The sequence below is a fragment of the Typopeltis vanoorti genome, unplaced genomic scaffold (assembly GCF_054136105.1).
Source record: "Typopeltis vanoorti isolate ZY-2024b unplaced genomic scaffold, IOZ_Tvanoo_1.0 HiC_scaffold_823, whole genome shotgun sequence".
Classification (NCBI taxonomy): Eukaryota; Metazoa; Arthropoda; class Arachnida; order Uropygi; family Thelyphonidae; genus Typopeltis; species Typopeltis vanoorti.
In genome coordinates, this window is record NW_028328228.1 from 40872 (window position 1) to 112960 (window position 72089).

General features: G+C 36.2%; 1 protein-coding gene across 1 annotated transcript; it reads right to left on the minus strand.

The window, feature by feature from the left end:
• Positions 1–2748: 2748 nt before the first annotated feature.
• On the minus strand, positions 2749–51445 carry LOC150092072 (astakine-like; the record flags this gene model as incomplete). The annotated part of the gene is made up of 4 exons (XM_090415332.1): positions 2749–2920; positions 14721–14806; positions 31009–31087; positions 51422–51445. Coding segments are annotated over 4 exons (210 nt in total), but the record flags the coding sequence as incomplete, so codon positions are not given.
• Between the last annotated feature and the right edge of the window lie 20644 nt (positions 51446–72089).

Genomic DNA, 72089 nt, shown 5'->3' on the forward strand with positions numbered 1-72089 from the left:
GTTGCATCGATGATAAGCTCGCCATCTTGGCATTGGAGAAGAATACAGTCTCTGATATCAACGTCATAATGTACCCCTGCGCTGTAAATAACCGAAGATATCGTTCACACATTGTCGCATATTTTCCCAGCTGATTCTCGATGACTACACCACACCACACCATACTGTATGTATCTTACAAAATAGCAATGTTTCCATCTTTTAGAGCTATGTGGAGTGTTTTGTCTCGTGCTATTTTCTGAAGAAAGAAAATTTCAGTGGCTTTTGTGTCTCACCCATTATACTACTTTACCTGACACACAACACAACATAAGGCGATCTGGAATGAAATGGACTGAACTAAACGGAAAATTCACCTGAGTCTTGTCCCTTATAGATTAGTTTAGCCTGTCCACTTCCTTACAATATAACATTCACGCAGATGACGTTGCGTGCATGTTTTCTCATGCTTCTCGATGTCGCCTTGCAGTGATATTACTATTTGACGTCATAGGACAAATCTTAATTATGCAGAAAGTTTTTTAACTTGGGTATAATATGTTAAAGATACCAAGTAATTTATTAAACTTGGTTTTAATCCTTTTTTCCCAGGTAAGCAAACAGACAAGTCAAGTTTACGCCTGAACGTAGTTCAAGTCCGAGGAAACTCGGTGTAAAGGTGGATAAAGCTCTGATCACTTTCCTTAGTATTTCTCTCTAATGCAAAGCACATCCCCTAGCAGAGATGTATGATTCTATGCATTAAAGGCAAGAGCCACTACTCAGACCGGTTTCGACCTTTATTGAAGTCTCGTCAGTGGGAGCCAGGTTCAAACAATGTCAAGGTTTAAGTAATGCAGTTTTTATTTAATAAGTTCTAAGCACCTTTTGGCAACTTACTTAAATAAAGTCTATAAGTTCTGCATTACTTAAACCTTGGCATTGTTTGGGCCTGGCTCCCACTGACGAGACCTCAATAAAGGTCGAATCCGGTCTCAATAGTGGCCCTTGCCTTTAATGCATAGCATCATACATCTCTGCAAGGAGATGTACTTTGCATTAGAGAGAAATACTAAGGAAAGTGATCAGAACTTTATCCACCTTTACACCGAGTTGGACTCGGACTTGAACTACGTTCAGGCGCAAGCTTGACTAAGTTTAATTAGGAAAAAAGAAACAAAAACTTTTAAGATCTTTAAAAAGGCATCGAACCACTTGTTGGTTAACACAGATCAAAATATTCGGGTGAGTCATGTATACAATATAAAAAGATTATTGGAAACAGAGACTTCTGTTTAATTATGCAGAAGTTTCAAAAATATTTAAGATTTAAATTACTACAGTGAAATTAATAATGGAATGAAAAAAGTGGGGGAGGGAATACTGATATCCAGTAATCAATTGGTTTACGAAAACATGTACTGCTACCTATCGAGAAGAAAATGTGAATGTAAAAAAAACACTTGCAGTAACATCTCTTGACACTAAACTAAAAATTCCTATAGATCAAATTAGGAATGAAAATATCACACACCCGTAAATTATTTGAACTCTTGCTGCCACCTATAGACAAATATCCTCACCCATAACTATATGCTTAACTTATTACCCTTAATTCCACACTTGCACCGAAGACATAATGTGATGTCATCGACAGCGGGGTCCCCCAGGACGCTTCCCACAATTCCATGCTCTAACCGTTACCCACTATTCCATACCGAAACTAAAGGCCAATGTGATTTCATTGAAAGCATCATTCCAGCGCATATCCCAGAATTCCACACTCTTTATATTACCCAGAATTCCACACTTGAACCTGAGGCCAACGTGACGTCAATAAATGGCTTCACCAGAGCACTTTCCAGTATTACACACTCGAACCAACGGCTCACATGACATCATTTACATCTGGCATCACCATGACAAATCCCAGAATTCCACACTCTAACCACTACCAGAATTCCACACTTGAACCCAAAGACACAACATGACGTCATTGAGAGCTGGTACCCCATAGCAATTTTCAGAATTCGTTACTCCAACCATTACCTGGAATTCTATAGTGGAAACCACTACCCATAATGCATCACTCCAACGAAGCAAAAGAGGGCGTTCACACAACTCATGCATCCAGGATAGAGATGACGTCACCAACAGCCGAGGCTCAACACACTATAATGACATCACTAATCGACATCTGACAAATGACGTTACTTATCTGAAACTCATAACTACAGTGATGCACATCACTCGCGACGTCCATGGCTGTGGTTATAGTTCAACTGAAAACCAGAACGGTTAGACAAATTTTTGTAAATTTGTCGAACCGTTTTAGTTTACCAAAATACCAAATCGGAATAAAATTCATCCCATTTTACTTGTCGGGTGTGGAAACCTGACATTCTAATACGTTTTGAAGAAAATTAATCTTTCAGTGAATTATGAAAGAATTCGTCTTAAAATTATCGGAGAATCGTTTTTTAAGATCAATTGCATTTGCGACGAATTGTTGTGCGACGGGGTATCGTTTGGCGAACTGTTTATTCGGCAAATTGTCTTTTCTATGAATTGATATTTTATTCGTTAAAGATTTGTTCATTTAATTGTTTATTGGATTATTTACTTTTTTCATGAATTGTCGTTCAATGAACTGCCATTCGGTAAACTACTTTCGATTAACGGTTTTCCATGAATTTTCATGGAACCCCAGAAAACATATGGGGTTCCATGTTTTCTGGGGTTTAATAAGATTTATTCATGACTAAGGAATCAGAATGCAAGACACTTTTATTTCAATTTTAAGTCTCCTTACATTGGAGAAACTGAACAGCAATTATGGTTATTATCACAACGTAAATTTAAATGATGATTTCTAAAATTACTTCCTCATCAGTTTGATCACTGTCCTTGACGCAGATTACTACTGACATGTCATCTCTCCCTGAAAACAAACAAATGCTATTATTATTGAATTTCAGGGCTTAAACATGTGAACAGAAATTAGAATTAGGAATAACTATTTCAAATTAGATGCTTTTACAAATAGTTTTACAACAATAACGATGATGTGATTATTATCACATAAAGCTGTATTTTATATAGCTATTATTATATTTCATTTTCATGCTGTTTGAAAACAAAATGATAAAGAAATCATTAAAATATGTATTTCATGTTGTGTGTTGGCTGAAGAAGTATGAGATATCACATTTCAACGAGATACGTACATTAAGATGAAAAGCCAAACGTCTATATTTTCTTAATAACGGATTTTTATCCCCTTAATTTACATATTTACATTATGAATGAACGCCTTTTGCTTATAGTTGGTTAATCGTTTAGAATTACAGTCGAAGCAGCTAAGGCTCTGCTGGAATCTATTAAACAGTTTGGCAAGATCAATTGCAACAGTAGAGGTTTCTCTAACCTCTTTAGCAGACTTTTATGTCCTTTGGGGGGGGGGAACAGATGCATATGCTCTGTCTTTTTATCTTTCCTTTCTTTTTTTTTTTTTCATGCCGTGAGAATGGAAGCCAGCTGAGTATAAAGAACACAAGAGAGATGTTAGTATTGAAGCATATCTCATAAGTGCAAGTAGGGGGGAGGGGGCGTCATCAGGCTGTCTGAACATCACCGGCATGTTGTGAATGATGTGCAGTGTCTCAAAAAAGAGGGTAATACTGTGTCCAAGGGATTTTGGACTCCTGCTGTTAAGTAGCACGGCTGATGTTAATTCCCTTCAGGAAGATTTGAACACACTTTTGTCTTGAACACAGGAGTGGGGTTGTAGTTTTAATATACCGTAAATAAGAGCAACGTAGTGCATTTGGACTGAAGAAATATAAGACCGTGTGCTTCCTGCGTGTACTGCAGGAAGTGAATGATATTCGAAATCTGGCAGTGAAGTTTATTGGGCATATTTTAAGTGTTGCAAAGACTGCACATCGTAATACTGCTATGACAGAAGTACACTAAAATATAATGATAAGGAGGTGGTTGTGCCAGTTCATAAAGCAGTGGTCAAACCATTGACTATTGTGCTCAGACATGATCACCTGGTTTGCATTGGAGAGCGTCCAGAGAAGGGTGACTAAGATATTATTAGGAGTCTGGAATGTTAGGTATGAAGAGAGGACAAAGGAATGTGGATTACAGAGTTTGGTGGATAAGAGGAAAAGAGGTGATGTGACAGAGACATTTAGATTAGCGTGGAGATTTCATTGGATTAATTCAGATGGAGTATAAAATGGGTATAAAGTGAGATGGGAGGAACAAGAGACTATCTCTGGAAGTTATGTAATAGTCTGGTGATGGAGGAGGAGATTTTTTACATAGAAAATTATGGAGGAAATCGACGTATTTCCGGAATATGTTCTTAATATAGGCAGTTTAAAGGAGTTTAAGATTTAGTATGATAAATAAACCGCTTGGAAAGAAATCAACGGACACCATAATGTAAGAAACAAACAGCCAATGCGTACACGTCAATAAGATTAATATCTCCTTTCGCTGCTATGACTGCAGCAATCCTTCGAGACATACTTTCCCTAAGCGTAACACAGTGATCAATGGGAATTTTGGACCATTCTTCCTGCAAGCATGTAATGCGGTCCTGGACTATTATAGAGTTGCCATTCCTTAACCTCATCCTAAGTTTCAGTTCACCACTGATGTTCAATAGGGATGAGATCTGTGTTCTGTAGACGCCCGTCATATGTGGTGACATAAATGTCCACAAAGTACGCAATTACACCAGACATGGTGCATTGATATTTTGGCACTGCATTGTCCAAAATGTTCAGATAACTCACGGAGTTTAATGTTCGTGGCATCAGAAACAAAAGTCAGATGCCAAACCAGGAAAAAGGACCATACCCTCACACCATCACCTCCAAATTTCATAGTTTTGGATAGGAATTCTGGTTGGAGACGTTCACCGGGCATCCGTCACACCCACAACTGTCTATCTGCTCAACAAAGGTGTAGGTAGGTTCTTAGTTGCATAACACAGCTTTCCGAAATTCGTCATCCCACTGTACAGCTCTTTGCACTTCCGAAGACGACGTTGCATGCTGGTTCGGGTAATGTGGGGCTTGCGTATTGCGGTCCTAACATGGAAACTGAAACTCGTGGTTAGAACCCGATTCTGATTTTTTTTGTGCAGATTCGTATTCCAGTTGATGCCCGAATGTTCTGCTCCGCATTCAACGCATTGGCCGACGAATGCCGATTTTCACATGCATTACTCTTAATGGCAACCTATGGTCACATTCAATGAGTTTTGGAGGGGGTCTTTCACTGCGGTGACACGTAGTCGACTCACTGCACTTCGATCTTAGTATGTTATCACTGATTGTCGACCTGAGATGGTCCAATTTGACAGCAATTGCCGAACAGATAGGCCTTCTACATGGCATCCTATCATAATGCCTCTTCCAAGCTCCGTCATTTCTCTTCTCGCAACCATTACACCTGGGCACAGTTGCACTCACTTGAGGCATCATATTCCTGCATTTTTACTGTCTACAAACATGTGACTCGTTACATGGAACCTCCATGCATCTTGCTCATTGGGGGGGGGGGGGGGTTCAATTCACTACTTTCGAAACAGGGTATATTGTCAATTGAATGAATGTCCTACGTGGAGTCTACTGACTTCGTGGAGGATATAAGAATAATAATATGAAAAGCACAGCAAAATAAATAATACAGAAAGCATAGAGAGATAATGTAAATAGCAGTAAATATAGTAAATGGGCTATTTACTATATTATGGAAATTCATATTATTATTATTATTATCTGAGACCTCCATGGAGGAAGGCCATAAATCACCAAAACCCGCTACCATACCTTCCCTTAAATTCATTCACACTAGATGCACTCACTACCCCTAAGGGCAAATTATTCTACCCACTCACTGCTCTCTGTGAGAAAAACCTAGCTATTACCCAATTCATGACTGAGAACAACCTTAACTTCCATGGATGCCCCCGTGTTCTCTCCACGCCTTCCATATAACAAAAAATTTCATCAGTTGAAATGCTATAACACCCATTCAAAAGTTTACTAGACCGCTATCATATCACCCCTCTTTCTCTGTTAACTAGAGTCTGTAATATACATGCTCGTAATCTATCCTCATAATCTAAATCCCATAATCCAGATATAATCTTTGTAACTCTTCTTTGCACCCTTTCCAAGGCTTCTTTATCCCGTTGGAACCAGAGAGACCAAATCTGCACACTGTAATCAAAGTGTGGTTTTATCAAAGCCTTATAAAGGGGGAAAAATTACTTCCTAATCCTATCATGTCAAGGTTCACTTCAACATAGAAATTAGCATCTTAATTGTATTTGCAACCTTTGCTATGTGACTTTTGAACTTTAGATTCTTATCCACCAATACACCAAGATCCCTTGCCTCTTCAGTTTCTTGTAGCCTAACCCCGCCAATATAATATTCCGCTGGAACTCTAATCACGCCAAAGTGCATAACGTTACACTTACTAATATTAAACTGACAGCCATTTTCGTTTGCCCAGATTTCCAGTCTATTCAAATCATTCTGTAATTACTGAATATCAGTAGCATCCCTGATTGCCGTGCCTATCTTCGCATCATCGGCAAACAATTGCACATCTGATGATAGACTCTGCTTGATGTCATTAATGTATAGATTGAACAATAATGGCCCAAGGACTGAACCCTGAGGTACACCACTGGTTACCTCAAATCTGGCAGATTCACCCACTGTATACCACTTTTTGATATCTGTCAGTTAACCATCCCCTGATCCAAGTCAAGAGATTATGTTCCAATCTCATATTCTCCAGTTTACGCAACAGCCTTTCATGTGGTATCCTATCAAATGCCTTAGAAAAATCCAACATTATCATAGCGTATGCATTCCCTTTATCCAACTTGGCCATAACATTGTTATAAAATATGAACAAATTGCTAAAACATGACCTTCCTTTAGTAAACCCATGCTGTTCCCTGCATAGTTTAGAATGCTTATCTACCCATTTCTGTATGCGAGTTCTTACCAACTTCTCTAAAATCTTCACTACCACACCAGAGATACTAATAGGTCGGTAGTTAGATACATCAGTTTTTGCACCACCCATGTGCAATCGAACTATCATGCATTCCTATGGTATCATTCCTGAGCTGAGACTCAAGTTATACACATGAGTGAAAGGCATAGCCAATTTAGCTGAACATTCCTTAAGCAAACGGACTGATATTCCATCTGTCCCTATTGACAAATTCCTATCCAGGTTATGCAAGAGCTCCTTCAACCTCATTTTCATGAACCTCTAACTCTTCATCCAACGCATCAGTAGCACCATGCACCAGGCTACATACACCTGGTTGATATATCTTAGCAAAGTGAACACTCACTAACTGAACAATCTCCTTAACTTCCGTCACTCGTGTACCATCTGCTTTCAATAAAGTTATTCTTCCACATTCATTCTTTCTTTTGCTTGCGGCATACCAATAAAATGCTTTCGGATTGTCTTTAGCTGGCATGACTAATTTCTTTTCATACTTTTTTAGCTTTCCTCGCAATACTCGTTAATTTTCTGGCCTGAATTTTATATTTCATAACTCCTCTCACTCTTATTCTTACGATATTATTTCCACATCATCTTCTTCTTGTGGATCTCTAGCTTAATAAGGCTGCACATCCATTTCATTCCCAAACTATTTATTCTTCAAACACCAGTGACACATTCAGACACCGCCTCATTCAACACTTTTTGTAAGATTCCCATGCATTGTTGACATTTTTCCATTCATTAACTGAAATCCTGGGACGAAAGATAGTATTATCCTAAGTAGATCATAATTTCCAGCTTTGTAGTTCCGCATGTAACTTGTTTTAATCGGAGCTTCAATATAGAACATGTAATGTTCTATGTTCTCCTAAACTCACTCATGTTTTTCTGTTGACTTTTTTTCTATTTCAGGACATGAAAATGAATAAAGGATCTGTATGAAATAATAGAATTGCTCTTAAAGATCAAGCATAAAATCACTGGATTTGCACATATATTCAGACTACCATTCTCCCAATCTAAGTTATTTGAAAAAATTTGAAATAAAAGGTTTTTATTTCAAAAAAAATTAAACACAAAACGCGACTTTAAATTAAAAAAAAATAAAAAAACTTGAACTTTCTCAATTGCAATATGTTGGACTAGCATCTATTGCTTCTGCTTTTTCTTCAACTCATCCATTCTTTCGGACGGATACAATGTCCCGATTAGGCATCACGATGAAATAATGCAGTCGGTACGTCACTTGTCTGCTGCATACTGCAAGAGCAAATATTTGTGGCTGTAAATCTGTGTTTCAAGGGTCCGGTTTGCATGTTCTGAAGGACGAAAAACCCGAGTTTTCGGAGAAAAAACTCTCTATCTCCATACGATATCGGATAATTTATAATTCGATTGAAAAGAACTGATAAAGGTTCCTCATGAATTCGAATCCGGGTCTTTTTATTATTATTATTATTATTATTCCTGATACCTCCAAGGAGTCCGAAGACTCATCGCGGGAGGTCTAGCCAAAGGAGTCGTGTGTACCATGGGAGCTACTGATGCTCTCGACACAACTTACTTATTCTGTTTTCATTTCTGGCTGGAAGATCTAAACACTGAAGAAATAAGAAACCGTTCATATGTCCCTCAAAATTCCAGAAACTCCATTCTCTTTCGTATTCAATTTATACTGCTATAATTAAAATCTCTCATAGTTATCCTCAAATTGATCTGCCTAGACATTTCTGCTCATCACTGTATGTTTCTTGGCCTATAGTAAAATTCCACTAAATATCTTATCCTGTTCGCCTCCACTCACACTATACCCTGTCAAAGCTATTAGTGCGATTTACTTCAAATTCTCCACACTAAGAGAAACCAACTCATCTCATCATCACTAACACTCCACCGTCCCATTTTCTTGCGTGACGTAAAAATATGCTATACTCCTCTTCTTCTATTCCTGTCAAAACAACTTCTTTTGTCAACCAAGTTTCACTGATTCTAATAATCGTTGGACAGTCTGAGGCTATTAATGCATCCAATTCACATTCTTTATTCCTGAGTCTCCTGGCATTTGTACTCGTATGTAGAAACATAAATTTTTGTGCCTTTCTGACTCAGGTGATACATTGCAGTTTGCCTATGCAATACACCATACATTCTCCCATCTCCCAAATGATTTTCCTCACACGAGGCTACCCCTATAAGTATCCACCATGGAACTTATTGTTTACCTATCCTCGTCCAAAAAACAACAACATACAATCAATCTCTCTCTCTAGAAACGTATTCTACAAACCCTTGTATTATACCTTGCAAAATGTATTCTTTAACTTCTGGTAGGCCTGCCGACAGTGAATCAAGATACAGAGATATAGTGGCCGCCATAACTGATTGAAGGAAAAGGTACAATACACGAAACAATAGTATATTTGTACACACCCTTGGGTCAATTTAATGGGGAGTTTAATTTCCTCCCTAACAAAAAGTAATTCAATTCATCCCCCTTGACAACCTAAGCTGTACGGTCGTGTTGGTCAGTTGTGCAAGTATGGATGTTTTCATGTGGTTGGTGTCACGATTTTGGAGGTCCCATGGTAGTTCACGTCACGATTTTGTTACTTACTTTTCATGAGGGGGGAGGAATTTCCCCTTATCAAAAATTAATTTCTAATATACTTTTGATAAGGAAGTCTTGTATGGTAGGCGGTGGGCGCTTTGCTATGTATTACAGATTACAGGTTGACGTCACGATTTTGGAGGTCACATGTTAGTTCACGCTAGTTTGCTGCAAACACACTTTCGATGAGAGGGACGGATTGTCTCCTTATAAAAAAAATTATTTCTATTGTCCTTTTGATAAGGAAGCTATGTATGGTACGTGGTGGTCGTTAGCTATGTATTACATCACGTGTATGTTTTGAGCGCACATTGCAGTTGATGTCGCGATTTTGTTGCCACACACTTTTGATAAAGGGGAAGTATTGTCTGTGTCCATAGGCTGCTGGAAGGATATTTCAGAATGAGTTTGTCCTTAAGCTAAGAGAAATATGAGCTGCCTTGTTATGTGGAACCGACCTCTTTATAGTAATGGAAGTAATACTATCTGTTTGAAGTTAATGGGAAACTCTGATGACATTTTTTCCGCTGCAGTTCACTGTGTTTCAGCATCTGTGTTATATCACTCAGAGCATTCCAGGTTATAAATGCAGTCCCAATATATTCTTCAAGCTTTTCCAATAGAGAAGTCCAGTTTATGTACACAAAAAAAGGAACATTTATTGAATAACGTACGCTGTTATTTCTCTTTTTAACCATTTTTAATTCAATAATAATAATAATTTGTTTCAACTGCTTTTCCTAAAAAACAATAGAGAATCCGCCTTGTTCATAGCTTGCTATATTTTCATCTTCTTTAGCGACTGATTAAATCCTTTAGAAATACATAAATGAATAACAAAAATCCATTTCCAATCCTTCTATTCTCTGTAGTCATGTTTTCCTTCGGAAATTTGAAAAATTGTGTTTAATGGGTAAACTGTCGACGTTTTGCAGAAATCAAAATAATTCACCTCATAATCATTGTTATAATCTAATTCGTCACAAAATCTAACAGATTTCTGAATAGTGATCATCACTTAACGAAAACATGCGATGCTATGCTTGATATCTCCAAAAATAATACTCTGCAATATAATCCTAAATAAGATTTTTATTACGCTCTCAATAACACTATAAGAATAACTGGCTAATAATTATAAATTTTCGATAGAAAGAGATAACTTCTAATCATAACGAGTTATTGAAAATAACCCTGAGCTGTTTAATTAGCTCCGACAAGCATTTCTGCAACTATGAGGCTTTGTCATCAGTTGGCAGACATTGTTTTAAAAAATCGACAACTTCCTTCTCTGTATGACGTATTTGGTCACACGACACATCGTCTACCAGTGTTATCTCTTCTTCGTCCTCAACTTCAGTGTCATCAATATGAACACTAAGAATCGCAGAGTTCTTCTTCGGTTCTTTTTTGTCTCAATCTTTTCCAAATTGTACGTAAAATGTTTAGAATTGATTTTAGCTCTTCTAACTGACGTTAGCTAAAGTTTAATTTTATAGTCTTCAATAAATGAGCTGGTAAGTGATGGCTGTTTGCATTTATCATACTAATTAGGTGATTTTTTCAGATCTCTATATTTTATACAAAGATTTTCTTATTGGCATATATGTGTGAGGATTTCAGTAATCAACAGAGCGACTTGTATAAACCGAAAAGGAAGATGAAACGTTTTGTCAAAGCCAATTGTAATATGCGGTGCTTTTCTTGTATGGCTTCTCGCCACTTCTCGGAGAATCAAGACTTAGATATCGGCCGGCAATTGAAGACATTGAGCAAAAAAAAAAGGAGGCAGCTCCAGTTTGCGTCGAAAATTGAGTTATTGGTTGAACAGTGCATAAAAATCACAAAATAACTTAATGGAATAACGAAAAGGTCCAATAAGTCAGTGCAGAGTTATAATGATTATAACTTGCATCATACAACTTTGCGAGTAATATTCGTGATTTCTTGTAAATATTTCATTGCAGTTTTGATGAATTGATGAATAAAGATAAAATTGTACAGCAGTGGACATGATACTGTAGTGAGTTATATGAAAAAACACTGGATTTAGATTGCATTGGGAAAGTGACTGAAGAATTGAAGCAGATATCACCACCAGGTAATGATATTGACATTTTAAGAGGAGAGGTAGAAAAAACAATAGGACAGCTAAAACAGAACAAGAGTCCTGGTATCGATAACATCACTGGAGAAATGATTAATTATGGTGGTGAAAGTATGGTTACAGAAATGCACCAACTATGTAATATGGTATGGAAAGAAGGAAAAATGCCAGAGGAGTGGGTGAAATCAATATTAGTGATATTATACTAGAAAGGAAATAAGCTGGAATGTAAAAATTATAGAACAATTGCCTTGACAAGTCACCTTGGTAAAGTGATGATGATGATGATATTGACAGAAAGATTGAGAATACAATTGGAAGAATACCTTGCAGACGAGCAAGCAGGATTTAGGAAAGATAGAATCACAATTCAACAGATGTTGACAATGCGGTTAATAGCAGAGAAAGCCAGGAGTAAAAACAAAAACCTATATACTTGCTTTGTTGATTTTCAGAAGGCACTTGACAGTATCGATCAGAAAGTGACATCAGCAGTGCTAGAATCCTATGGAATTGATAAAAAAACTAACAGCTATATTAAAAGATGTTTATCAGAATGCAGTTGCAGCAGTTAGAATAGGTGATGATTTGGGGAAATGGTTCAAAACAAGCAGAGGTACTAGACAGGGGGACCCAATATCACCAAGCATTTTCATCGCACATTTAGAAAGATCAATGGACAAACTAAAGGAAGTTGCAAAATGAATATCTGTACACGGAATGAGAATTAACAATCTAAGATTTGCAGAAGACATTGTTATTATTGAAGAAGATGAAAGAGAACTACAAAAAACACTGAAACTGTTAAATGTGAAAGGGCAGAGATTTCGACTTCTTATGAACTTTGAAAAAACGAGGACAATAGTATTTGGTGAGAAGAACATGAAATAAAAGATTCAAGTGGATGGAACTGATATAGAAAATATAGAACAATTCACATATTTGGGAAGTAAAATGGCATATGATTTGAACTGTAAAAAAGAAATAAAGATCAGGATTGCAAAGGGAAGAACATATCTGAAGGCCATGGATAACATCTGGAAAAGTAAAGTGATCAGCTTGCAAACAAAACTAAGAGTACTGGAAACGCGCATCTTTAGCAGTGTACGGTATGGATATGAAACGTGGGTAATAAATAAGGAATAAAGAAAAAGAATTTTGGCATTTGAAAGAACTTGTTACAGCAAGATTCTAAGAATGGGATGAGTATAGAAAATTACAAAAGAGCTCTATCAGAAGACACAACCAAAGGAGGATCAAATGCAGAAGATTATAAAACTGAAGCTGCAATTATTTGGACCCATCTGCAGAATGGGTGAGGAACGGAAGATAAAGACATTCATATCTGCTATTATGGATAGTGTAAAGAGAATAAGTAAACCATACAGAGAATGGCTAGACGATATAAAGGACTGGTGTGGAATGGGTGTACAGAGAAACTGCGACAATGTCCACTGGACAATGAAACGTGGAAGAAGATAGTGAAGGAGGCATCGAACACCAAAGAGCAGTAAGCCCATGGTTCTTTATGATGATGATGAATCCGTTTGAAGTAACAATGTAAAATGTTTTTGGAACAGTTTTTATTTAGGTTGATAAAATTAGAGCTGCCTTCTTTCTGCAAAATCTTCAATTTAAAGTGGAATGGAGAATAAATGTTGTCGTACCAATAAGAATTGCTTCAGCGATATGTTGAGTGTACAGGTTTGGATCGGTAGATTGAAAACAAAACGCGAATCAACGAAATGAAGGACAGATCTCACGAAGATCATCCCACTTAGCATTCTTATCATACCAGACAACATGTGGATGAGAATTACTGCACGAGTGTGCTGAGTGAGACAACAAATCAATATTACATTGTGACATTGTGGTCTGAATTGCGTGTATACTCGTACTTAGGAGGGTTACCAGTAAAGAAGAGATCCGGAGTGCTGGATAGTAGTTACGATTATCTGGAATTGCGGTAGACATTAACATCTGAGCAAGATCACCTGTTATAGCAAATATCTCATCATTTATAAGTGCTTGATCTATACAGTTGAAAAACGAAAGCGACTTAGAATTGTGAGTAGTAAACTCTTCAAGAAAATCAACCTTACTATTTGGAAAATTGTACTGAAGAAAGTCAACATATACACAAAAAAGCAATTTTTTAAACATATCAATCGTTGGTGACATTATGGGACAAATCGAGCTACAAACAGAATCTGATAGAATAGGACTGAGAGAATTTTAACCAAAGAAAATCAAAATACCAGGAAATTCTGAATAGAAAACTCTATGACCTGGTATATCAAAGTAAACATGTACATAATATTTCAAAGTGTGATATGATAAAGAAAATCGAACAGGATGTAGTTGGGGAAACAGATGTGAGCAGCCATTGAAGAAACTGATATGTGCATCAGTTTTTTCAATGCTTGAAGAAACTAATGTGTGCATTTCTCTTAGGAAAAATGTGTGTGGATTTGCTAACTGGAGGTGAAAATGAACATCGGTGAGGTTGACACTGAGACGACGTATATTTAGGACGTATAATAAAGCAATGGGACTGGACGGGATTTTGCCATGGGTTTTGAGAGAATGTGCTGAAGAACTAACAGCTCCCTTGACAGCTTCTGTTGCATTTCCTAACTACACTCTTTAGGTTTTTCTCTTATTTAATTGTCTTCTCTGGCCACTACAAGGCCCGGATCTGAATCCCCATTGAGAATATATGGGAGTGTTGGATAAGCAGATCAAGGAGCATAGTCCTCTTTGTGAAATCTGAGCCAGTTAGGTGAATGCCTGGTATGTTGTATGCAATCCAACACCTTGTGGAATCTATGCCAATACAGCATATGTGCTGTAATTTGATTAAAAGCAATTATAATCTCAAATATAATTTCCCATAAAAATACAAAAATAAGCCTAATATAGTAGTAATTTTAATTGTTCAAACTTGTTATTGTAACTTACCCGAGAATCTGGGCTACACTGGAGACCTGAAGCACAAGGACAAATTTGCAGAAAAATCCCTAACATACCCACTTCACATTTATCACCTAATAAAAACATCATTATTATTATTATTATTAGTAGTAGTAGTAGTAGTAATCAGGGTCGTATTCATGGGTGTGCTAACTGTGCGGTGGCACAGGTCCCCGCAAAGCGCAAAAAATTGAAAAAAGAAAATTAATTTTTTAAAATTATTATATAAATTAATATTATAATTATTATATAAAAATATTATTATATAGAAAATATATGTATATAATTTTACAACCAATTATTGTTGTTATAGTAAGCGAAATAAGATCGAAGCACTAGAGCGGTATTATTTGAAACTACTCTAAGATATATAACAATATCCTACAACACTGGTGGAGAACCAATGGCACGCCTGAGAATTTTGCTGGCACGTCAAACATTTACAAATGGTATCCTTTTATACGCTTATTAAATTATTCAACCTTTTTTAATTGTTACAATACGTAAAGGTTAAATTTTGTTTTACAGGAGAGAGCAGCTATGAAGACATGAATTCTATTGGTGTGGTATTAACAAAAGATCACGTGACCCTTTAAAGACAAATGGAACCGACAATTTTTGAGTTGAAATGCTAATTCTCTTCAACCGAATTCTATAGCATCATAACATCATATGTGAGTCATAACAACATTCACTATATATTTCTTAGTTTTAAAACATTCACGACGGGGGGTGTCGTTTATCGTTCCGAAAGAACTTCTCATCACCGGCAGGCTCACCTCACACAAAGTTTCAACACTTGGTTGATTTTTATTGCCTTGTTTGCGTTTGAGCTGGAAGGAACTATGAAATGCTAATTCCATAGTTTTTCAATGGGAAGTTCTTAAAGACATCTAGTGTAGCAGAAAACAATTTCGGTTATATAAGTTCTCTTTGCCTTACTTCTCTTCAAATACTAAATACCTTTCCCTCATGTACTAACTTCATCCTGGTGTGAACCATTTCACAGTGTGTGTCTGCTCAGCCTGATTCCCGTATTCCAAGTTTGCAGAGTGATTTTGGAAAGCGCCAGGTAAATCGTGGAGAAAGAATGTCACCCAAGACCTTCACACTTCGCAAGCTACATGATGGAATGAAAATTTCTTTCGGAGTGATGGATTTGGATTCCTTACCATCGTGTTGGGGAAGACGGGTTCCATGAGGACTTCAGGAGGGGAATGCTGTCTTCACTGTGTGTTGGAGGTTTAACTTCTTCCATCTTCGAAGGCCATCTTTGTAGAAATTTGTTAGATTCACTGAACTTGTGCTCTTGTCATTTTTATGGTTATGGAGAAAGAGGCATCTAGTGGCAGAACTGAAAATATATTCGGTGGTGTGTTTGTGTGCCATTTCCTGTTGTGGGATGTTAAGGAGTAGGCTAGTGTGGAACGTTGTTATCCTGTTGTCAATTGAGGTGATGTTTTGTACTCCTTCTTTAGAGATGTACTTTGCTTGGAGTAGAAAAGCCAATTTGTTTTGTTCCATATAAATCGATTGATGGTTGACTTTATTTGTTTGATGAATTTAACTGGTGGCGTGAGAATCTTTAGTGTATACCAAAGGACGTCGGTGGCTATTTGGTTAAAAATTATTGTTCTCCCTCTTGTGGAGGCAGAGGCTCGTATTGCTGCCTTCTTTCCTAATCTTGCTTGAAAGGTTTAATCGTTACATAGTGAGATGAATATAAATTAGATGGAGTTTACATCTTCTAACAATGGGTAAAGAAAAGAGGAGAAGATGGGGATTCATTACATCTCTTGCACGGGCAAGTGGGTTTATCTCCTGGAAACTCGAGTTTTTCGTCGTGTAAACTCAATAAAATCTACAGTTGAACCCACACTATTTCAAACAAGACTGTATCCTGTTGTGTAGATGCCAAGAGATGATAGCACTTGTTTGCCGGTCTCTCCATCGGTGGCCGTCTATAATTAGTGATAGTCTTGCGCCAACTATCTCTGATTGACTACTGGTAGAATTTGAACTGTCCACTTAGTCTCCAAAAGATGGATAGGTTAAAAGGCCTAACCTACTTTCTACAAGGGAATTTATTTATTTAGTTTTGAATGATACTACGGACGTGAGTCATCTTTTACGGGATATACGGCGCGGTCTCAATCCCCCCCCCCACTTTTATCCCGGCTTGGGACTGGCATATAAATCAGGCCTATGACTGGGTCTTAAGTATTCTTAAGTCCTGAGGAACGAAAAATCCGAGTTTCCAGTTAAAAAAAACAACCAAAGCTCCGTATGAGTCCGGCTAACTCACCTTTCGAAAGAGACCAGATAAAGGTTCCTGACGTCACAGACGGAATCGAACCCTGGTTTTACGACCAAAGGGCTTCGTCTATAGCTCAGGTTCCACACGATACACATTTGAACCAAAGCTCTCGAAAAAAAAAAAAAAAAGTACACCGTCATTGTTTTTGATGAAGAGCATTTCATACACATGAACATGACATGTTCATGTGTATGAAATGGGTAAATATGCCTCACGGCCGTAGTATCATCAAAAACTAAATAAATAAATTCCCTTGTAGAAAGTAGGTTAGGCCTTTTAACCTATCCATCTTTTGGAGACTAAGTGGACAGTTCAAACTCTACCAGTAGTCAATCAGAGATAGTTGGCGCAAGACTATCACTAATTATAGACGGCCACCGATGGAGAGACCGGCAAATAAGTGCTATCATCTCTTGGCATCTACACAACAGGATACAGTCTTGTTTGAAATAGTGTGGGTTCAACTGTAGATTTTATTGAGTTTACACGACGAAAAACTCGAGTTTCCAGGAGATAAACCCACTTGCCCGTGCAAGAGATGTAATGAATCCCCATCTTCTCCTCTTTTCTTTACCCATTGTTGGGAAATGGGAATATAACAGTTAATAGTAATACATGAATTATCCTGTTATAGCATTTGCTCATTATGCAAATTATAATGATATTAATTAGAAATTGTTCTTGAATCACATGAAAGAAAATGTTGTATCATTGCTAAAATTCTATAACACATGTATGGAATATATCTGAGACAAAATAAAGTATTAAACTATTTTTAATAAATTATTATTATTAGTAGTAGTAGTAGTAGTAGTTGTAGTAGTAGTATTTATTCACATAATTGATACACACAACGAGATTTAAATAACATTATTTAATGTTATTTAAAAATATAACAAAGGATATCAATTTGTTATATTTAAACAACAAATACAGCAATCCCTCGATTAATGCGCCTAATGCGTTCTTTAAAACAGGCGCATTAATCCAAAATGCACTAATCAAATATGAGAAAATGTATAATGCGAGTACCTATGGTAAAATGCATAATTCGTTCCTCAGATTTCTTTTTTGATCCTTAAGTTTTTTATAAAAGAATTAAGGTATGTCTCAGGGACTAGTTAAAGGAAACCATGAAGCTGAAAGGCAATAAAACCTATTCAGAATATAAATTTATTATTCTGCTTCTTAAGAAAGAATTGAGTTAACGTATTTGGGCAGGTTTTCTTTTTTTCATACCACTGATGGTATGGCCCTATTGCCCTTCTGAAAATTTTAATAGTTCTCTCTTCATCAGAATCAGCCTGTAAGCATTGCTGCTTAAAAACTTCGATTGCACGAAAACTATTTTCAAATTGTTTCTGTGAAACCTCTTTGGACTTGTCAGTGATTAAAAACTTTCTTCATATTCTTCAGGATCTTCCCGCTGTGCATCTAAATTTAGCAGGTAGGAATCACTCAACTTCTCAGAATGAGATTTAATTAAATTAGATTCATTTCAAAAGCCGCTAAAATCATTTGCACAATGTGGATGAATGTGCTACCAAACCTTTCGCATATTACTAGCAGTAATTTCATTCGTCTTTGCGACTTTATAACCAGGCTGAGATTTCTCTGATTTGGCTAGAAAAGTCTTGGAAAGCATTTCTTTTCAAAAAAAAAAAAAAGGCCGGTTTCATCGACATTAAATATTTGTTGATCACAATAGTCCCCTTCTTGCACAATTTTCTTCAAAATCGCTGGATATCTCCTTATCTGCACTTGCAGCTTCGCCTGTGATTAGAACACGATGTAGGCTATTTCTCTTTATGAAAAGCTCAAATAACCCAAAACTAATCTGGAATTCTTCTTCTTTTCCATCATTGATAGCCCTTTCTTTCCAGATTACAAAGAAATAATGCTTTTTCTAATTCAATCATTATATTACTGTACTTTGATTTCGAGTGCATGCTTGATGAACTTGAAGCAGCCTTACCTTTCTCTTTGTATTCAGCAGTTGATTCACCCATTTTTGTGTTCTTGTCCTATCTTTGCTCTGGACTCGCCTTGTTCATTTTTCTTTATTATTTCAAGTTTTTCTTCCAATCAGAGTACTTTTCGAATCATTTTCACACTTCTATTTTTTGCTCACTAATTCTTTTACTCATGATTAAAGGTTAAGAAAATAATTTAAATTAAAAAAGTAAGGAAAACAATTATCTCTAGATATGATCAGCAAAATGATTTGTAAAGCAGGCGACATAAATTTTGGCAGTAAATTTGGTACATAGTGTACATGGAAATAGTGTAGTATTCCATTAAAAAATAACTTTGCAAAATGTTTCAAATCGGTAATTAATTTATTCCATCCTGGTGAGTGATTTTTTTAAACAGTTAGCCATAAAAAATGTATGGATGGAAAATTTTAAAAATCTGTAACATTTATTTTTAAGATGTACATAGGCCCACTAATCGAATTTTAGAGCACGCTAATCGAATTTGGGTATCGAAAAAAAATGACTCACGAATCGAAAACGCACTAATCGGGGGCGCATTAATCGAGGGATTGCTGTACGGTAGGGATGCCCAGACCGTATGCGGTCCTCCGTTGATTTGCTGGCGGCCCGCCTCACCGGGTATTATTTTAACTTTAACAAGCTATACGATAGGTAATTTTTAAAAATGGTACATGCGCAAAGCAAAGAAACTGTAACGTCACGATTGCCTGTCTACTTACGATAATCGGTTAGTAATAATGTTAACAAATTTTATAATTCGTCTATTTGTCAAATGAGTATTTTGTTTTCGTAGGTGCGGTTACTACAATTAATTATCACCCCTAGGAAATGGTAAAAAATAAATTCTACAATAGATAAAGCAGGGCGAAGTAGCAAACGCAAACTACAGGATGAAAATCGGCAGTTTCAGGATAGCTGGACCGAAAAATATGGTTTTGTGCAGTCGTTTAATAATATCGTGTGCTTCATTTGCGAACGTGCTGTAGCCACACCAAAAGAATACAATATAAGGAGACACTATGAAAGTCTGCATCCTACATTTTCAAATTTATCCGAAGAACTACGTAAACAAAAGATTTCATTTTTGAAACGAGATTTGACAGGTCAGCAAGTGATGTTTACAAAACCTATTCAAGATTCGGATATCGCAACAGAAATAAGTTTTGAAATATGTCGTCTTATAGCAAAAAGGTGCCGACCATTTACAGGCGGACATTTCCTTAAAGATTGCCTTGAGATAGCTGCTAAAACGATTTGTCCTCAATCAGCCAAAAATGTTGAGAAAATTCAGTTAAATGACTGCGCAAAGAAGAATTTCTGCAATGTCGAAAAATGTAAAGGACCAATTAACATCTTATTCAAAGAAATTTTTTTTATTTTTCATTAGCTATTGATGAATCAACTGACATCACTTCCACAGTCCAGTTGTTAATATATGCACGTGGAATAACGCAAGAGTTTGAGGTAAGTGAGGAGCTGATTGGAATGAGTTCATTGTCAGCTCAAACGAAAGGTAATGACATGTTCACTGGGCTTTTGGAACAGTGTTCCAAACTTGATTTAAATCTGACAAAATTATCAGGTATCACGACTAACGGAGCTCCTTCCATGATAGGAGCTAATTCCGGAGTGGTAACATTATTAAAGTAGCATTTTGGACGGCACGACGATGAGTTGATACAATTCCACTGTATAATCCACCAGGAGAGCTTGTGTCCTAAGAAACTTAGATTTGAACATGTCATGAAAGTTACGGTTTCAACGATTAATTTAATAAAATATCGTGACCTCAATCGCCGACAATTTAAAAAGTTTCTTGAAGACATTGAAAGTGAATATGGTGACTTAATTTTTTACAAAGAAGTGAGGTGGCTAAGTCGTGGACAAACATTGGAGCGGTTCCTAAATTTAATTGATGAAATTGAAATCTTCATGACTGAAAAAAACAAAAACGTTCCTGACATAAAAAATCCGGATTGGTTATGTGAGTTATCCTTTCTGGTTACTCATTGCTAATCATTTAAATACGTTAAATACGCGACTTCAGGGCAAAGATCAATTGGTTGCTCAACTTTACGGCCACATTTTGTCTTTTCAGTGCAAGTTAAATCTATTTCAAATCCAACTGAAGTAAGGGAATTACATCCATTTTCCTAATTATAAGAAAGTTTCTGAAAAGTTCAATGTCAACTTCAAAACTGTGTATTTTGAAAATATTGATAAATTGATATCAGCCTTCAAGGATCGGTTTTCTGATTTTAAAAAAGTGAAACCGTTGCTAGATTTATTTAGCAATCTTTTGCCATTTTGCCCGAAAATGCACCCGAATCAGCACAGCTCGAACTCATCGACATTCAAAATGATGAGAGCCTGTGAAATAAATTTAATGAAAGCAATTTATTGAACTTCTATCGTTGTGTCGATAAAAACAATTATAAATGGTTGCTAGATAATGCATTAAAATGTTCAAGCCTCTTTGGCTCAACATATATTTGTGAACAAACTTCAGTCATGAATATTAACCAATCGAAAAATAGGAACCGCTTTACTGATGAAAATTTAGAATCCATTTTGCGGTTGGCTATTACAAAACTCGAAACAAATAACTAAACAATTGTCATATTAATGCAATGTAACGCATCAAATTAAATTCACTTACTTTTTATTACCCTTTTTGTAACAATTATATAGGTATAAATAAAATAAGCAATGTGTGGTAGATAACGTGCAAGTTTTTTTTTGGCGGCCCTCCCATAAGTAAGAGTGGAACTATGCGGCCCTCGGCCTTAACAAGTTTGTGCATCCCTGCTGTACGGTATTGAAAAAATATTAATATGACGGATGTAAAGGATGAAGAATTGGTCGTAATGAGAGGGGAATGGCACGGTTACGAGAAGTGATATCAGAAGTGATGACACGTGAGCTGGAGCACACACGGAAACGTCTAGTGAGTGGTTCAGCTTAAAACAAAGGAAGAAGTGAAGAATTAATATTTCAAGAACAGTATTCTTGAATTATTAATTTTGTAAATAAATAAAAACAAATTCAGTGTTGTAATGGATTTTTACTGTTGTGATATCGATATTCATACTGTATGCATATGAATGACCACTATAACATTATCAAACTTCATTACAGATAAAGAATGAGATCTTTTTGGGAGTCTGTGAAGTGATACGCATCCTTCGCATAAAGATTCCCCACCCTGTTTTAGAATTTCCAAAGTTTAATACCTCAAATTGTGCATTCATTCTGCGTCCGCTGTTTCGATCTATGTAACTACAGTCTCTGTTTAGGGCAGAATAAAATAATAACAAAATGCTCCCAACCTCTTTCCCATTGAGTTATAGATTTTAACAGAACTTTATCAAAAAATCAGCTAAAGTCTTATATTCCCTTGTAGGAAGTAAGAGAGGTCGTTTCACCCAATCTAACTTTTGAAGACTGAGTGGGCAGTTGAAAATCCACTGGTAGCCAATCAAAGATAGCTGACATAAACTATCACTAATTATAAGCGACAATCGATGAAGAGACTGGCAAGCAAATGCTAACATCTCGTGATTCTCAACATCATGGGTGAAGGTTCTATGGTAAACTTTCTTTAATTTACAGGATGAAAAACTCGAGTTTCTGACAGAAAAAACCCCAGTGCCATGCGAGATATCGACCAACTCGGGAACCGGTTGAAGAAAGGCTAAGAAAAAGCTCCTCTAATTAGCGAGAACGATAAACATTTCAGTTTTTTCTCAAAAAAAGTGAAACGTAGTTGAGAAAAATAAGGTACATTAAGACAACAAATAAATCATATACACTGGTTGGAAAGAAATCAAGGACACCATAGTGCGAGGAACAAACAGCCATGGCTTAATAAAATGTAAGACATCCTTTTGCTATGATCACTGCAGCAATCCTATGAACATATATTTCACAGGAGTACAATAGCCATCAGTGGGACTTTTGGGCCATTCTTCCTGTAGACATATAACGAGGACCTGGACTTTTGTGGGACAGCATCATTGACCTCACCAGACGTTCTGTGGTTAGGGTTCTGTGGAGGCCAGTCATTTGTGGTAATGTTCATGCCCACAAACCAAGCAGTTTCCGAAGCAGCCTTTTGACAGGATGCATTGTCTTGCTAAGGAAGACAATGGTCAGTTCAGAATTGTTCAGAATGTTCAGGCACCTCTCGGAGTTCATTGTTCCTGGCATCACAAACAGCTTTCCGAAGTCAATTCAGGAAAAGTGAAACCGTACCATCAGACCGCACCTCTGAATTTCAAAGATCGGGTTATGAACTCTGGTAAGGGACATTCACCAGGTCCATCTGCTCTGTAGAAGATGCAGCGTGATTTGTCGTTCTATAGCAGTGCTTTCCAAGTCTCCACATTGCGCCATACACGCTCTTTGCATCACTGAAGCCGACGCTGCATGTTAGTTCGAGTAATGTGGGGCTTGCATATTGCAGTCCTTCCATAGAAACTCAGGTTGTGAGCCTCAGTTCTGAATGTTTTTGTGCAGATTCGTGTTATAGGCGATGCCATGGATTCCGCATTCAACATATTGGCTGCTCATTGATTGTTGACTTGAGATGGCTAAAGTTGTTAAACATTTGCGAACCGATAGACTTGCAAAATGGCATCCTATCACAATGCCTATCAGTCCCCTTTTTGCAGCCCTTTCACCCAGATACAGTTATAATGACTTGGGAGCATTGGTATTCTTTCGCTTTATAACATCTATAAACAGGTGACTCGTTACATGACAAGATGTCTCTTACCAATGTCTGTTGGCTTCTTTCCAAGCAGTGTATTTTATCTACATTACTGAAAGTGATTGAGATCACTTATGATTGCAACAGCTCCGTCAAGATGTACACTTTTCGGTTTTACGGTTTGGGTTCCTATCGTCCGTGAAGAGCAGGTCGGAAGGCACTAGCTGAGTATCACATGTATGAGGTAGGCCAGATATGACCTATGCATAGCGCAAAAATAAAGGCGGCACTTAACGAAAAGAACCGGGAGGAAATCATCAGAATAGAGAAGAAGCAAAGACAATCGATTATAAAGAAGGAATACTTGTAAGAAAATCAAACCCTGTAAATAACCAGTTTGAAAATCTGATCCTAAACACTGAATAGGGAGTGTGTGGTACCCACGTGGTCAAACGCAAACTTCACAGAACCGTCTAGGTCCATTTCACAAATATACACAGCCCCCGTTTCAACGTTAATGATGTTCATTTCCTGTAAAATGTAAATCCAGTCTGCAAGACATCACCTGTTCTTCCTGAAAGAATCGCAAATCGCAATCTCCTCAAACGCTACTCATCTCTGCTTGCCAGCTACAAAATCTCTAACTCCTTTTGCCTCAAAGGTGTGGTCACGGACATTTGATCTCTGCTGTATACCATACCGAAAAGTATCTTACCTGCAATCTCCCAATTTTGACATACTTTGGTGAAATTCACCCTACTTCATTCTACTGAATTCATATGTTGTCTCCAGCGTTCTTCTAATGCCAACAACTGCTCTGATCTCTTCAACCCCCTTTCCTTACATGTTGGTTTTCTTTAATCTAACTCTCCAAACAGCTAAATGATCTACCTCGAAGACTTCAATTTCCAAAAAACCAGATGGCTGCACACTTCTAATTGCATAGATCAAGCAGATAGACAGGTTGAGACTGTTATCACAAACAATCTCACACAAATTGTCTGCATGCCAACCAGAATGCCAGGCAATCACAACCACCCCTTCAGAGACCATGGAATTCTTCCTCATCATTGCCCCATCTGAGTACGCTGTGAATGATGTCTGCCCTCTAGTCAATTCGCAACACATTGCAGTGCAGGTCTCTCACCCCATGGAACAATACATACAAACACTCGCAACCAAGCATTATACAGACTGTCAAGTGAAAATTATAACCACATCGAAAACTGAATTTGAGACAGCTAAATGGCAAGAACTTTGCATTCTATCCATCGAAGCAAATCCTTTTTGCTTCCTCAATCTATCTCGAGTGCTTCTAGATGTTTTTTCAATGTTTTAGGGATGACGCCTAAAGCACCTATTATTATGGGAACAACTTTACTTTTCTTTTGCCAGATTCGTTCAATTTCGATTTGCAAATCGCGATATTTTGTAATTTTTTCATTTTCTTTGTCGTCAATCCGACTATCTCCTGATACTGATATTTCGATAAACTTAACACCCTTGTTTTCACTTTCTTCAACCACTGTGATATCGGGTGTATAATATTCCGAGCTTTTGTCAGTCTGGATTTTGAAATCCCAGAGTATTTTAGCTTTTTCATTCTCAAACACTTTCTGGTGAACTTTATGCTTCCAGTAGTCTTTAGATACTTCAAACCCACACTTTTTTACATAAATGCCAGTGGATTATCTTAGCTACGTTATCATGCCTTTTACGGTACTCAATTGGTGCTATTTTGCTGCATCCACTTATAATGTGGTCTACCGTTTCATTTTTTTCTTTGCACAATCTACATTTACTGTCTTCTTGAATTGTTTTGCATTTTGTGCTGTAAAAATTACCGATTCTGTTTCTTTCTTTAGTGCTCCATTTCTCAACCATTGCCAGGTCAAGTTGCTGTCAGCGCTGTCCTCTATTTTCCATGCAATGCCGTATTTTTCCATCTTTCAGTTCTCACTTTTACTTGGTTGGTTTTGTATTCCAATTTTGTCTCCATGTGTTTAAATAAACCTTCTTTCCTTACCTCAATTAGAAAATTTTCCGTTGTTTGCTGCAGACAATCATTTAAATTTCTTCTTCTTCAATAACTTGCTTCACTTTTAATAATTCTCTACCTCCTTTTTTGCGTGATAGATAGAGCCTATCAATGTCACTGCGAGGATTGATTGCATGGTGCATTGTCATTACTTTTCGAGTTTTTCGGTCTAGATCTTCCATCTCTAGCTGGGTCCATTCAACAATGCCTGCTGAATATCTCAGAACAGGTATGGCCCAGGAATTAATTGCTTTTATCAAATTTCCAGCATTAAGCATTGACTTAAGGAGTTTTCTTAATCGTCTTATGTCTTCTGCTCTAGTTCTTTCTTTGATCTTACTATGCAGAATTTCTGATCCTTCTAAAATCCCAAAATATTTGTAGCTCTCTTCGTATTTTATTGCCTTGATTATTTCGCCATTGAGCAACTCGATTTCGTTCATATCTGCAAACTTTCCTCTTGTTATTCCAGCAATTGCACATTTGTCTAAGCCAAAATCCATTGATATATCTTGACTGAATGTGTGCACAGTGTTAAGCAACGATCCGAGTTCATTCTCTGATTTTGCATACAACTTCAGATCGTCCATGAATAAAAGGTGAGATATCTTTGCACTCTTTTGCGCAGTTTGATAACCATGAGCAGTTTTATTTAAAATTCTAGTTAAGGGGATCAATGACAATATAAACAATAGAGGGGATAATGAGTCTTCTTGAAAGATGCCCCTTTTTATGTTTACCACTCCAATTTCTTGTCTATTTGGAACCAACTTTTTTCCAGTTTTTCATGCTGGATTGCAAACATTTTGCACGTTTTCGCTAATACCAAATAGTTCTGTGCATTTTAACATCCAACTATGAGGCACCGAATCAAACGCTTTTTTATAATTTATCCAAGCCATATGAAGGTTGGTTTTTCTACATTTGCAATTTTTAAGAATGATTTTATCAATCAGCAATTGGTCTTTTGTACCTCTTGAATTTTTGCTGTTACCTTTTTGTCCAATTTGGAGAAGAGAATTTGCTTTAAGATAGCTGTATACTTTATCAGCTAGTATGCCTGTGAGTAGCTTAAAAGTTGTTGGCAGGCAGGTTAATGGTCGGAAGTTTTCTGGGTTTGGACCTTTTTCTTTATCCTTTATGATCAAAAACGTTTTCCCTGCTGTGAGCCACCCTTCTTTGCTTTTTCCTTCTAAAACATCATAAAATTGGTTAGCAAGTTTTTCGTGTAAGCCTGTTAGATATTTCAACCAGTAGCCATGTAATTCATCTTTCCCGGGTGTTGGCCAATTTTTTATTATTTTAGCTTGCTTTTGAACCATATCAGTTGTTATTTTCAGTTGGTCCATTTTTCGTTCTTGAGATTCGTTCGTAATCTGTTGAATCCACTTTGCCTTGTTATTGTGCCTCTTAGGGTTTTCCCATAGGTTTTTCCAAAACTTTAGTGTATTTTCTTTGTCTCTGATATTTATATTTATATTTTCTTTAAGGTTATCATTCTTGCATTAATCAATTTTCTTGTAAAACTGGTGCCTATTTGTGCGAAATATCGAATTTGCTTGTACTGTTCAATGCGTGCACTGTATCTTCTTATTTTAGCTGCAATTGCAACTATTTGTTGCTTCACTTTATCTAATACTTCATCAGTAGGTCGTGTTGCAGTATTATATCACTTTATGAGGTTATTTCGAATTTTTTTTTTCAGCTTCCTTTCCTTAAGGTTTTTCAAATTGCTCACGTCTGCTCTGAGTTTAAGAATTTCTTCTCCAGTCGATGCTTCCATTTTGGTTCCTGAGCCTTACTGCTTTTGGGTTCACTAATCGTATATCCTAATTCAGATGTTACGACGTAGGCCACTGAGTACATAAGTTGATTCGTTTACCCAATAGTTCCAAGAGGAATATCCCTTGCAGCCTTTTTGGCCTCTTGTAGGAGTTCCTTCAGTTTTTGTTGAGCTACTTGTCTCAATACTGGAAGCCTAACTCGTTCCTGGTTGCTGTTCATTTGCTCGATAATTTTTCGTGCGAGGTCTTGTTCCTTATCTGATAGCTTCCTTTCAACTATGTATATTTTCAAAATTTTCAGCATTCTGCACGCTGGAATCTGGTTCTGCTCCATTCATATTCATAGTCATTTCAGGGTCAGTACGATCTCCTTTTACAGCTTCAGGTTTCAGTGCTTCCAGCTCAAGTTCACTAAATACCTTGCGTTTGATAATGAAGCTGCGTTGCTGCATCAGCCTTTCGAATGAAATTTCAGATTTTGGATGTCGTTCAAGCCAAAATTGGAACATTGGTTTCTGAAATCCCCTAACTGAAGGGTTTGAAGAGTAGAAGCACTGCATGCCTTGTATATTTTCAGCCATGCTCCACTTTTTCCTGGTAAATACTTTCGAGTTCTGTGGATCTTGCTCCCGTAGCCCATTTGTCACTGGCTGTCCAGGAAGCCTAAAATCCAGAGCGGTCCTTGGTAACCCGCGCGACGACCGATACGGTATAGAGTTCTGATTTGTCTTCACCATTTTTAAATGGGGATGGGTAGGTGCATGAGATAAAAAATAGGTAAATAGAACAGAATCACCCCTAGCCCTCGAATACTCTAATATCATTGGGGGAAAGAGCAAGGTGAAAAGAAATACAGAGGGAAAGAAGAGTAGGGACCAGTCTACAGATAATATAACAGGTGTATATTACAGGTGTAAAGTAAGGCGTGGTCCAGCTTCAGGTGCCTCGGGTTCGCCATGCCCGTACTCACTGCAGTGAGCCCTTTTGAAGTTACAAAGAACTGAGAATTACACAAAAACGTTGTATTTTTCAAGTTGTTCCATCTAACGCGCTATTGTTTGTTGCATGCGAGTTTGCAAGTTCTCGTGAACGCTAGTACTGAACAACTGCAATATGGCTATCAGGGATGTTGTAACTCAAATTGCTGTTCAAATGTTCGGGATTTAGGAGAATTTCCCTGGACTCCACGATTTTCCTTTCAAACTCATCACCGCAACGGAAAATGTTTTCGGATTTATCCCAGCAAACGGAGTGACTCTGTAGATCATCATGAGGATTGTTTGAGAAACGAACATAAATGGATAGGGCAGATGCATGTGTTCTTTTATAGGTGATGTCTCTCTTATGCTCCTCTATACGTAGTTCAACAGATTTGTTAGTCTGTCCAAAATAAGGAATATTACAATCGCACCACAACTTGTAAACACCTGGATATTCCAGGTTGTGATGAATAGGCTTGGGTGGCATATAAATGAACGGACATTAGGGAGTGTAGTGAAAAACGTCCTGATGTTGTATTTTTTAAGGACTTTAGCCAATTTATTGGAGACTGAACTAATGTAAGGTATTGAGATGCTACCTTTAAAATCAGTAGTTTCCGTAGTATACTGCCAAGGAGGATCCATAAGAATTTCTTAATCGTTTCTTCAGAATATCCATTTTTATAAAGATAAGAGAAAGGTGATTAATTTCTTTTTTGAGCTCATCTGGTTCATCTAAAAGAGAGCGTGCTCTATGTCCTAAGGTAGAAATAGTTCCTAGCTTTTGTGGTGGAAAGGGATGAGATTGACAGTGCAGATATCTGTTAGTATGAGTGGGTTTTCTGCATATAGAGATTTTAAATCTATCAGAGCATCGTGTAAGAAATACAACCAGGAAAGGAAGGCAGTTATTTCGTTCTAGTTCGGCAGTGAATTTTATATTAGAATGCTGGTTTTTAAGATGATGAAGAAAATCATGAGAGATGTGCGTCGGTGACTCCAGATTATGAAAATGTCGTCAACATAATGTCTACAAAGTTTCGGCTTAAGTGAGAAGAATGACATAGCTTTTGTTTCAAAATCTTACAGGAAAATGTTTGCTAGAACCGGGGATAAAGGGTTGCCCATTGCTAGGCCTTGAGTTTGTTTGTAAATGGAGTCCCTATATCTGAAGTAGCCAGATTGAATACAATGCTTTAATAAAGCAAATACTTCTTAGACAATTCGTCCTTGAGTAATGTTAATACCTCCTCCATATGGACGTTAGTAAATAATGAGATAATGTCAAAACTTGTTATGATATCATTTTCGCTGATGGAAATATTTTTGATATGAGAAACGAAGTCTGTGGTGTTTTTGATGAACGATGAAGATTTATTGGAGAAACACTTGAGGGATGGCTTCTAATCTATACGATTAAGTCTAGAGTTCCATAAAGTTCTGTTCTTTCGTCTACCCCACTTCCTTCTATATATAAACAATCTACTCCAGCAGAATGCTAAACCCTGCAAATCATCACACCCACAAGGGCTCAACTTCTACTACCTTAAATTCTGATCTTCAAAACATTTATCATTGGGGTTTGAATAACATTGTCAATGTAAAAAGGTATCAAACCACAGTCTGCATTATTTCCAACAAAAAAGAACCCTGTTCTTCCAATCTTACCCCTGACAGTACTCAAATCTTTATTCAAGGTGTGATTCACCTTCTCAGAATAATTCTAACCTCAAATCTCTCTTAGCATAAACATATTACAAATATTGCTTCCTCTGCATCCAAACAAATAGGCTTTCTCTTTCGCTCGAGGCGTTACTTTAACTCCAAACAGCTTCAAGAGAAGCTGTTTGGAGATAAAGTAACGTCCTCTCTCTCAGACACCACTCATTTTCGCTTTGCGGTGACTGAACAGAGATGTTCAGTAACCGCAACCTGCATCTTTTATAAATAGTTCTATAACAGCTGTTTTAGAATTTACATTAACAATTTCCCCCAGCTTCTTGCAAATCCTTCCAAACCTCTCTCTTTCTCTCTCACTTTCATAGTTCAACTGTTATCCCACAGACCAAATTTCTCCTCTTCTTCGTTTATCCTTTCTACTGCTGCACTGTCGAACAGTCTTCCATCACATGTGTTTTCCAAGGAATACAATCCACAGATTTTCACCGTCAAAGTTTAATAAGTTCATCGATGACACTATCGTACCATCAACGAAAAAAAGAAAAACCTAAGCAACGCTTGTGAAAGTCTAAAACTCTGGACCTTTTGCAATCTGGATGCGTGGAGATATTTTGTCAATTCCTTTTGCTATACAGCAATATTTGTAATTTATTGAATTTTTGCATGGATTTGTAACGTTTATCATGAAAATTCCAATAATCATAATTTTTACATAACATATTTACAAATCTCTTTACAGAAATGCAACAACAACTAACAGTATACAAACCTGCCTTTCCCAGTGGCTTGCATATGCCACGTACGCAACACTGGTCTGTAGTGCATGAAGTTAGAGAATACTCGATACACTGTAATAACAAATAAATATAAATAATGCATTTCTATTATAAATACATATAAACGTATCATTAATTTAATGTTAACTAAATGTAAAACGTAACTGAATGAATTAATGATGTATCCAAACATACATACATGGAAGATCTCCATACAGAAACAATTGAGCCCGATTGTTTTCAAATATTTGGCTAGTGGTTGAGATTGACACTTTGGTCTTGCTTTTGCTGTTTGCAATGAATGAGTCTGTTGTACTATCTCATGGGGTTTAACATTTAACCTTTAGACATGTACAATTGAATAGTTATAATAGTTACAAAAACTGTTTGTAATCTAGTTCCCCGATGTTTTTATTATCATCCTCAGATCTCCATGCAGTCAAATATTTATCGCACGAGTTACCTTGCCTGTCTCTCTCTCTCTCTCTCTCACACACACACACACACACACACACACACACACACACACACACACACACACACACACACACACACAGAGCTCATAATACCATGCCTTAAAACATTCAAATTCTCGCAGACACCAATTCTCGGGCAATGCATTTAAGAATTTAATTATTCACCACTATCCATGCAAAATCCTTTTCACTCATTGCTCACACCGTTCTTATTCAGCTTCCAGGTATGTGTTCTCACCATTATCTACCATTCACTGAAACCCTCCGCTCTTCAATGTTAATATGGAAAGAACCTCATAACAATCCCTATCATATCACCCCTCCTCCTGATTGACCACATTCCAGATGTGGATGACTAAAGGAATGTGTGTCAATCGCCTCTGAACTCTTACCGATACCTCTTCATCCTTTCAAAAATCAAGAAATCAAATCTGCGCATAATTTCTATGTTGCATAATCAAAGCCTTCTATAACACAATGGAACCGAATCTCCTTACGTCTAAAAATCAGCGTTCTCCACATCATTCCGAGATTTCCTTGTGCTGTTCCTAAAAATTTTAGCAATGTGTCATCTAAAATTTAAATCACTTTTCACCCTAATACCCAGATCTCTTATTTCCTCCACCTCCTCCAAATATATCCCCACCAACGAATACTCTACATCCCACGTTTGTTCCCTAATTTTGAAACATTACAATTTGCAACGTTCAGCTGGTAACCCCAGTCCGCACCTGTGCCCATCCATTGAGTCTATTCAAATCCTCATGTAAAACCATATTTTCATGTAAACTTTTCATGTAATCATGTAAAACCTTCTCATATTTCTTCCCAACTTTGCGTCATCTGCAAACAAGATACACATTTATATATATATATATATTATATATATATGTGGCGATCAGATTTTACTCGGTTGTTATACATTTGAAAAAAAAAATAGATTTAATGACTCCAAGACCGAGATAACATATAAAGATTTTAATGATAAATACTACTAGTTTCGGCATATAGCAGCCTTCTTCAGGTATTTATAAAGGAAAGGAATACTAATAAACATTGAATTATTTAAACAAACTGGAAATTACAGGTACAAATTGCCTCACATAATCGATACATAAAAACGTTGTATTTTTCAAGTTGTTCCAACTGGCGTGCCATTGTTTGTTGCAATTGTGCGCGCACGTTCACGTGAACGCCAATATTGAATAACTACAGCATGGCTATCTGGGATGTTATAACTTAAATTATTATTTAAGTGGACCGGGTTCAGTAAGATTTCCCTTGATTCTACGATTTTCCTTTCAAACTCATCTTCACAGCGAAAAATATTTTCTGATCTATTCCAGCATACAGAGTGGCTTTGTTGGTCATCATTAGGATTATTTGAAAAAAGAACATGACTAGATAACGCAGTTGCATGAGATCTTTTGTATGAGATGTCTCTCTTATGCTCTTCTATGCGTTGTTCAATAGATTTGTTAGTTTGACCAAAGTATGGGATATTGCAATCACACCACAATTTATATACTCCAGGGTACTTAAGGTTGTGATGAGTAGGTTTTGGATGGCTGATTAGAGAGCGGATTTTTGGAAGTGTGGTGAAGAAGGTCCTGATATTATATTTTTTAAGGACTTTAGCTGTTTTCTTAGAGACTGTGCTAATGTATGGAATGGAGATACTACCTTTAAAATTAATAGTCTCTGTTGTGCACTGCTTAGGAGGGTTCAGAAGAAATTTCTTAATTGTTTTTTCAGAGTATCCATTTTGTTTAAAAATAAGAGTGAGGTGATTCATTTCTTTTTGTAGTTCATCTTGTTCATTTAAGAGAGAACGTGCTCTGTGTCCTAAGGTAGATATAATTCCAAGTTTTTGTGGTGGAAAATGATGAGAAAGATTATGCAGATATCTATTGGTATGCGTAGGTTTTCTGTACATAGAGATTTTTAATCTTTCAGAGCATCGTGTAAGCATAACATCCAAAAAAGGTAAAGAGTTATTATTTTCTATATCAGCAGTAAATTTTATATTAGGATGTTGGATGTTTAGATGACGAAGAAAATCTGTGAGAGCTGTGTGCCCGTGATTCCAAATAATGAATATATCATCAACATATCTTTTCCAAACTTTTGGTTTAAATGAGAAGGAAGATACGGCTTTCTTTTCAAAGTCTTCAAGGAAGATGTTAGCTAGCACTGGGGACAAAGGGTTGCCCATTGCCAGGCCTTGTTTTTGTTGGTAAATGGAGTCCTTATATCTGAAGTAACCAGAATGAATGCAATGCTTTAATAAAGTGAACATTTTTTTGGATAATTTGTCCTGTAGTAATGTAAGTACCTCGTCCGTAGGAACGTTAGTAAATAAAGATATAATGTCAAAACAAACTAGAATATCATTATCATCGATGGGAATATCTTTAATATGAGAAACAAAATCTGTGGTGTTTTTGATGAAAGATGAAGATTTATTGGAGAAACACTTGAGGTACTTTGCTAAATATTTTGAAAGTTTATATGTAGGTGAATCAATTCCTTCCGCAATTGGGCGAAGAGGGATGTTTTCTTTATGAATTTTTGGAACTCCATAGATGCGTGGGATAAGAGGATGTAGAGAGCGTAATGAGAGGCGAATATTATGAGGAAGTTCACTCGCAGTCTTTAACAAGTTGTTTGTACGGTTTTGTAATTCTCTTGTAGGATCTTCCTGAAGAATTGAATATATTGAACTATCTTCAAGTAATTGAAGCATTTTGTTGTGGTAATCTTCAGAGTTGAGGATGACCGTAGAGTTGCCTTTATCTGCAGGTAAAATAATAATGTTACTGTTCTGTTTTAGATTTTTTATGGCTTTTCTTTCAGCCACTGAAATATTATCTGTTGGAGGTTTGGCATTATTTATAATAAAAATCGATTCAATACGAAGAAGTTTCGCCAAATGATTAGGAATGAGTGAACTTGCCTTTTCTATTTTTGTAAGAAGAGATTCTTTAGGGGTAAATTTTGGTGAGGGAATAAAATTGAGACCTTTGCTAAGAATATTCGTTTCTGCATCCGTTAACATATGAGAAGATTTGTTCACTACAACCTTTTCAGGATTAATACGGGCATCACTATGACCAGATCTGTTTTGTGTCCTTATCAGATTATTAAATTTCTTGATATGATTATATTTATTCTTGTTTTGTATTCGTGTGGCTTGTGCTTCACTGTTAATGATAAAATCATGTAAGTTAACATTATCCATAATTTCTTCAAGTTTTTGAGTTAAAGATCTTTTAGTGCTGAACAAAAAAGCTAAACCACGTTTTGTGTCTGTAATTCTTTCGCTGAGGAGATCCATCTTAGCTTTACGATAGATTCTTTTAGCGTGTTCCGTTGTTATCTTTTCTTTAAAAGAGATGAAATTGGGAAAAACTGCATGGAACTTACAACGTTTGAAGAAAACTAACCAGTTTATTTTCAATCCTATTTTCTTCAATGTTCTTTTAAAATTCCTTTGTATTTTTATTAGAGACGCCTCGTCATTTAGGCTATAGATGTGGCGATCCGATTTTACTCGGTTGTTATACATTTGAAAAAAAAATAGATTTAATGACTCCAAGACCGAGATAACATATAACGATTTTAATGATCTTATCCCACGCATCTATGGAGTTCCAAAAATTCATAAAGAAAACATTCCTCTTCGCCCAGTTGTCGAAGGAATTGATTCACCTACATATATACTTTCAAAATATTTAGCAAAGTACCTCAAGTGTTTCTCCAATAAATCTTCATCTTTCATCAAAAACACCACAGATTTTGTTTCTCATATTAAAGATATTCCCATCGATGATAATGATATTCTAGTTTGTTTTGACATTATATCTTTATTTACTAACGTTCCTACGGACGAGGTACTTACATTACTACAGGACAAATTATCCAAAAAAATGTTCACTTTATTAAAGCATTGCATTCATTCTGGTTACTTCAGATATAAGGACTCCATTTACCAACAAAAACAAGGCCTGGCAATGGGCAACTCTTTGTCCCCAGTGCTAGCTAACATCTTCCTTGAAGACTTTGAAAAGAAAGCCGTATCTTCCTTCTCATTTAAACCAAAAGTTTGGAAAAGATATGTTGATGATATATTCATTATTTGGAATCACGGGCACACAGCTCTCACAGATTTTCTTCTTCATCTAAACATCCAACATCCTAATATAAAATTTACTGCTGATATAGAAAATAATAACTCTTTACCTTTTTTGGATGTTATGCTTACACGATGCTCTGAAAGATTAAAAATCTCTATGTACAGAAAACCTACGCATACCAATAGATATCTGCATAATCTTTCTCATCATTTTCCACCACAAAAACTTGGAATTATATCTACCTTAGGACACAGAGCACGTTCTCTCTTAAATGAACAAGATGAACTACAAAAAGAAATGAATCACCTCACTCTTATTTTTAAACAAAATGGATACTCTGAAAAAACAATTAAGAAATTTCTTCTGAACCCTCCTAAGCAGTGCACAACAGAGACTATTAATTTTAAAGGTAGTATCTCCATTCCATACATTAGCACAGTCTCTAAGAAAACAGCTAAAGTCCTTAAAAAATATAATATCAGGACCTTCTTCACCACACTTCCAAAAATCCGCTCTCTAATCAGCCATCCAAAACCTACTCATCACAACCTTAAGTACCCTGGAGTATATAAATTGTGGTGTGATTGCAATATCCCATACTTTGGTCAAACTAACAAATCTATTGAACAACGCATAGAAGAGCATAAGAGAGACATCTCATACAAAAGATCTCATGCAACTGCGTTATCTAGTCATGTTCTTTTTTCAAATAATCCTAATGATGACCAACAAAGCCACTCTGTATGCTGGAATAGATCAGAAAATATTTTTCGCTGTGAAGATGAGTTTGAAAGGAAAATCGTAGAATCAAGGGAAATCTTACTGAACCCGGTCCACTTAAATAATAATTTAAGTTATAACATCCCAGATAGCCATGCTGTAGTTATTCAATATTGGCGTTCACGTGAACGTGCGCGCACAATTGCAACAAACAATGGCACGCCAGTTGGAACAACTTGAAAAATACAACGTTTTTATGTATCGATTATGTGAGGCAATTTGTACCTGTAATTTCCAGTTTGTTTAAATAATTCAATGTTTATTAGTATTCCTTTCCTTTATAAATACCTGAAGAAGGCTGCTATATGCCGAAACTAGTAGTATTTATCATTAAAATCTTTATATGTTATCTCGGTCTTGGAGTCATTAAATCTATTTTTTTTTTCAAATGTATAACAACCGAGTAAAATCTGATCGCCACATATATATATATATATATATATATATATATATATATATATATACATATATATATTCTATATACGTTTCACTATCTTTTTCCACCTTTCTTTGTCCAGTGCACAGTGTCGCAGTTTTTGTACAACCCTTCCACACCAGTCTTTTATATCGCCTATCCATCCTCTGTATGGTCTACCTCTTCTGTTTAAACCATCCAAAATACCAAATATATATGTCTTTATCTTCCGGCCCTCACTCATTCTACAGATGTGTCCAAATAATTGCAGCTTCCGTTTTATAGTCTTCTGTATGAGATTCTGTTTTGGTTGTATCTTCTGATATAGCTCTTCATTGGTGGTTTTCTGCACCCTTCCTATTCTTAGAATCTTCCTATGATAAGTTCTTTCAAATGACAAAATTCTTTTTCTACATTCCTTATTCATTACTCACGTTTCAGATCCGTACTAAAGATGCATGTTCCCAATACTCTTAATTTTGTTTGCAGACTGACCACTTTTCTTTTCCAGTGTTATCCATGGCCTTCAGATTTGTTCTTCCCTTTACAATCCTGATCTTTATTTCTTTTTTACAGTCCAAGTCATATGTCAGTTTACTTCCCAGATATGTGAATTGTTCTACATTTTCTATATCAGTTCCATCCACTTGTATCTTTTGTTTCATATTCTTCTCACCAAATACCATTGTCTTTGTTTTTTCCAAGTTCATAACAAGTCCAAATCTCTTCCCTTCATTTAACAGTTTCAGTGTTTTTTGTAGTTCTCTTTCGTCTTCTTCAATAACAACAATGTCATTTGCAAATCTCAGATTGTTAATTCTCATTCCGTGTACAGATATTCCTTTGGCATCTTCCTTCAATTTGTCCATTGCTCTTTCTAAATGTGCGATGAAAATGCTTGGTGATATTGGGTCTCCCTCTCTAGTATCTCTGCTTGTTTTAAACCATTTCCTCAAATCATCACTTATTCTAACTGCTACAACTGCATTCTGATAAACATCTTTTAATATAGCTATTAGTTTTTTTTATCAATTCCATAGGATTCCAGAACTGCTAATGTCACTTTCTGGTCAATACTGTCAAATGCTTTCTGAAAATCAACAAAGGAAGTACATATGTTTCTGTTTTTTCTCCTAGCTTTCTCTGCTATTAACCTCGTCAGAATCTGTTGAATTGTAGTTCTATCCTTCCTAAATCCTACTTGCTCGTCTGCAAGGTATGCTTCCAATTGTGTTCTCAATCTTTCTGTCAATATGATCATCATCACTTTACCAAGGTGACTTATCAAGGGTCTTGTTCCATAATTTTTACATTCTAGCTTGTTTCCTTTCGTGTATAATGTTACTAATATTGATTTCACCACTCCTCTGGCATTTTCCTTCTTTCCATACCATATTACATAATTGGTGCATTTCTGTAACCATACTTCCACCGTCATATTTAATCATTTCTCAAGTAATGTTATCGTTACCAGGACTCGTGTTGTGTTTTAGCCGTCCCATTGCTTTTTCTACCTCTCCTCTTAAAATGTCCATATCATGCTCATTACCTGGTGGTGATATCTTCTTCAATTCTTCAGTCAGTTTTCCAACGCTATCTGAATCTATTTTTTCTTCATATAACTCGCTACAGTATCTTGTCCACCGTTGTACAATTTTTTCTTTATTCATCGATACTTTGCCTTTTCACCTTTAATTGTAGTCTGTTTCGGTTGCCGCTTTCTATTAATGTTTCTGACGATTTTGTATACCTCCCTTGTTTTATTCTCTCCATGGTCCATAGTTCTATATTGTTGCATTGGGCTTCTAACCATTTCATCTTATCCATTCTGACTGCTTTTTTCACCTCATTACACTTTCTTCTATATTTCTGATGTATCCCTTCTTATCTTCAACATTCCTTTCTCCTGTACTAACCTCAGTGTTTCTTATGTAATCCATTTCTTCTTGATCTTCTCTTCTTCTGGTACTGTTTCTTCAACTGCATCTTCTATCGCCTTCATTACTCTTTTCACTCTTAAATTCGAGTTTTGGTTCTTTCTCCACACTTTTAATTTCTCTTCTAACACTGTTCTGTACCTTCTTCCTGTTTCTGCTTCACTATTTTCGTGCTGTATCCCTTCTATTCTGATGATGGGGTTTATATTTCTTTTTTATTTCAACTTGATGTTTGCAATCACTAAACTATGGTCCTTGAAAAGTTCGACATTGCTGTACTGATGTTATCCATCTTCTTTTAATCATAATCATATCAATCATGTTTTTGGTTTTACCATCATTTGATCGCCACGTCCATTTTCTACACTCCTTTTGTTGGAATGTTGTGTTACAGGTCATCATCTCGTGGTCCACAGCAAATTCTAACAATTTTTCATCCCGTTCATTTCTTTCTACGAAACCATATTTTCTCATGACTCTTTGCCAACCATAATTATCTATTCCAACTTTGGCATTCCAATCTCCTTCAATAATTAGCACATCTTGCTTTGGTATTGTTTCTATTGTCTCTGTCAGATCTTTGTAGAATAAGTCAATATCCTCATCTGTGCTGTCAGATGTGGGTGCATATATCTGGACTATTGATATGTTGAATGGCTTTGCCTGAAATCTTGCTACTATGATTCGTTCATTAACTGTTTTGCAGCCTAACAGTGCCACTCTAGCTCTTTTGCTAAGGAAGCCAACGCCTGCTTCGTGCATGGTGTCATGTCCTGACCATATTACTTCGCATCCATTGATCTCTCCAGATGATGTCCATCTCATATCTGCCAATCCTAGTATATCCCACCGATATCTCTTCATTTCCTCAAAGAAGTAGTTCTAATTTTCCTGCCATCCAGAGTGTCCGCTCATTCCACGTTCCCACTGATAACAGTTCTGTTAGTTTCCGTTTCTGTTTCGGTTTCCTTTCGGTATCCCACTTTGCGATCCAACCCCGATCGCTCTATTGGTATCGCGGGACTTGTTTATCCGGGTGATGCCCCAGCCGGCATGTTGTAGCTGTTGATTGTATAGGCATCAGATAACAATCGTGTTTTTTCTTTACGGGTGCATATATCTCGACTGTATTGTACTATCAGCTTATCATGTGTCAATCTATCAAGAGCATTTGTGAAATCCAAGTTAACTACCGTGTGTCCATCTCCCTTGTTCAAATGTACCTGTCACATTATTGTGATTAATAAGCAGATTATTAAACATAACCTTTCCTGAGCAAATCCATGCTGTCCATCGAAGAGAACTATTGTTGTCAACTGGAATCTGGATCCTGGTTCTCACTTACCTCACCAATACTTTTAATCACAACACCTGACGCATATATTAATCTGTAATTTTAAGCATAATTTAGCCTTATTTAATTTTTTTTTTATTTTGCCTTCTCTAACCTTCTGACATTTAGAATTGCTTCGACTAGATAACTCTTAAATAGCATCCAAGCAGCACTGATATCCTTTCCACCCTCATTTCATACTACACCTACAAGACGGTCTCCTGAGTTTTTTGTAATCACCAGCCTTGTAATTCCATATATATCCTTTCCTCCCAGAAGGTCTGTGAGGGCTACCTTACAACCAGTGAGTTAAGTCCTTCTTGATCGCTCTCCTCAACCGAAAGGAGATTTGACACCTCATTTATAATGCCATCTTCTGATGAGATGATAAAATCCAAGATCTTTGTGTCCCTCTATCAAATATTGCCTGAGATAGTTGTCCCTCCCCCCGCAATGATAGTAAGAGGATCGAAGGAACAAAAAGCGACATCGCTATGAATGCTTGGCCGCTACAAGCCAGTTATCCCTGTGGTAACTTTTCACGGCTGGTAGCTTCGCACCACTGGTCACTCGACCAAGCACATGTGTCATGTGTCTGAACCTGCGGTTCCTCTCGTACTGTGCAGGATTACTATCGCAAAGACTAGTAATCATTAGCGTAATAAACTAAACTGTAACCCAGCTCACGTTCCCTATTAATGGGTGAACAATCCAACGCTTGGCGAATTCTGCTTCGGAAATTTTGCTTCCTAATATTTCGGGAGCTTGGCCGTTCGGTAGTATTGAACCAGGAGTTAAGCCAGAAGGCAAAGCTGGCTGTCTTCAGTACAGTGTATGTTCCCATCCCCACCTATGGTTAATGACTGAAAGAATGCGGACACGAATCAAATCGGCTAAAATGAAGTTCCTTCGAGGGGTTACAGGGCTGATAAGACTCGACAGAGTTGGAAGCTCTGCAATTCAGGAAAACCTCAATACTCAACTCCTGCTTCTCCGTGTTGAGAGATCACAGTTACGATGTTACGGGCATATGGTCAAAATGCCACAAGAGAGGCTCCCTCAGCAGGCCTTCTTTGCCAGGCCACAGGGCGGGAGGTCACGTGGAAGGCCAAGGACTCGCTGCATAGATTATATCCAAAACCTTCGGTGGGCATATTTGGGAGTCCCACCACAACACTTGAACTTGATGACGGAGGATCTTGACCATTGGAAGTCCCTCTTGCAACTGCTGCCACCCCCCACAACCCAATTAGGAAAGGTGGTCCTTGAAGATGGATGGAAGATGAATGGATAGATAGTTGTCCCTCAAAAACTCGAGTGAATTTTCTTTACTTCCATAAACTAATTTGTCATCCTAATCTATATTTCTAGGCCTGTGTAGCTCAGTGGAAGTGATGCTTGCTTCTTCTGCGTTAAGCCATAAGAAGATAGACTTATAGTTTGAGTCTAGTCGCGACTGGAGGAACTTTTTCTAAGCCTTTCTTCGACCGGTTCCCCAATTAGTCGATCTCTGGCAAGGGATTTTTATCTCAAAGAAACTTGGGTTTTTCATCCAGTGAGCTGTAGAAAATCGACTGTAGAACCCACATTATTTCAAACAGTAATATATCCTGTTAGAATTAGTTATCAAGAGATGGCAGCTCTTGTTTGTGGGTCTCTTCATAGGTGCCAGCCTATAATTAGTAACAGACATCGGCCAGCTATCTCTGATTGGCTACCAGTGGAGATTTAACTGTCCATTCAGTCTCCAAAAGCTAGACAGAGTTTAAAGGCTTCGCTTTCTCCCTATAATTGAATAAAAAAAGGCGTTACCTTATTTTTTGCTTATATCTACATTGTCATAATTAAAAGCATCCATAATTATCATCCATTTCCTATTTGCTAGATTAATCTGCCTATACATTTCCTTCTCATCGCTCTCCACATTATTAGGCCTATAGCAACATCCGACTAAGTATTTCATTTTATTCACCTCTATCTTACATCACACTGACTCAAAACCTCTCTTATTATTCCCCCCCCAATCCTTCCATTTCTACCTTGCCACCTCCTTTTTTAACCATTTCTGTCTCAAAAATATCACACCCTTCCATTTCTATACCTGTTAGAATGTCGTACTTGTCCACCCACGTCTCACTTATTCCAGCAAGGTTTAGGTGAACAAACTTACTCAGTGCAATAATTTTATTTCCCTTGTTCCTCATATTTTTAATATTTGTATGCATATACGACGTGTGACAATTTAATTCCCACAATGGTCGCGTAGTGTCATCCGTGTGGGAATTGATAGGAGTCACGTGAGTAGTCGTCTTTGTACATGTTTTAACTAAGGCGTGCGTAAACCTCAAGCCATAGAGCCATTTGCAAGTTGGCTAACAATAGAGATCTGCGTGCAAAAAGTTGGTAACGATCGAAATTTGGAACAGCGTGTTAACATCAAATTTTGTGTGAAACTCGGAAAAACTGCTACTGAATCGTTGGAGCTGTTGCAAGTGGCACATGTTGTGGTTGCTCTGAAAAAGTGTCAAGTGTCTTTGAGTTGCATCATCATCATCATCATCATCAAATTCCTTATATATTTCCTCAAGGGGTGTAGTGTACAGGATATGATAGTATTACATGAAATATTACATCATTACTAAGTTCCTATCTAACCTCCAAATCAGTCTGTTACTTGACAAGACTCCAAAATTATCAGATCTTATATTTCTATCTTCTAAGGCACTTTTTACTGTGTCAATCCACCTTTATCTTGGTCTTCCTCTGGGTCGGTTTCCTGCCAACCTGGCAGAGGACACTTGTTTTGTTAATCTTGCTACTAATGATTTGCTAATGTTTTGCTTTGGGTTGCATAACAGATTCAAAGGCGAGCGAGAAGATGCGAACGACGACCCCACAGGTGGGTAGCCAAAAACAAAAATGACGGGTGCAAATGTGAACTGAGTGCGAGATTTGGTACGGTCTGAATATGATTAAGTGTGCGATTGATGGCTGATGAGTTGCAAATGAATCGAGAAATAGTCAGGGTAATTTTGTCGAAAGAATTGAGTATTGGAAGGTTATCTGCGACGTTTGTGCCTCAAATCTTGGTAGAAGCAGCGGGTACAAGTTGCGACTTATTTGCTCCTTATTCACAATCCCGAAACAAAACGCCAGAGCATGCAGTGGAAAACACGAGATTCCCCACGTTCGAAAAACAGCACGATGTTGTTACGTTTACAGTTCAAGTCCATGCTGGCGTGTTTTTTCTCTGAGTACAAAGGACATAGTCCACTATGAATTCATTGAACAGGAACAAATGGTCAACTAGCAATGGTATTTAGAGGTGGTTAAAAGATTACAAAACGATTCTGTTCGGAGAAAAAGACCTGAATTGTGGCCTGAGAGGTGGATGATCCACTACGACAATTCGGCAAGCCATAGTACGCTCATCGTGAGTGAGGGAGAGAGAGAGAGAGAGAGTCGTTTCAGGACAAAAATCAATTACCGAATTAAGTCATCCTGCTTAATCACCCGACTTAGCTAGCTACTTGTGATTTTTCTCTGTTTTCAAATTAAAGACTGCGCTAAAAGGAAGAAGATTTTCTGACATTGCTGATATCCCGCATAATGTGACAAAGGAACTCAAGAGTATTCAGGGAAAAGAGTTCTGGCCCTGTTTCCAAAATTGGAAACAATGTCTAAACCAGTGTATAAAAGTACAAGGGGGGGACTACTTCGAAGCCGATAGTAGCCATTAATGTATAGTTCCGAACGTAGGTTTTTTAGATGTGCATTCCGAGAATTAAATTGTCAAACCTCGTACAAGAGTTTATTTCTGAATCTACAGAACGTTTCACTGATACTACTTATTCGATGTGACTTCTTCATGCCATTATCGAATCATTCCTCCCTCTTATCATCCATTCCAGAACTCTCTGCAAGCCTAACTGTTGCACCCAGCCCATCTCATTTCTTTCTTGTGTACTCATACATTCGCTTCCGGCATTGCCCGTCCTCACGCTGTGTTCCCCTATCCGCCCTGCCCCGCCTTCATTTCTCTGTTTGTCTTGCGATCTTGTTCATTCTCTGCACTCATGCTATTCCTTCTCCATTCATAAGCACCACATCAGTTCATCCTTTCTTACTCTTCTGCTCTTCCGCATTGCTTGTTACTTGTTCAGCTCTATTGTTTGCATTACTTTCTCTTTCACGGCAGCCTCTTCAGATAACTGATACTAAAAACCATTCAAGTGTAGTTCACCCCTCTTATACAGTTCCATTCGTCTTTCATATTTACGCTACCCATTCACAAATTGCATTTCTCTTCGCACATTTCCGCTCACATATCACACGTAATCATTGCTATCTGCTTCGAGCAATCACCGTCATGCCTGGTAACACACTGACTACCTTTCAGTTCACACTATTATCTTTTATTCTTCTCAACAACCTTTTGAAATCCAATCCTAGCAATAATAGAAATGACTGTAAAATAGGGGTTTTATTTGGTATCATTAAAGAGCGACTATATGCCAAGTAAGATTCAGATCACCAATGCGTTGATTTTTGATGTTCAAGATTCCTTCTGAAATATGTTTGAAGTCTCGCAATACATTGATGACTTCTGGTTCTACATAGAAGGGCATGGACTTTGTTGACGTCATCTCCCAAAGTAAATGATACCTTTAGGAGGAAGGAAGCTTGAAAATCAATCTCTCATATAATGTATATATACCAACGAAACATTTATTAGAAAATCACTTAGGCCTAGAGGAGATGGATCAACAATTGTCAACATTCCTCCTAATTATTACCCTTCTCGTAGATGTTTGCTAAATGCCTTCTATAAGGTCACTAATATGTTTTCACAGGAAGAAAACATAAAAGTTCAAACTGATATAACTACCAAAAGCGGATTTGGGATTTGGTCCCCTCATTCTTATCCTGTTCATGGAATACTGCTTTCTTTTAAGAATAAGAAAATAGGATCAAGGTTTGCAGAATTTGTGATAAGTAAGTATATGATTGATATAAAGAGATGGATAAATTGGGTATACACCATTGCAACTTCATAACTTCCACATATGGTGGAAGTTATGAAGAGAGAGTTTGTCTTCTCTTTTGAGAGATTTACCTTCTACATGTGCTGACACCGACACAATTGAGAATATTCATACATCTGTAGACCACTAACCTTTAGTTATAAAGGATTTCCAGATAGTAGAACTGAATTTAACAACGAATATTTGTGCATGATTAGAAGATTATGGTCAAGGAAAACTGCAGTTAAACATTCATTTCAAATGTCGAGATGCAAAATAATCTTTGATAACAACCAAGCAGCAGTTAGGATTCCAGTTTTAAACCCAGACTCCAAGGGCTGTGTTTAAAATATGGATATTAGGAGGCTTATTTAAGTTTGTGTTTTTCGCTACTTCATTTCTTAAGTCAACATCAATGACTATTGAAAAGGAAGTGCTTGAGTCAGAAACTCCTACAGTAGGTGATGAATGGATATAGTTTCGAAAAATCAATCAAATATCATTTCCAGGGGTAGAGTGTAATTTGCTAAATCTAATATTTATTTTGACTATCTAGGAGAATGTATAAAAGTTGTTCTCTGTAAAAGTAAAATATGCACGAAAAACAGGAAGACTATTTGTTCGACGTGGTAAAAGACAGTGAATTATTTTAATTTATGATTAGGGATTGAGGAGTTAGCTTAGAATTAGATATTTTTTGCGTACATTCCGCTTACTCATGCAAATTGTACACACATTCTATCAACTTCTCCTCTTTTCAGCCTGCAAACAGATTCAATTAAATATTTTATTACAAAAGGACAGCAATATTTGCATTTCTCGACGACATTGATTTGTATAAAAGTTAAAAGTTGATGAATTCTGATGGAAGTGCACTGAGTGATAATACAAAAATCATATATGCACGCAGAGTTTAGCCGAGTTGATTATTTTTTCAAGATACATTTGAGAGCAGTTGCAAAAGGCTAATGGATGTGGAAGTTATCAGGAGGAGAAGCGAAACACACTTTTATATACAGAGTGGTTTACAATTCCACATATCTTTGAGGGGAAGTAGAGAAATTAAAATCAACCTTATTCACACAGGAAATCATGACCGGAAACGCCACCCGAAAGTGATAGGTGGCGCTGTTCGCCAGCGTTCCAGTTGAGCAAATGGGGCTTCCGACGTCATACAAAGAACATGCGTCGTTTTACGAACGCTGAGATGGCAGTTATGCACCTGGTTTACGGGTTAGCTGACTGTAATGGACGAGCCGCTGACACGAGTGTATCGCGAAAGGTACCCAAACAGACGTGTCCCGCATCACCAAATGTTTGTGCATTTGCATCAGAATTTGTCTGACTATGGATAATTCAGGGATCTCAGGCATGATAATGGGCGGCCACGATCGACGCGAAATCCCGCAGTGGAAAAGGAGGTGTTGCATGAGATGGACAATAATGCAGAGACAAGCACACGTGCCGTTGCCTCCGCTATAGGAGTACCTCGATCTAGTGTATTGCGCGTTTTGCACTCTGAGTCCTTACATCCGTTTCATCTGTAAAGGGTCCAGTTACTGATGGCCGAAGATTCAACGTCTGGAATTCGCGCAGTGGTTTCTGCAGAAATGTGCCATAGACCCAGAATTTCCAACTCGTGTTTTGTTCACAGATGAAGCTTCATTTACCAGCGAAGGGGTCTTCAATCACCACAATGCTCATGTGTGGACCCATGAGAACCCACACGCTGTGCGATCACATGTTGCACAACAACAACAACAACAATAACGTTTCGCCATTAACGAATGGGCAGATATCGTCGCTGACTGTTTAGTTTTCACATAACTGTTACCACCCCGAACTGAACTCCCAGAAGTATCGGACCTTTCTTGAAGGAGTTCTGCCGGATTTACTGAACAATGTTGCAATGACTGTGAGTCAGCAGATGTGGTTCCAAAACGACGGGGCTCCAGCTCATTTTGGTATTTCTGTGCGTCAGTATTTGGACAGGTCCTTTGGGGCTCGATGGATTTGGCGTGGTGGACCGGTGGCATAGCTCCCACGCTCACCTAATTTATCGAGCATTGATTTCTTTCTGTGGGGTACCCTTACAGCTATGGTGTACGAAACGCCTGTTGCCTCTGCCTTCATGGACCTTGTGGCAAAAGTCACCATTGCCGCTGCTAATATCCGGGAAACTCCGGGTATTTTCGAAAATGTACGGCAATCAATGCGTCGTCGGTGTCAGGCATGCATCACTGCTAATGGTTGTAACTTTGAGCACCTGATGTAAAACCATATTATGTATCCAACTTCTATTGAACTGTTCAGTTACGCCTAATAAAGTTTTTTACTCTACTTACTGCCTTGTGTTATTTCTGTACCTTTGTGTCCCTTAGTACCTTCCGGTCATGCTTTCCTATGGGAATAGGGTTGATTTTGATTTCTCTACCTCTCCAAATTTTGATTTCTCCCCCTCAAAATTTGTACATGGAATTTTTTAAACCACCCTGAATATATGTATATATATAAAAGCCTAGATACGCTCTGCTGTAGATTTCTTCAATGGGAGTGTAAGGCACCATCCGTTTTGTTAATATTGCAATATAATTCTATACCAAGCAGAATACGAATTGGGAGAAATCAGTCTTCATTTTCTGAATTTTTCACTTGTTTTGACAAGAGAGGGGATGATAGAATAAAATGGAAATACTGTAGAGCAAGTGAAGTATTTTAGTTGTTTTAATTTAAACATTTGATCCTGAAATCATTTCAACATTAAAGCAACAAACTTAGTTATTTTATTTAAATTAAGGGGATATTAAATCCCACATTGTTTCCAAACCGAATAAGAACTCAAAGATCGGAATCAAAGAGTTTCATGCCGAATATAGTAACTATAAAAGTATCGGCGACCACTAGCGTAAGCTAAAGCACGTAGTTCAAGCACGTAGTACAAACTCGGGCAACTTGTAGCAAAGGTGGAGAAAGTTCTGTTCGCTATTCTTAGTATTAGGACTTGTACTACTTGCAAGTGCAAAATTGACTTTCTTGTCTGTTTGCTTACTTGCGAAATAGCATTAAAACCAAGTTTATATATAATTACTTGCTATCTTGAATACATAATATACCCAAGTTAAAAATATTTCTACATATATAATAGACGTTTCGCAAATGAGATATCAAGTTTTATGGGATAAATCAGAACTATTTGCACCATTGCTATGATAAAACAGAAAGAAAAATGTGGAAATCTTTAGAAATAGCATTGAATCCTAAACATTTAAATATTACCCAAAGTATTAACTTGTCTAAATTCTTTCTAGCCTTCATTAATCGAGAACGTTCACCTGAATTCATAAACACACAGAACAACTGTAACAATCAGAAATATTTTTTAAAAAATAACATCAGTCTCTTTTATATAACTGCATAACAGTTGTCACCTTTGCTAGTCCTTGCTGTTTTGTCAACTAGTTTTATTTTTTTATTTTATTTACATCTGAAGAAATCCTGTGCAATTGGGATAAAACATCATGGATAAATATCAACTTATTCTGGCGTTCTGCCTTACAAACTTTAATAAATATTCATGAACCGGCAAAGTTTACATTCTTATATATATGTATATTAGGGTTGCCAGATTTTGGAAAACCAAACACGTGACAAATACGGGAATAATAAGTGTAAATACGCTTTACTTGATGGATTGTTAAAGAGGTCTACTAAATAATTTGGCGGTTTTCTTCCGAATTAAAGAACGATTTAAGTGCTTCAAATAAATGTATAATTCTTTCTATTGCATTTCCTAATGAGCGCCAGTGATTCACAGAACTCTTCAAGTCGTCCTGTCCGAAATGTAGAGATACAAATATACCTAAAGAGTTTTACAATTGTCTCAACGTCAACTGCTAATACATCTGCGGCAATTTGCACGCAATTATGCAATATAAGTGCTGGACATCCAATTTCTTCCAAATTTTCATTCCAGGAGGATTTAAGTTTGGCGAAGGCATTATTCGTCCCTCGACGAAGTGGTCCTCCAAACTTCGTATTTGCGTTGTTCCACAAAATGCAATTCATTTTACGACATCAATTGAATGATGTTTAAAAGCAGCCGTTCCCAACCCTATACCCGCGGGCACCCGTCGAGCAATTTGTGTGTACCCGCCGCTGTTCAACTGCGTGCCGTTTAGTTTGAAATAATCACGTGCACATCGTGCAACAATTCATGGCATGTTATATGACGCATGCGTTAATGACACATGACGAGTATTAAACGCATACAATATAAAGTAGACCGGCATTCGAAGTTGTTCATTATGTGCTGCTAGTTATATGCGCATAATTTTAACGGTGTCTTGTACTTACATTTTTTCAATATTTTGAATTTTAATCTTAAAATTCAAATTATTCGAATTAATTTCGAATTGCAACAGTAGCGTTGCAATTCGAAAAAAACATAATGTTGAACGTCATTTCCAGACAATGCATGCCACCTTTAATACGAAATATCCACTTAAATCTGAAATAAGAACGAAAAAAAAAAAATCAACTAAAATCCAACCTGTCTGCCCAACAGTCGGTTTTCACTAGTCATCTGATAACATCTAAAAATGCCACCATTGCTTCTTTAAAAATTTCTAACATGCTCACAAGGAAGAAAAAACCGTTCCAAGCTGGCGAGTTCTTAAAAGAAGCATTTTTGACTGGTGCCGATCGTTTATTTGAGGGATTTTCTAACAAACCTGAGATTATGTCAGCAATACAAGATTTACATTTGTCAAATAACACCGTCACAAGAAGAATACATGTAATTTCAATGGACATACAAACTCGGTTAAAAAGTGACTTGGAAATATGTGACTGGTTCTCTTTACAATTTGACGAGTCAACAGATGTATCAGACACATCGCAGTTAGCAGTTATGGTGAGAATGGTATTTAGTAACTTCACTGTAAAAGAAGATCTACTGAAAATATTACCCATGAAAGGACGAACAACGAGTGAATATATTTATAATACATTCAGAATATACGCCAAGTCGATAGATATGCCTTTGCACAAGCTGTCTGCGATAACTATTGATGGGGCACCAGCAATGGTTGGCAATATCAAAGGATTTATTGCGTTCTGGAAGAAAGATCATTCATTTCCAAACTTTCTGTCCTACCACAGTATTATCCATCAGGAAGCTTAGTGTGTATTCTCAAACCCTCTACTCAACTCCCCCCACTTCCAAGATTAAACCCTGAGTGCACTAATGCTACCAACAAACAGTAAAATCAACACCTGGCTTGCGGCCGGTATAGAAAGGAAACCACGAATCCGCCGCCATCTATTATCTTCTTCAGATAAGCTCGGCAAAGCTTCGAGGAAGAAATGAGAAATGCCATCCAAAGAAACAGGTAAATATTATAATCGATTTAATAAAAAAGTGAATCATAGTAAATTCAAATCAATCATGGTAAATATGAATGTGAAAAAGATGTAAAACACATTGTTAATAATCATTATTTATGCAATTAAATAAGATATTTTCCTAGCATTCTATACTCAAAAAAATTATATAAATAGAATATAATCTGTATAATTTTTTTTATGTAATCTATCCTGTGGAACTGAACCATAATTGATTGTAAACTATTACTAAAATCGTTAATATTACTAATAGCACACGAATTGTTGTACTATATGACCGGCGCAGAGAAAAATCGGAATCTGAATTGAACCACGTGTGAAATTGTAGTATTATCTGTTAATTTTATGCAATTATATTATATTGTATATACAGTATATTATAGAAATATCTGTATAATAAGCATTATAGAAATATCTGTATTATATAAATTGTATGTGTAATTAAATTGTATGCATATGTATGAAATTTAATTGACAGAAAATAAAGTATTATTTGACATTTAATATATATACACATACGGGCACCTCCATGGAGTTGGAAGCCTCATTGCGGGAGACCCAATCTATCCACACCATCTATCATACCTCTCCTTGAAACAAAATTTAATTTATCATTGTACGATTAATAAAGAAAATTAATTTACCTTTAATAATATATTTTATGTATTAACGAAATATCGCACATTCTAAAAAGGTAAGATACTATTTTTTAATAATTATGGAAATAACATCCACGTGCTGTACGGATACCGCACAATGTCCAAATAAGAACTGTTTGAAAATAAACAAATGTAATATATCAGTACAGAATTACAGATAAAATGTTAATAATAAATAAATAGCGAATATATATATATATATATATATATATATATATTCATATATATACTTTTTACACTTACCAGTAACTGACCGATAATAGAGCCCTGAAAGTAATAAGAAATACATCAGAATAAAGGTAAAATGATATTGCACATTTGTTACTCTATATTAGTTTTATTCGAAAAGAAGTTACTAAAAGTCAAAGAATTTCATACCCCATTCCATTAACATCAACGCTTTTTTAAGTGTACATTCTGCACTTTATGAGACATGGGTTTGCACGAACTTACGCAGACTGGTAAGAGTCAGTGACCGGATACGTAACCGACAGACGGTCGGAAGCAGGTTTAAATTCTATGTATATGGATAAGTTTATAGCAATTAACAAAAAACATCCAACTACCTACATAAAAAGAGCAAATCACAGCAAGATAGTTAATGTTTTCCGCCATCAGAAAGGGCGGCCTTAATAATACCTTTAAAAACGGCTTTTAAAGAAGAAAGAGGTTTTTTATGTCTGTTAACTGTGAGCTGATTTTTCCCTTAATTGATTCATTAAAAAAATTAATATTCGTTAATTCTATTTATTTAACTTTATATATACTTTTTGCGATTTTCACTCCGAAATAAGGTAAAACTATTGTTTCTTAGAACCGTGAGTGGGATGGGGATTACATACTAGTGTATGTGCATATTATATATGGAAATCTTCCTCTAGAAGGCAAACCGAAAATTATCAAGTCTCCTCAGACCTCCTCAGCTTAAAAAATGCGGTATTTATAAGACTGTACTTCAAGTACTTTATAAGTTGAACACACTTATATCGTGGTATGTTGTATAAACTACTTATATATAAACATACAACACATAAACTATATAATTGGACGTAGTTTATGTGTTGTATAAACTACATGCATATTCATATAGAGAACATCAATTTATAGGAAAGAATAAACTTTCAGGCGAATTTTCTATATATCTTAACTGACTGTAGTTGTTTGTGATTCAATATGAAGATGGTTTTACATTATCGTTTAAATTTCTGAAATAATTTAAAATTAATTTTTTTTTTTAATAAATCGTAAGCTCTTCACTATTTTGACTGAATACTGGGAGCATTATATATTCCTTTACACAACCGCATGTGGTAGATTTTTATCCAATATCTTTATCGGACAATTGTAATTTCAAATGATACCGTGTTTGAAGTTTTACACTGAGCAAGGTTTCTGATGGTCAATAATTGTTTGAGAGAGCTTGTATCCAAGAAGTTACTACGTTTCATGTGAGACATGGAAATCTCCTGTGTAGCTCAGTAGAAGTGGCGCATGTCGAAAGAGCATCTTAAATACAATTCTAGTTGCCAATTAGAGGATGTACTTTTTTTTCCAGGAGTGGGAAAGGGGACAGAATCAGTGATGGTAAGTGAGCAGGAGGTATATGAGGGATTGAGTAAACTTAATGACAACAAAGCCATGGGACTTGGATGCATATCACTGAGTGGCTTCAGGAAATGTTCCAGGGAGTTAACAACAGCTTTAACGTACATTTGTAACATGAGCCTTAAATTAGTGCAGATCCCAGAGAAGTGGAAAGTGATCATAGTTTGTTCCGCTTCATGAATGGGATGATAATCTAAGGTTTCGAATTGTAGGCCAATCTGTTTGTCTAGAGTTTTGGTCATGCTGTTGGAGAAGCGAGTGAGGACAAGGATTTAGAACGAGTGAATAGCAGCAGAACCCTTATAATCTTATAACCTCGCACGATATATAGTCTAACTGGCGCAGTCGAAAAATGAATACATTTATTTGACTACTGAATGTGAGAACATAAAATCTAGTTGAAAGAAATAAATGGCGGCAGTCGAAAATTAAGGCAGACAACCATTCAGTACAATTCACGAAGACAAAGCAGAAATACCAAAATGTAAAGGGAGAGCTCTGTTACTATGAGGTTTTACTATATTTTTGAAGCTGTTTGATATCAGGAGCGGCGTATAACCTAGTTTCAGAAAATCTTTATGCTATGCTGTTTTTGTTAGTCAGATCCCAGTATATTTAATTATATTGAATGATATACCCATTCACAAAGGATAATTTATGCATTTGAAATTCTTGTGATTTTGACCTCTGGCACTGTTCTATGTAGTTTCTGAGATTTCTGTGCATCTTTTTATTGTAGTGTTGAGTCATCTATTAATTTAGGAGAAAATGATGCAGTGTCCTTAGAAAGAAACATACAACAAGAGACTTGCAAATCAACGACGCACATCATCTGCACTGTTATTCATCATCCATGTGGATCACATTATGAAGTAAAAAATGTGTGATCCACATAGAATATATGACATTACACCTGATGTTACAATTGGAGATGTTAATTTCAACAATTTACTTTATGCAGATGGAGTAATATTCTTTAATAAATTTATACTAATCAACAGTATTCCTTACTTAAATTGGATAACTTCTGTAATAAATTTCGTATAAAGATCAGCAATAAAAGGAAAAACTATGAAAATATCAAATGAATCCCGAATAAAAGCATATAAAACAAGAAAAACGTTTTAGCTATTAATTCCCAATTTTTAGCTAAAATGGCAACCTAATTTTGGACGTAAACCAGAATTAACAAAGCTGGTATGTTAGGTAGTCAAGAATATATGAAATGACAGAGAAATTATGGAAGGCACCAATGTACTAACAGTATACAACACACTTTTCCAACTAATTTTAGTTTATGGATCTGAGAGCAGGCTTAGAAGTAGAATTTTGATTAAAGAGTGAAGACCAAAGATATGGGACTTCCGAGAACAAACAAAATTGGGGAAATGACCAGATGGCATTATTGACAAAATCATATTAAAACTATTAGGAAGGTAAATGTCATTGTATCAGGTGAGTGGCCTTCATTTAAACAGAAACTGAAGATGAAGGGTAACGAAAACAGATGTTTGATGCCAAGATGGCAGCAAAAATGCCCAGAGGAAGATCAACATCTAGATAGATTGATTACGGTAAGTGCCTCAGAAAACCGAAATATGAAAATTTACCATAATGGAGACCTGAGAGGTAACAGAATAATTTGGCGGAAACTGTCGATAGAAGGTTAGTAATAATATAAACATTTCTTGTCGAATGTCCCCCCCCCCCCCAGTGTACATATTCAGTAATTGGATGATCATGTTTTCATCATCATCAATCGATTCAACCGTTATCCATCTTTAGATGTGCACCTCTTTAATGGCAGATACCGACAGACTGCGAATATTACTAATGATACGGTCCAATAAACTTTCAAAGATAAGGTTTACACTGCCTTTACTAATCTTACACTGTGTTTTAGTGATTTTGCATCTGAATTAGAAATAGGCTTTGAAACGCAAAGGAATACGAAATTTAGATTTTGGGCTCAAACTTGAAATGAAGCTACTATTCACATGGTATCCGTTCACTTCCTCCATTTATGCAAACAATCGAAAATATTTCAGATTATGAATGTTCATCGATTCTATTAATGATGATTGAAACTGTGCTTAGTACTCAATGCTAATTCTTCACACACACACACACACACACACACACACTCGGCCGCATAATGTTTTGGAAGACATTAATGCTGTTAATAGAGCAAGTACCTGAATATTCTTGAGGAAATCTTACCCGTGTTTCGAAAATACATAGAAAAAGCAGTAGGTCAATGTACGATGTGAGTGCATCGCAGAAAGATAAAAGACGGTTAGGAACTGTATCCAAATGTGGGTAGACAGCACTTTGACACCCTTCCTGTATAGAACAGCATGGTTTTGTGAAATATAGGTCTTTGCTTGAGTAATCTGCTCATGTTCTATAATAGAATGATAGTTGAGGTGCATTAAAGGAATTAATATTCCGCAATGCTTCCCAGTTTTGTAAAGGCATTGAATGGACTATGAAATCTATTGAAGAGTGGCTGACCAACAGATTATCAGAAAATGATGTATGGAAATAATGAGTTTAAGATAAGGAGAGTGAACCGTGGTGTACCTGAAGACTCTCTGCTTGAAATTGTTTATCTTACATACTAAAGATACTGCAAGATATCAAATGTGATATCTGTTTTTTTCCGAAAATGCTAAGTTTAGGGAAATGAAAAGGAACGTAGTTCGATCAGAAACATCCTGCTTTAACCTCGAAAACAATCAAATGAACAAGAAAACCAAGATATTAGAGGAACATTGATTCTTCCATATATACAATCAGCCAAAGACAAATAAGCAAGGATGCCATTTTTTTCTTTTCTACCCAATCAAAAATATCTGTAATCATCACAAACCTCAGAATCCTCTGTATCCGCCAATTAAAAAAACCAGGTGTCCAAAAGTTTAGTTGTAAGTGAAAATAAACGAAATTACGTGCACAGCCTGGCCAAGAATTCCAGAAATCTGCAGAATTAGGCTATACGCTATTAGACTATTGTGCGCAGGTCTGCTCTCCTGGTTTCCATTGTGATTCTGATACAGTGGAGAGAGTGAAAAGCCCACCAATTTTAACAATTTCAAATTTTTTCGATTTTATTGGTAACATTTGGATTCACTTTTAGCGCATTGGTATTTATTTTCGTTCTCCTTTATTTACAGCTAATTAGTTCTACAAATGCTTTTTTGAAGTGCCTGTTTATGGTAAATAAAGAAATTTCCACGAAATCTCTCATTCCTAAGATAGGAGAACGAGGGAGGATTGCAGATAAAAGTGCAGGTGGCTACATTGAATCTGATTCGCCGAGATAACGGTGACTTTCCTGTTGTCACAGACACATTTTCTTGTGTAATTCTTTAGTTGAACTTTAGTCGTTGACTCTTAATGATATCATATTTTTCAAAGGTGGCATTTTTTCTAAGTTTGTGTGAAGATTTAATTTAATTTGCAGATATTTAATGTTTTATTAGTGCTGTGTAATAGTGTTGATCTCATTCTATAAAATTCGTTCAACTTTGTTTAAGTGGTGTTTGTAATGGCTTCAAGAGGTTGCCAAAATTCTTAACATTCACCTAACAAATACTCGCTACATTGCGAGGAGTTAAGAAACATTACAGATTTCTTGTAAAAAAGTATAATATGCTTATTTTGGGATGCAACTTTGTGAGTCAGATAAGCCATGGACGCCACATATAGTATGTTCCATTTGTCTAGAAGAACAGAGAAGGTGTTCGAAGGGTGAACAAAAATCTTTCTCTTTCGGAATTCCATGGTATGGCGGGAACCCCGCAACCAAATCGATGACTCTTACCTCTGTTACTTGAACGTTCAAGGTTTTAATGTGAAAAATAAAAAACACATTTCTTATCCTAATTTAACATCTACAATACGCCCAGTGGAACATGGTCCTGAAATACCCGCCAACACCTCAACAAATTTTAGAAGAACCACTCAGCAGCAATTCAAACGAAGGAGTTGAAGATTTCAATGATGAGGAATACAAAGACAGTGTCCCACCTGAATTTTTCAATGACTGATTTAAACGACTTGGTTAGAGATTTGGTTCTTCTTAAGGAATCTGCAGAACTGCTGGGCTCGTGACTAAACGAAAATAATTTGTTAGCCTCAGGCACTTCTTTCTCATGGTTTAGATATACAGAAACAGAATTCCTTCCTTACTTTTCAGAAGAAGGTAATTTAGTTTCCTGTAGCCATATTCTTGGACTGACAACAAATTCAACGTAAAATATGAAGTCGTCGATTGCAGGTTGTTTATCAATTCCTAAAAAAGAAGCCTCAAAGCTGTGCTTCTCCAAAATTACAATATGTATATGCTTGAGTACCAGTAGCACATTCCGTGCATTAGAAAGAACGAAACGAAACTTTTGCCTTCATTCTCAGCAAACGTAAGTACAATGAGCATGGATGGACAGCTTGATCTTAAAGTCATATCTTTGAATTTGGGACAACAAAGAGGATACACCAAATACTCGTGCTGTTTGTGCGAGTGAAAGAGCCGAGATGGAGAGCAACATTGGATCAAGAAGGAATGGCCAGAAAGAGTCGCATTGGAACTTAGAAGTAAAAATGTGTTACATGAAACTTCGGTTTCTCGCGAAAAAAAATCCTTTTAGCACCGATTCACATAAAACTGGGATTGATGACCCAATTTGTCAAGTCTTTGTCGAATGATGGAGAGTATTTTAAATATGTCTCTGCAAAATTTCCAGGATTATCTACAGCAAACTTGAAGGAAGATAATTTTATCGGTCTTGACATGAGGAAACTTATGAAGGATAAAATATTTGAAGAAAAAATAGCAACTAATGAAAATGAAGCGTGGAAAGCTTTCAAAGAAGTTGTGACCAAATTTTTAGGAAATTGCAAGAACCCCAGTATAAATGATTTCGGAAGACATTCTACAGAAATTCAACGATTTGTGATGATCCATGAGCATAAAAGTGCACTTTCTCAAATCTAGTAGAAAAGTAGTCAGTTAGACAACTTTCTTGAAAATCTGGGATGTTCCAGCGAAGAGAGGAGAGCGATTCCACCAAGACATCAAGGTGATGAAAAGAAAGTATCAGATCAAGTGAAATATCAACATGACGGTGGACTATTGCGTCTTTTTCTTTTTCCTTCAACGCTTCTTTTGAAGCTTTGAAGGAAAGAGAAAAAAAAACACCACAACGAAATATAAAGTATGTACTAAAGATCAATATTTAATTACTTTAATTTTTTTTCTAATTCTTTCATTTCAGAAATGTTTATGGAAAACTTTAATTACTGTTAGTTTACTTAATATAATGCGTTTTAAAGCTATTTTACTGTAATATTATGACCTATTTTGTGAAACATCCTTACGCGATAGAGAAAAATGGAAGAGATATTTGAAATCAGCCGTCCAAAGTTAATCAGAAAGAGTTAATGGTTTCCAGACAACGTTTAATGACTAGAGTTTTGCAGGCTTGTGTTTATTATCATTATTATTAATATTAATATTATAAATATTATTATAATTATTATTAACAAAAATTCCCAAAATCGGCAATAAAAGAACAAAGACTTATAGACCAATAGAATTTCATTCTCTATAACAAAATATTTACTGAACTTGAGCTGAAAGAGTTACATAGTAAACCGACAACTCCACCAGCAGCAAATCAGCAGGAGGTAGTGATATCTAACTTTCGAATTCAATTCAGTAAACACAAAGCTGATGACATCCCTCAGAATGTTTTGATAGAAGTGCAGTTTGAAACGAAGTCAGTGATATTGGAAGATATGAACTCTCTAAATGAACATATAAGACTACCACCATTAAAAGCTTTACATAAATCTAAGCTAAAACAGCTACTCTTAGACGGAAAAGCTGTGATTAAATTCATCACAACAAACAGTATAAAGGAAACAAATCAGCTCCTATACAGCAGTCTATATCATTACAGTAAATCTTGGTTGTAAACCGAAAGAGCAAAACCTGAGTATGAAACAATCTGCACCATGGAAAATCCGGTTGGAAAGAAAAGTCAGCAAACTTCGAGCTGTTTGAGCATCTTAAATAGTTTTAAAGAAGGACGGCTGAAAAATAATAACATCAAAAACAAACTGATTAACCCATAAAGGTTGGCAAACAAAACAATTGCTGAATTTTCGAAGAGCTAAAACAAAGAATTATAGCGACTGCACAAAAAGTTAAAAGATATGAAGCGAGAATAAACCAATATGTGCAAAATATTCACTTTGGACAGAACCAACGTCAGTTCTTTTAGTCTCTCCAGAGAAATACAAATGAAACCATCATTCACCAGGAAAAGATGAAACACTCAAATTTTGGAAGACAATCTGGGATAATCCTATTGAATCATAATCCTAAGAGTGCAGATCGAAGTAACTATCGTCCAATAACATGCCTATCAACTATTCTTAAGCAGTTGACTGCAATCATAGCAAATTCCATATACCACTACTTGTCAGATAATCAGATTTTTCCGATTGAAGAAAATGGCGATTTTCAAAAATTCATAGGAACAAAAGACCAGACCTTTATTAGTAAAATCATTCTCAGAAAATCAAAAAGACGAAAAATTAACTTCATCATGGTATGGATAGGCTTTAAGAAAAAAGACGAAAACGAAATAAAACTTGAATATGAAATTCCTAAATATAATATTAAAATCTCACATCTATGGATATGGGTGCCTTGAAGCTACATAGTAAATCGGCCCAGCAAATAGACTCTTTACTGAACCCAGTTCATATTTTCAGTCAGGACATCGAGATGGAATTTGGTTTAGATAAATGCGCAATTTTGTCTATTAAACGACGAAACATTAATGACACTAGCAGTTCTAATTTTGATCAAGAAAAATATATAAAAGCAATTTCGGCTGATGAACTCTATAAATACCTAGGAATATTAGAAGCCAGTGACATTCTGCACTTGAAAATTAAACAACAGGCAGCAGCAGTATACACCAAAATAGTTACAAATATTCTGAAAACAAAACTAAATAGATTAAACACCATTACAGCAATAAATCTTTTGAGCTATACCAGTGATCCGATAAACAGCTGGAATGATAGATTGGACAAAAGAAGACCTGGACAAACTGGACCGGAAAACTAGAAAATTAATGACTATGCATCATGCATTACATCCACGAGCTGATGTTGACCGTTGTATTTAGCAAGGAAAATAGGTGGACGGGGTGTGATTCAGGTGAGACATACTATGGAAGAAAAAGAAATTAGCTTCAAACGTTACTCGACAATAGCTCTGATCCAATGTTTAAGATAATTACACAAGAGGGCTCTCTGAAAGCAACAGGAAACGAATCGGATTAAAAGAAGGCGCAGCAAAATAACCGATATATGAGCTGGAAAAATAAACCTTTGCATGGCCAATTTCTTAGAGATACTGAGGTCAAGTTGAGGTAAACAAAATGTGGCAATAGCTACAATATGGACATATTAAAAAAGAAACAGAATGATTTATTCTAGCAGCTCTAGAACAAGCATTACAAACTAATGCAATGAAAGCAAAAAATTTGAACATCAATAATAACACAAATGCAGATTATGTGATCTGAAAGATGAGATTGTAGAACATCTAATCAGTGCTTGCAGCAAGATAGCTCAAACTAACTATAAATACCGCCATGATCAATGGCCAAAATAGTTCATCATCGGGTGGCAAAACAGATGGCTTTCCTACATCTGATAACTGGTGGCAGCATAAAATAGAGACAGTATTGGAAAACGAAACAGCAAAAATTCTCTGGGACTTTCGAATACAAACTGATCGGCATTTGTAACATAATAGACCTGTCATCACAATTATCGAACATCGACAGGCTTGGATTATTGATGTCGCAGTTCCAAATGATAAACACATTAAGAACAGAGAACTGGAAAAAATTACTAAATATCGAGACCTGGCAATCGAAGTTGTCCGGCTGTGGTTTAAACACACTAAAATTATTCTAATAGTTATCGGGAAAATATTGAAATTGCATTTGGTGCAATTTCAAAGAAGCTCTCCAACTATTTACGGCAATTAAACATCAACGAAGATGATGTTTAATTACTGTAAATATGATCTACAATTTGCTTTAGATTATTGCTGTAGATATCACCTACCCCATATGACCTACAAAAAAAAAGCGTTACTTAATCAGTCCATATTTTACGACGCTACCTGACAGACTATTCTTAGATTCTTGGGTAGAATCTGAATTGTTCTGTAACACCAGTCAAATTGTTGTTTAAATAATATTTGTTGTTTCTATAATGTTGTCTAAATCTTGTTTTGACTGTGTATCAATTATGAGAATAAATCATCATAATAATAATAATCTCTTTGTGAAATATATATTTATGAAATAAAGAGAAGGAAAAATACATCCATAATAAAATATAAAATACAGCAAGTAATCGCATTATCTACCTGTAACTCTGAATTATGTTTGCAAACAACTACTGTGATTGTTATTATTTCGTTATGTGAATTCCACATTGTGCCAATTATAAAGATATTAGGAGAGAAATGTAAAATAAGAGGAATTATAGCGCTGTTGCCTTAATATTATGAAATATATGTTATTTCACTGGAGGTAATAAAAATTGAAAGTGGTACAAAATTATTGTACCGAATTGCATACATGCTTAGTACAGACTTGTAAAGTTGAAAATTGTAAAGTTTCATTTTTCATAAGATTACAATGTAGATCCTTGTAGTTTGTGTGAATGCACCTGTATCTTGATATGTACTCATGTGTATAACCTAAATAAGTAGGTATGAATAAAAGACTTGAAAAAAAATAAATTTTATTATTATTATTATTATTATTATTATTATTATTATTATTATATATTTTCGAATGCTAAAGGTAACTAAAGCTTGCTATTTCAATGCTCAATTATTTTAAGTTGTAAAGTAGAGTTTTTATTGTGGATTAAAATTCATAGTGTAATATATTTTGATTTAAAAACTAAGTATCTGTTAAGTAATAAGAAAGTTCTAAGTTTCCAAAGTTCGAAATATAGGGTGGTAAACACGTGAGAGGAGAATAAACAAAGTTGCCATTTTAGCAGTCACTCCAGGATCACCAAAGCCAAAATTATGAAGTGCTACAAATGCCAGGAAAATCTAACGAGGGAAGAAAACTACATAACATACAGGAACTACCACAGAAATATGCACTTTCCATGTTCGGGATTGTCTGACGCCAGTTGGGAGCAAAAATCGAATGTGAAGCATGACAAGTGGAAGTGCCCACTTTTTACAGAAAACAAAGGCATTCAACCTTGAACAGCAGGTGGGAAATAGCCTACGCAGAAAACAACCACAGGCGGTAAACAGCTAATGTGGTCATCAACAGCAGTGAAAATGAAAAACAAGGAGTACACTAATGGAAACTCAGGTGAGCCCATTGGAATGTATTACTAGAAAATAGATTACAAAACCTAAAAGACTGTTTAATCAATTTTGTTGAAGAATTATTAGAAACATATACCGCACAAATTACTGAAAAATTCAACCAATATCAGAAATTTATTAAATTTAATAACAGTTCGGTAGATGACGTATTACAGACCATTAGAGAAATTAAAAGTGGTGTTAAATAGCTAACAGAGTGTTAGCATAACTAATTTAAAGAGAGAACGGAACTACAGCAAGAACTAAATTCTTTAAAACAACATTAGGAACTCCTAAATAAGCAACAGCATAAATATGAGCTCCTCATAGATGGTCTTCCAGAAACATTTAAAAGAAACAGCAATCCATCTAAGCCAGAAAATTGGTGCTCCCATAGAATCAAAAAGGTATCCAGTGAATACATCGATTACCTCAAAAAAGGAAAAGAGAAGGATTTCCCCGACCTCCTCCTGTCATGGTGAGACTCCCTAACAGCCCAACAAAATTAAATCGCATAAAAGCTAGTAGGATTAAAAAAAAAAACATTAGTCAAGGATCTGAATGGAACTCACAAAAATATTCCGAAAAAATAATTTTCCCAATAATTTACGCCATATTATCACAAGGAAAGTAAAAGCAGAAAACAATTACAAGTTTATATAGATAAGAGAAAGCAAAATATCCCTTAAAAGACATTAGTTGTGAAACTAATCCAAATAAAATCCGTAGAAGACATTAAGAGGCAGCCATGTTAAAGGGAACATTGATGAGTCGTAAAGAACGGAACAACATACCAACACACATGAACGCAGACCACCTAGTAGATCTAATTACCTTATCAATAAGTAATTAAGATAATCCCCCTCGAAGCAGTCTGGACTGGTTTTGTAACTGGTTGTAAGAGTTGGGCCGGTTTCGTTTTAAAGTCACCTATCGCTGACGTTTATGTCACGTGACAGCATACGTTTCAAGTTTGTTACTAGCGTAGTTTTAATCAATAGTTTTCAAATCCTCTCCTTATCAAAAATTAATTAAATGATCCACCTTGTCAGTCTCTGAATGGCCTGTCCTGTCTTGTGGTTGGCTGTAGTTAGGTTGAATGATAGTTTACATCACGAGGTCCAATCCAATGGTTTAGAGGTCACCAGACCAGGCAGGCTTGGTTTCGTTTCAAGATCATGAAGTTTCAAAGTACGGGATACTTCAGTTGTATGGTAGGCGCTTTAAACCAAATGCATCCGGTGGGCGTGGCTTCCTGACGTCATTGTGAGTGACGTCATGAGTTTGGAATGTAAGGAATTTCCGTGTGGGCAAGTGTGTCACTGGCTTCAGTTCTTGTGTTTTGGTTCGCGTATGGAATTATGGGTGATGGTAGAGATAAGGATTCGTGTTGTGATTGGTGGGACACTTTAAACCAAATGCTTCCGGTGTGCATAGCTTCATGGGTGTGGAATGTTTGGAATTTCCCTGTGGGCATATGTGTCACAGGCTTCAGTTCTTGTGTTTTGGTTCGCGTATGGAATTATGGGTGATGGTAGAGATAAGGAATCGTGTCGTGGGTGTGTGTTGTTTTCAGATGTAGATAAGTGACATCATTTGTTATTTGTAAATAAATATCGTCATTTGTTATTTGTAAATAAGTGACGTTGTTGTTTTGAATGGAAAGGATGATATTAGTGGATGAGAAATCGTGTCGTGATTGGTGGACATTTTAAACCAGATCAAGATCAAGATAAGATAAGGAAATGTGATGTGAATATTTGTTGTTAGTTGTAAATAAGTGACGTTATTGTTTTGAATGGGAAGGATGATTTTACTGGTTAAGTAATCGTGTCGTGATTGGTGGGACACTTCTGACAAGATCAAGATAACATCAGGATTCGTAACGTGAATGTTTGTTGTTATTGAGTTTGGAATGATAATTTAATTTAACTATATTCTATGTCACACTAATATACAGTTTTTTTTTCTTCTATAGATGGTTGTACTAATTTTCCAATACATTTTGGGTATTTCTTTCCTGTTAAAGTGTGGGAATTCTTAGAGAAAGTCGTGATGGCTCTCGTGTTTCGAGTTTTTCTGAATAATTAATTATATACTTAAAGTACCTGTCCTTAAACACACACACACACACATTAGACATAAAAAATCGCTAATGTGTCCATGTTGATACTTTAATATATACCCTATGATTATTCTTATGGAAAAAAAACTATTCAGTATTAGAATTACGCTTACCAAACAACATGCGATCAGTTATGTTTAAGTTAAAAAAGTACTTACAGCTTTCCAGATGACTCTTCTAAATACGAATATTCCAAAATAGTTCAATTTTATATCCACAACACAACACAAACACAAAAACCACAAAGAATGAAATTTCTGTAAATACTGTAACCTGAACTAGTTACTTCGTCCTTTTGATTACAGACCGTAGATGCTGGGGTTTCGTCATTTGCAATATCCCTGAAAGAGGTTTAGTTTTGGGAAGAGATAGAAGTCAGATGGAGCCAAATCTGGGGAATAGAGTGGATGTTCCAACGATTCACACTGCAGATCCCTTAATTTTCCCTTTGCCAAAGCACCTTTGTGGGTAGGTGCATTGTCCTGATGAAAGATGATTTTTAATCAGGACAAACCGGGTCTTTTCTCAAGTCTTTTTTTCGTGTAGTCTGGTTAAAAGATCGGAATGAAATTCAGCGGTCATTGTTTTACCCTTTCCAAGATAATTAATAAATAAAATGCCTTTAGCATCCCAAAACACTGTTGCCATGACCTTTCCTACTGATGGAGTGGTCTCTTTGTCTTCTTTGGTGCTGAACAACCAGCTTCTTTCCACTGTTTTGACTGCTGTTTGGATACTGGTAAGTAAGGGTGAATCCAAGTCTCATCCATAGTAATAAATCGATGAACAAAATCAGTTTTATTCTTGCACCCATCTTGCCAAAGTTTTTTCCATTTGAGAATCTTTATGCAAAATATATCCTACACGTTCTTTTGAAATGCCTATAGTCTCAGCGATTTCACGCATTTTCACTCGCCGGTCATCTAATAACATATCGTGCACTTGATCAATGATTTCTCGTCTTGTTACACTTTTTGGATGTCCTTCACGTGGATCACTTTCAAGACGGGTAGGGCCATGTTTAAACTGAGCACCCCATTTCTAAATTGTCGAGAACGAAGGAGAAGAGTGCCCATAAACTTTTACGAACTTCGAATGAATTTCGTTTGGCGTTAATTCTTCTTTTACAAAGAATTTTATAATCGCACGATACTCAATTTTATCCATTTCAAGGGATACAGACAACGCTTTTGCTTCAGACAGCTGTATAAAACAAACTACTTGATAGAATGACTTGCAAATTTACTTCGATGCTTACGACAGATTTACCAACTTAGAAAAAAAAACATCGTGGCGATAGTGTTGTCATCTATGGTCGAGGCCCAGAATGTTTTCGACCACCCGTATATATATATATATATCGATAGTAGCATAGTTTGGATAATACCGCCCTTCTTAAAAGATGGGCGGCATTAACCAAATATATCTTTAATATATATATTTAATATATCTTTCAAATTATTTCAAATTTCACATTCTATTAAAATCAGCGTAATTAGTCTAATAAAAGGGACCCTAAATTGCACCATGAATTCAATTCTTTAAAGCTGCACTATGAACTTTTAAATCAAAATTATATAAAGATTTTATCATAGATGGCCCCATGAAACTACATCTGCTGGAAATATGAGGGGCACAGTTCTAAACTTAGGTCAAGCTATTGCAAACATCTGCACTAAATGATATTCAGTCCGTATATCTGCTCCTCTCGTCCCCCCCCCAAAAAAAACGAAATTGACAAAAAAACTAAGCCAATTTACCAAAACGTATTAAATAAAAACCGATTTCTAGAAAAAAGACTGACTTAGTAATTATTTTTAGTGATTTTATTGTTTCGTGAACATCTTTTGCACATTCCCTTGTTTGATCCTGAGGTACTTCCGTTAGCAACATCGATGCTTCTCAGTTTTTTGTCCGTCAATCAGTTTACAACTGATACTCGTGCACTATCGAGTTGTGCTTTGTTTGTTCTTTGTGAAAATTTGCAGTTTTGTACTTTTTGTAACATTAAACATTGCTACGACATTCAGTTACTCATCACAGTGCAAAAGAATGTAAAAGCAAGGCTTAATTTAATAGCGAATTGTGCATTGTTTGTGGACACACTTTCTCACTTAATGAAAGACATGATCTTACTAGACACTATAAAACACATCAGACTAGAGTAGAAGAAGAGACTGAAGGTAGTGCTTGGGTATGAGTTACGGAGAGAATATGTGATTAAGAAAAAGGAAGAAATCAAAATAAGACGAAATATGTTTGTTTAAAAGAAATTATGAAAGTTTCACGATGAGAGAAGCTTCCTCCGAAATTGCTTTAGCGTTGGTCAGAAAACGAAAGTCTTTCATAGCGGTGAAAAAGTTTTTCCCCAAGGGAAATTAAATTTATATATATATATATATAGTTTTATGAAGAACTGAATGACTAGAACCCAGATTTAAGTAAAATGGTTTTAATATAAAAACACTAATAGTTTCGGCCTATGACAGCCTTCTTAAGGTGACATTATAAAAGAAAGAAAAACCACTAAATATTGAAGGTAAAAAAGACTATGAACAACATAGACAGTCTCTATACATAATTATCATGAAAACGTTGTAGCTGTATTTGAAGCTGTTCTTTCGTTTGTTGCATTGTTAGGAGAGTGCGTGCTTGCTGCATCTCGTGAACGCCAGTACATGATTACAGCTGAATGACTATCTGGGAGGTTGTAGCTCAAGTTGTTATTAAGATGAACAGGATTGAAGATGATTTCTCTATATTCCATGATTTTTCTCTCTAGTTCGTTACTGCAACGGAAGATGTTAGTAGAATTTTCCCAGCTGACTTTGTGACTTTGGTTTTCATCATTAAGATTAGCCGAGAAAAGGATATGACTTGAGAGTGAACTCGCTCGCTGTCTCCTGTAAGTAATGTCCCTCATATGTTCTTCCATACGCAATTAGACAGATTTGTCTGTCTGTCCAAAACAAGGAATATCACAATCACTCAAAATTTTGTATACACCAGGGTATTTAAGTTGATGGTGACAAGGTTTTGGGTGGCTAATTAAGAAACGGTCTTTGGAAGTGGAGTGAACAAGGTTCTGATATTGTATTTTCTTAGAACGTTTGCTAATTTATGTAAAACAGTACTTATGTAAGGAATATATATTTTGCCTTTGAATCTATTTGTTTCTTCTGTGTGATGTCTAGGAGGATTAAAAAGGAATTTTTTAATGATTTTCTTGGAATATCCATTAACTTTGAAAGAAGTTTTCAGATGGTTTATTTCTGTAAGAAGTTCATTTGGGTCATCAAGTAGAGAACGGCTCTATGTCCCACGGTGGAAACTATTCCAAGCTTATGAGAAGGGAAATGATGGGACTGACTGTGCAGATATCTCTTGGTATGTGTGGGCTTTCTATATATATATATCGATATTTTGAGTTTACCAGAAGAGCATGTCGGTTTGACATTAAGGCAAGGAATTATCCCTTTCAAACTCGGCAGCAAACTTAATTCTTTGATATCGGCTATTGCGATGTTCGAGGAAAACCATAAGGGATTCATGTCTATGGCTCCAAACAATGAAAACATCATCCACATAACGTTTACAAACTTTAGGTGTTAAAATGAAGGAAGAGATAGCCTTGGTTTCAAAATCCTCTAATAAATATTTGCGAGTACAGGGGATAAAGGATTACCCATAGCCAGTCCATGATTTTGTTTGTATATATTATCTTGAAATTTGAAGAAATCGAACCTGATGCAATGTGTAAGCAAGGCTAACAATTTTTTGGATAGCTTGTCCTTGAGTAATGTTAGGACTTCATATGTTGAGACATTAGTGAACAAAGAAGTTATGTTCAAGCTCGCCATGATGTCATCTTCATTAACTGTAATATCCTTGATGTATGTAACAAATTCTGTAGTGTTCTTGATAAAAGATGGTGACTTGCCTGAAAAACATTTTAGGTATTTGGCAAGATATTTTGAAAAGATTGTATGTAGGAGAATTGATACCTTCTACAATTGGGGTTAATGGGGTGTTCTCTTTATGGGTTATAGGAACACCATATATGCGAGCAATTAACGGATGGAGAGAGCGAAGAGATAAACGGACGTTTCGGGATAATTCAGTTGTTGTTTTTAATAAGTTCTTTGTACGATTTTGAAGTCCACGGGTTGGATCTCTCTCGAGTATTGAGTAGGTATCATTATTTAGTAATTCAAGCATTTTATTTTGGTAATCTTCAGCGTTAAGGATGACCGTTGCATTGCCTTTATCCGCAGGGAGGATGATTATATCTCTATTGTTTTTTAAACTTTTAATAGCTTTGCGTTCAGTCGAAGTAATGTTGTCTGCAGGTGGTTTTGCTTTTCCTTCTTATATACTTTCAGATGTAGAAAAAAGCATCCTATAAAGGTCTAAACTTTATTCCTTCCCCAAAATTAATACCAAATGAGACACTACTTACAAAAATAGAAAAGGCTACTTCTTTTCTCCCTCCACAAGATGCAAATCTTCTACGTATTGAATCTATGTTTATTATCAATAACGCAAAACCACTTTAATGAAGTAAACATATTTTTTGATAATTTTCCATTTAGTAATTGAAGTACCTCGTCCGTAGAAACGTTAGTAAATAAAGATATAATGTCATAACTAGCTAGAATGTCATTTTCATTGATGGGAATATCTTTTATATGAGAAACAAAATCTATGGTGTTTTTGATGAATTATCCCAAAAACATTATCCAAAAAAATGTTTACTTTTTTAAAACATTGCATTCATTCTGGTTACTTCAGATATCAGGACTACGTTTACCAACAAAAAAAAAGAGGCCTGGTAATGGACAATCCTTTTTCTCCAGTTCTAGCTAACATCTTCCTTGAAGATTTTGAAACGAAAGCCATATCCTCCTTCTCATTTAAACCAAAAGTTTGGAAATGATATGTTGATGATATATTAGTTATTTGGAATCACGGGCACACATCTCTTACAGATTTTCTTCATCATCTAGACATCCAACATCCTAATATAAAATTTACTGCTGATCTAGAAAATCATAACTCCTTAGCTTTCCTGGATGTCATGCTTACACCATGCTCTGAAAGATTAAAAATCTCTATGTACAGAAAACCTACTCATACCAATAGATATCTGCATAAACTTTCTCATCATTTTCCACCACAAAAACATGGAACTATATCTACCTTAGGACATAAAGCACGCTCTCTCTTGAATGAACCAGATGAACTACAAAAAGAAATAAATAACCTCACTCTTATCTTTAAAAAAAATGGATACTCTGAAAAAACGATTAAGAAATTTCTTCTGGATCCTCTTAGGCAGTGCACAACAGAAACTATTAAATTTAAAGGTAGAATTTCCATTCCATACATCAGCACACTCTCTAAAACATTAGCTAAAGTCCTTAAAAAATACAATATCAGGACCTTCTTCACCACACTTCCTAAAATCAGTTCTCTAATCAGCCATCCAAAACCTACTCATCACAACCTAAAATATCCAGGTGTATATAAATTATGGTGCGATTTCAATATCCCTTATTTTAGACAAACTAACAAATCTATTGAACATCGTATAGAAGAGCGTAATAGAGACATCTCTTACAAAAGATCTCATTCAACTGCGTTATCCAGTCATGTTCTTTTTTCAAATAATCCTAATGATGATAAACAAAGCCACTCCGTTTGCTGGGATAGATCAGAAAATATCTTTCGCTGTAATGATGAGTTTGAGAGAAAATTGTAGAATCAGGGAAATCCTGCCGAACCCTCTCCACTTAAACAACAATTTGAGTTATAACATCCCAGATAGCCATGCTGCAGTTATTCAATATTGGCGTTCACGTGAGCCTGCACTCACACTTACAATAAACAATGTCACGCCTGTTAGAACAACATGAAAATAATACATCGTTTTTTATGTCTAAATTATGTGTGGTAATTTTTACCTGTAATTTCCAGTTTGTTTAGATACTTCAATGTTTATTACTATTCTTTTCCTTTATGAATACCTGAGGAAGGCTGTTATAAGCCGAAACTAGTAGTATTATTCTCATTAAAATCTTTATTATAAGTTATCTCGGTTTTTGAAGTCATTAAATCTATATTTTTTAAATGTATCACAAAAACCGAGTAAAAGCCGATTATGATATCTATATATATATATGAAAAAGTTTTAATGACTTTTACCGAGAGATAAAAAGATGACAAATATATTTAAAAAGATACTACTAGTTTACTAGTTTCGTTGAATAGATCAACATCCTTAGGTATCACAATCAAAGAAATATATAAAAAAATTACAGAGACTTAAAATTGTAATAACTGCCACGTTCTCTTTTCAGCTAACTCAGACGAAGCCCGCCAACACATTGTAAACTGGACTCAAACTTCTAACATCCATGTGTGCTACGAGGAACTCGAAAGAAAGATTGTTGAATCCAGGGAAATTTCTCTAGATTCTTCTCATATCAACAACAGCCTGAGTTACAATCTCTCTGATGCACACGTTGCTTCTGTTCAGTACTGGCGCACTCGCGATAACGCGTAGTATACGTTTCTTTGGAACTCATACTCGCATTTGTTTTTCAAACACGCTACTGTCTTTTTATACTTGTTCTGTTATTACAATTTTAAGTCTCTGTAATTTTTTTATATATTTCTTTGATTGTGATACCTGAGGATGTTGATCTATTCAACGAAACTAGTAAACTAGTAGTATCTTTTTAAATATATTTGTCATCTTTTTATCTCTCGGTAAAAGTCATTAAAACATTTTCATAATATTCCAACCGAGTAAAAAGGAATTCGCATATATATATATATATATATATATATATATATACAGGGTGTTCGGGATAAATTTGATATATTTATAATTAATTATATTTTTCCGTAAGTTACATGTATTAACACACACTTCTCTTCATTTAAAAGTTTGGACCCTTCTTCATTCACATACAAGATGTCAGAAAGGATGGATAGCTGGAACCCACCTGAATCATGGAAGAGAATAACTTGTATCATGATGATTCGTGCCCGCCATCAAAATAAGGATATTACGACTGCTGCCCAATGCTCCCTGAATACAGTAAAAACAATCAGGCATGAACTAGAGACTTGCAATGGTGACTACGAGGATGTAGCAAGAAGAAAGATCCCTAGCAGACGATCTGATTGCGTTCGTACAGCAGAATTCCTCGCAAATCTGCAGGAACAGGTGTTGAAGAACCCTGGCATTGGAATTCGGGCTTTGTTCGTGGAGTTGCTAACTGTAGTCAAGCCCTGGATAACAAGGGTAGCCAATGGTAGGCCGTATGTATGGCAGCAGGATTCGGCCCCTTGCCACACCTCTGGGAAAAGTCAAAAATGGTTGTCTGAAAATTTCTACGACTTCACCAGTCCAAATGTTTGGCCTCCAAACTCCCCAGACCTTAACCCCATGGATTATTTTGTATGGGGCGCAGTTGAAAAAGACACCAATCGCACTTCCAGTAATACAAAAGCCCAGTTAATGGATAAAATTAAAACAGTTTTTGCGGCCCTTCCCAGGGAGACTGTAGCATCAGCTTGTTCGAGGTTCCGAAGCAGAATTGAAGCTGTGATCGATGCTAATGGTGGTTATTTTGAGTAAATCTTGTTGATAGTATTGTAATTAACTCTGCCTGTTTTTTTTTTTTGTCAATTCATTAAATTTAATAGATATAAAGAAGATTTTCTTTTTCCTTACG